The sequence below is a fragment of the Ranitomeya variabilis genome, chromosome 2 (assembly GCF_051348905.1).
Source record: "Ranitomeya variabilis isolate aRanVar5 chromosome 2, aRanVar5.hap1, whole genome shotgun sequence".
NCBI classification, from domain to species: Eukaryota; Metazoa; Chordata; class Amphibia; order Anura; family Dendrobatidae; genus Ranitomeya; species Ranitomeya variabilis.
The window spans coordinates 419,854,931-419,925,894 of NC_135233.1; the positions used below are offsets into that span (position 1 = coordinate 419,854,931).

At 53.9% G+C, this 70,964-nt stretch overlaps 2 protein-coding genes across 2 annotated transcripts in view; both read left to right on the forward strand.

Moving 5' to 3' along the window:
• The first annotated feature begins 41,695 nt into the window (after window positions 1–41,695).
• On the forward strand, window positions 41,696–51,241 carry PSMA1 (proteasome 20S subunit alpha 1). The gene is made up of 10 exons (XM_077286603.1): window positions 41,696–41,806; window positions 44,477–44,521; window positions 44,719–44,820; window positions 44,903–45,006; window positions 45,252–45,340; window positions 49,273–49,343; window positions 50,461–50,590; window positions 50,733–50,812; window positions 50,890–50,994; window positions 51,070–51,241. The coding sequence occupies exons 1-10, from the start codon at window positions 41,804–41,806 to the stop codon at window positions 51,124–51,126; spliced, it is 786 nt and encodes a 261-aa protein (XP_077142718.1). The 5' UTR covers window positions 41,696–41,803; the 3' UTR covers window positions 51,127–51,241.
• Window positions 51,242–66,121: 14,880 nt separating this feature from the next.
• The window catches only part of COPB1 (coat protein complex I subunit beta 1), a 12,126-nt gene continuing 7,283 nt past the window's right edge, over window positions 66,122–70,964 (forward strand). Inside the window, exons 1-6 of the mRNA XM_077286604.1 lie at window positions 66,122–66,315; window positions 68,493–68,641; window positions 68,786–69,015; window positions 69,105–69,274; window positions 70,185–70,299; window positions 70,492–70,584. Coding sequence (XP_077142719.1) covers window positions 68,551–68,641; window positions 68,786–69,015; window positions 69,105–69,274; window positions 70,185–70,299; window positions 70,492–70,584 — 699 coding nt within the window. The 5' untranslated portion in view covers window positions 66,122–66,315; window positions 68,493–68,550. The remainder of the gene's footprint in view (window positions 66,316–68,492; window positions 68,642–68,785; window positions 69,016–69,104; window positions 69,275–70,184; window positions 70,300–70,491; window positions 70,585–70,964) is intronic.

A 70,964-nucleotide genomic window follows, 5' to 3' on the forward strand; every position in this document is an offset into this window, starting at 1 on the left:
CTGGAACATTGGCCCACATGGCTGAGTATGCCTTGCGTATTCTAAAGAGGGACCCCCGCATTATCAAAATGATGACCGATGACGATTACTGGTTGGCCTGCCTCCTGGATCCACGATATAAAGGAATATTTAAAAATATCATGCCACATGAGAACCTTGAGCAAATATTGGCTACCAAACAAGCAACTCTTGTAGACCGTTTGGTTCAGGCATTCCCAGCACAAAGCGGCGGTGATGGTTCTCACACGAGCCATAGGGGGCAACATGGCAGAGGTGTTAGAGGTGCACAAATCCGAAGTGGCGTTGGACAGAGGGGTTTTATGACCAGGTTGTGGAGTGATTTCGCAATGACCGCTGACACGACAGGTACTGCTGCATCGATTCAAAGTGACAGGAGACAGCATTTTTCCAGTATGGTTACGAACTACTTTTCCCCCCTTATCAATGTTCTCCCTCACAGGTCATTCCCCTTTGATTACTGGGCATCTAAAATAGACACCTGGCCTGAATTGGCAGAATATGCATTACAGAAGCTCGCTTGCCCTGCTTCTAGTGTGCTATCAAGAAAGAGTCTTCAGTGCGGCTGGTTCAATACTGACCGAAAAAAGGACACGTCTGGCTACCCAAAATGTTGATGATCTAACCTTCATTAAAATGAACCAATCATGGATTTCAAATGATTTGGCCCCACCTTTCCCTGCTGACACGTAGCTTGCCTGAAAAATGTCTTGCTTTTGGCCTCCTCTTACTGACTGCTCCAATTCCTCCATTTGCAGCTGCTGAATGTCCACCATAGGCCATTTTTATACCTCCCTAAATGGGCTGACTCCCCCCACAGGGCCCTGGTCACCACCTGGCGCAAGCACCCGTGCAAGTGCCGTTTGCCTGGACAGGTGGGTGGGCCCACTCTTGGGCGACGGCACTGGCACAGGGTCCCTCATAGTACAATGAAGTGTCTCTGACGGTGGTGGTGCACAACCAACGTCAGACACACCGTCGTAATATGAGGGGCCCTGTGCCAGTACCGCCGCCCACGAGAGAGTGTTCCCCCCCTCCAGCTCGAACAGTGCTCTACCACTTGCAATACTTACCTCTCCCTGCTCCACCACTGTGTAGTCTGTGCTGTTAAATCCTTCAATGTCACTGCCAATACAAATTTGTTGAAATGATAGATGATAGTTAAAATATACAGGGGCCCTAGCCTCCATTTAGACCAGTTAATACTTTGCACCTACTACTATCACTGTCTGCTACTCAGCAGAGGAGCCCACCCCTGTACCTAGCTATGCCAACTGGTTATTTATGAAAAAAATTTTGGCAGACATTTAGCCTCCTTTATTATTAGGGCCTACTCACTGTGTCAGCCACTCCTTACAATTGTCCTCCTCTGAACAAAGCAATGCCGCCAGTTTAGTCCTGTTACCAATTTTGAATTGCTTTTAGCCTACTTACTTATTTGGGCCTACTCACTGTGTCAGCCACTCCTTACAATTGTCCTCCGCTGAACAAAGCAATGCCGCCAGTTTAGTCCTGTTACCAATTTTGAATTGCTTTTAGCCTACTTACTTATTTGGGCCTACTCACTGTGTCAGCCACTCCTTACAATTGTCCTCCGCTGAACAAAGCAATGCCGCCAGTTTAGTCCTGTTACCAATTTTGAACTGCATTTAGCCCACTTTATTATTTGGGCCTATATGTGTTTCCTCTTCATCCTGCCCATTGCCCAGCCACTGCTAGATAAGTCTGCTGGTACATTGACCCAGACCACTACATTCCCCTTGCACTCTACACAGCCAGAATCTGACCCTGCTGAAAGTCAGGTTCCCCTTCCCGCATACTATACCACCTTACACAGGGACAAAGAGGAAGGTGCAGATGAAAGTGCAGGTTCCTTCATCAGGTGGGGGGCATACTTGTTGGCGACGTCACTGGCACAGGGCCCCTCATAGTACACAAAAGTGTCTCTGCCGGTGGGAGGCGCCACCCACCGTCAAACACACCGCCGTACTATGAGGGGCCAATGCCAACGAGTGGGCCCCCACTGCTTGCTCAGGATCACAAAACTTGCAAAGTTGAAATACTTACCTCTCCCTGCTCCACCGCCGTGACGTATTCCGCGTTTCCTGGGCCCACAAAAAACTTGAGCCAGCCCTACCCCCCCACAACTTTAGCCAAATGACCCCCAGTTTTCAATGCCTAACTATTATTATAAAGTAAATTAAGATTGACAAGCTTCAGTAATAAGAATTGATGTTTTTGGCATTAAAATGGGCACTGTAGGTGTTTTCCTGTCCTCCACTCTCTGCTGCCGACTTTGATTCCCCATTGACTTGCATTGGGTTTCGTGTTTCAGTTTGCCCCCGAATTTTCGCAATAATCGGCCGATTTCACCCGGCCCGACTTTTGACAAAGTCGGGTTTCACGAAACCCGACTCGATCCTAAAAAAGTAAAAGTCGCTCAGGATGTAACTCAGGATCAGTAATGTAATGTATGTACACAGTGACTGCACCAGCAGAATAGTGAGTGCAGCTCTGGAGTATAATACAGGAGGTTACTCAGGATCAGTAATGTAATGTATGTACACAGTGACTGCACCAGCAGAATAGTGAGTGCAGCTCAGGAGTATAATACAGGATGTAACTCAGGATCAGTAATGTATGTACACAGTGACTGCGCCAGCAGAATAGTGAGTGCAGCTCTGGAGTATAATACAGGATGTAACTGAGGATGAGTAATCATTATCTCCTTCACTTTGATGTCAGCTGATAATACAAAGCTGACATCAACCCAACAAATATCACCCCACTTGTCACCGCACCAAGGCAAGTGGGAACAGCGAGGCTAAGGGCCGGATCTGGCATATCTTATGGATCTGCCATTCCTGGGGCAACTGAGGGCTGACGTTGGTAGTCGTATGGTGGGGACAATATCTCTGGCCCCTTCCCAGGTTATTAATATCAACCCACAGCTGTCTGTTTAGCCTTTGCTGGTTTGAGTTTATAAAGGAAATCAAGTCACTTTTTTTCTAGGATCCCTGTAAATTCACCATAAAGGCTAACCATACAGTTGTGTGCTGTTATTAATGGCCTGGGGACCTTATGGGGTATCGGCCCTTGTCCCAGATTATTACCATCTGCCCCCACCAGTCGGCTTTCCCTCTGCTGGTTATGAAATGTACGTTAAAGCCCACACTTTTTTTAAATTTAATTCTTTATTTTACACAGACGGTACAAAGCGGATGCGGAAGATAAATCCCATCATTGTTGCCTGGTTGCGCTGATCTCAGGCAGAGCAGGAGACGATTATGAGAGCTGCCCTCAGGAGCGGGCAGGCAGGAACTGTACTGCTTCTTCCCAGGCGCCGCTACGTGTCACGCTGAGGTCAACCTTGTCATCCGTGTGCGGCACGCGTGTTGTCTGTGCTGCTGATAAAAAACAAAAACTGACATGTCTGCAGGGTTTTCACACAAACACACGGTCTCTGCACAGGGCGCCTGTAGGCTCCGCTCCGCACCTGTAGGCTCTGCCCATGGCACCTGTAGGCTGCACTCCACACATTGCACCTCTAGGCTCCGCGCCTGTAGGCTCCGCTCCTCACGGCTCCGCTTCACACATTGTACCTGTAGGCTCCGCTCCTATAGGCTCGGCTCCACACATTGTATCTGTAGGCTTCACACCTGTAGGCTCCGCTCCACATTGTACCTGTAGGCTCCGCACCTGTAGGCTCCACACATTGTACCTGTAGGCTCCGCACCTCGCACCTGTGTGCTCCGCTCCGCTGTCCCGTCCTCTGGTTCGTGGCTGATTTTTGCCATTTACCCCCGGACTCTCCGCTGTATTCGGGGCTCCAGATCCGACCCCTGAATTGCTTGTGATGCAGCTTGTGAGCCCCAATGGGGACAGGAACCAACGTGAGTGAAGCCGGCGTCGTCCAGCGCTGTAGAGAATGTGGTCCCCGTGTACCCGTACAGCAGCGCTATAGAGAATGTGGGCCCCGTGTACCCGTACAGCAGCGCTATAGTGAATGCGGGCCCCGTGTACCCGCACAGCAGCGCTATAGTGAATGCGGGCCCCGTGTACCCGCACAGCAGCGCTATAGAGAATGCGGGCCCCGTGTAGCCGTACAGCAGCGCTATAGAGAATGTGGGCCACGTGTACCCGTACAGCAGCGCTATAGAGAATGCGGGCTCCGTGTAGCCGTACAGCAGCGCTATAGTGAATGCGGGCCCCGTGTACCCGCACAGCAGCGCTATAGAGAATGCGGGCCCCGTGTAGCCATACAGCAGCGCTATAGAGAATGTAGGCCCCTTGTACCTGTACAGCAGCGCTATAGAGAATGTGGGCCCCGTGTACCCGTACAGCAGCGCTATAGAGAATGTGAGCCCCGTGTACCCGTACAGCAGCACTATAGAGAATGTGGCCCCGTGTGACCGTACAGCAGCGCTATAGAGAATGTGGGCCCCGTGTACCCGTACAGCAGCGCTATAATGTGGCCCCGTGAACCCGTTCAGCAGCGCTATAGAGAATGTGAGCCCCGTGTACCCGTACAGCAGCGCTATAGAGAATGTGGCCCCGTGTACCCGTACAGCAGCGCTATAGAGAATGTGGGCCCCGTGTACCCATTAGAGAATGTGGGCCCCGTGTACCCGTACAGCAGCGCTATAGAAAATGTGGCCCCGTGTACCCGTACAGCAGCGCTATAGAGAATGTGGCCCCGTGTACCCGTACAGCAGCACTATAGAGAATGTGGGCCTCGTGTACCCGTACAGCAGCGCTATAGAGAATGTGGGCCCCGTGTACCCGTACAGCAGCGCTATAGAGAATGTGGCCTCGTGTACCCGTACAGCAGCGCTATAGAGAATGTGGCCCCGTGTACCCGTACAGCAGCGCTATAGAGAATGTGGGCCCCGTGTACCCGTACAGCAGCGCTATAGAGAATGTGGCCCCGTGTACCCGTACAGCAGCGCTATAGAGAATGTGGGCCTCGTGTACCCGTACAGCAGCGCTATAGAGAATGTGGCCCCGTGTACCCGTACAGCAGCGCTATAAAGAATGCGGGGCCCGTGTACCCGTACAGCAGTGCTAGAGAATGTGGGCCCCGTGTACCCGTACAGCAGCGCTATAGAGAATGTGGGCCTCGTGTACCCGTACAGCAGCGCTATAGAGAATGTGGCCCCGTGTACCCGTACAGCAGCGCTATAGAGAATGTGGGCCTCGTGTACCCGTACAGCAGCGCTATAGAGAATGTGGCCCCGTGTACCCGTACAGCAGCGCTATAGAGAATGCGGGCCCCGTGTACCCGTACAGTAGCGCTATAGAGAATGCGGGCCCCGTGTACCCGTACAGCGTGTACCCGTACAGCAGCGCTATAGAGAATGGGGCCCCGTGTACCCGTACAGCAGCGCTATAGAGAATGTGGGCCCCGTGTACCCGTACAGCAGCGCTATAGAGAATGTGAGCCCTGTGTACCCGTACAGCAGCGCTATAGAGAATGTGGCCTCGTGTAACCGTAAAGCAGCGCTATAGAGAATGTGAGCCCCGTGTACCCGTACAGCAGCGCTATAGAGAATGTGGGCCCCGTGTACCCGTACAGCAGCGCTATAGAGAATGTGGCCCCGTGTACCCGTACAGCAGCGCTATAGAGAATGTGGGCCCCGTGTACCCGTACAGCAGCGCTATAGAATGTGGGCCCCGTGTACCCGTACAGCAGCGCTATAGAGAATGTGGGCCCCGTGTACCCGTACAGCAGCGCTATAGAGAATGTGGGCCTCGTGTACCCGTACAGCAGCGCTAGAGAATGTGGGCCCCGTGTACCCGTACAGCAGCGCTATAGAGAATGTGGGCCCCGTGTACCCGTACAGCAGCGCTATAGAGAATATGGGCCCCGTGTACCCGTACAGCAGCACTATAGAGAATGTGGGCCCCGTGTATCCGTACAGCAGCACTATAATGTGGCCCCGTGTACCCGTACAGCAGCGCTATAGAGAATGCGGGCCCCGTGTACCCGTACAGCAGCGCTATAGAGAATGTGGGCCCCGTGTACCCGTACAGCAGGGCTATAGAGAATGTGGGCCCCGTGTACCCGTACAGCAGCGCTATAGCGAATGTGGGCCTCGTGTACCCGTACAGCAGCGCTAGAGAATGTGGGCCCCGTGTACCCGTACAGCAGCGCTATAGAGAATGTGGGCCCCGTGTACCCGTACAGCAGCGCTATAGAGAATGTGGGCCCCGTGTACCCGTACAGCAGCCCTATAGAGAATGTGGGCCCCGTGTATCCGTACAGCAGCACTATAATGTGGCCCCGTGTACCCGTACAGCAGCGCTATAGAGAATGCGGGCCCCGTGTACCCGTACAGCAGCGCTATAGAGAATGTGGGCCCCGTGTACCCGTACAGCAGCGCTATAGAGAATGTGGGCCCCGTGTACCCGTACAGCAGTGCTACAGAGAAGGCGGGCCCCGTGTACCCGTACAGCAGCGCTACAGAGAAGGCGGGCCCCGTGTACCCGTACAGCAGCGCTATAGGGAATGTGGCCCCGTATACCCGTACAGCAGCGCTATAGAGAATGTGGGCCCCGTGTATCCGTACAGCAGCGCTATAGAGAATGTGGGCCCCGTGTATCCGTACAGCAGCGCTTTAGAGAATGTGGGCCCCGTATACCCGTACAGCAGCGCTATAGAGAATGAGAGCCCCGTATACCCGTACAGCAGCGCTATAGAGAATGCGGGCCCCGTGTACCCGTACAGCAGCACTATAGAGAATGTGGGCCCCGTGTACCCGTACAGCAGCGCTATAGAGAATGTGGGCCCCGTGTACCCGTACAGCAGCGCTATAGAGAATGTGGTCCCGTGTAGCCGTACAGTAGCGCTATAGAGAATGTGGGCCCCGTGTACCCGTACAGCAGCGCTATAGAGAATGTGGCCCCGTGTACCCATACAGCAGCGCTATAGAGAATGTGGGCCCCATGTACCCGTACAGCAGCGCTATAGAGAATGTGGGCCCAGTGTACCCGTACAGCAGCGCTATAGAGAATGTGAGCCCCGTGTAGCCGTACAGCAGCGCTATAGAGAATGTGGGCCCCTTGTACCCGTACAGCAGCGCTATAGAGAATGTGGCCCCGTGTACCCGTACAGCAGCGCTATAGAGAATGTGGCCCCGTGTACCCGTACAGCAGCGCTATAGAGAATGTGGGCCCCGTGTACCCATACAGCAGCGCTATAGAGAATGTGGGCCCCGTGTAGCCGTACAGCAGCGCTATAGAGAATGTGGGCCCGTGTAGCCGTACAGCAGCGCTATAGAGAATATGGGCCCCTTGTGCCCGTACAGCAGCGCTATAGAGAATGTGGGCCCGTGTAGCCGTACAGCAGCGCTATAGAGAATGTGGGCCCCTTGTACCCGTACAGCAGTGCTATAGAGAATGTGGGCCCCGTGTACCCGTACAGCAGCGCTAGAGAATGTGGGCCCCGTGTACCCGTACAGCAGCGCTATAGAGAATGTGGGCCCCGTGTACCCGTACAGCAGAGCTATAGAGAATGTGGCCCCGTGTACCCGTACAGCAGCGCTATAGAGAATGTGGCCCTGTGTACCCGTACAGTAGCGCTATAGAGAATGTGGCCCCGTGTACCCGTACAGCAGCGCTATAGAGAATGTGGGCCCCGTGTACCCGTACAGCAGCGCTATAGAGAATGCGGGCCCCGTGTACCTGTACAGCAGCGCTATAGAGAATGCGGGCCACGTGTACCCGTACAGCAGCGCTATAGAGAATGCGGGCCCCGTGTACCCGTACAGAAGCGCTATAGAGAATGTGGCCCCATGTACCCGTACAGCAGCGCTATAGAGAATGTGGCCCCGTGTACCCGTACAGCAGCGCTATAGAGAATGTGGGCCCCGTGTACCCGTACAGCAGCGCTATAGAGAATGTGGGCCCCGTGTGCCCGTACAGCAGCGCTATAGAGAATGTGGGCCCCGGGCACCCGTACAGCAGCGCTATAGAGAATGTGGCCACGTGTACCCGTACAGCAGCGCTATAGAGAATGTGGGCCCCGTGTACCCGTACAGCAGTGCTATAGAGAATGCGGGCCCCGTGTACCCGTACAGCAGCGCTATAGAGAATGTGGCCCCGTGTACCCTGTCACGATATGGTATGAAATATCATAAGTTAGTTTTCTTGCTAGCCTGCGGGGGCTAAACCCCCCCTCTCTCTGGTTCTCTTTGCTTCCCTGTGAGTTTCTGAATCTAAGGCAGAAGGGGGTTTTATGGCCATGCCATAAATTCCAGGCTCTGAAGAAAGTTACTCGCCCCCTCCCAACTGCTCTAGCTGGAACTGTTAGAGAAGATTCCGGAATGGAAGTCCTTTGTTCCATTTTTGTAAGATATTAGGCAGACGATGTAAGATAGGAAAATGGTAGATATATCTTCTTATTCTCCCTCGGTGGATCTACGCATCACTCTAAACACGGTCGTCTAACTCCATTGGGTGAAGAAGTAGGGATTGCTCTGTAAATAATAGGACATATTTGATCTCATTAGAAAGCCCACGGTAATCTGAGATGAATGCTGGATTTGTCACAACTATGATATGTTCAGTAGCGGAATTACAAGTCTTAGAAAGATTTATCTTATACTAAGTCAGAATGTAGAGAGAGGAGGGTCTGGATAAGCCAGCCTTTCTGTGATGTCACTAGCTGCAGGTTTTAAGTTTGTGGCAGGATTCCCAGCTCAGTCTTCTTGTGATTTTCCTGAGAGCCCTGAGCACGTCCAATGAGCTGGGACGTATGGTTGCCTGCAATGCAATGATCTGAGAAATGTGAGTGTTATCTTTTCTTCATTTAATCCTTTTATTTTCATAATTACCTTGTACATATTTGCAATTGTCTCATTTGTAACATCTTTGTAAAATAGTTTTGATAAAGCACTGCCTACATTTTGTGGGGTATATTATTTCATGCCAGTTCTTCCTCCCTGCTCTAAAAACGTACCCTGTCTCTTGAAGGGAAATTACGCTACTGTTTTGGGTTAGCTTCGGACCCGTTTAATCGAAGCTGGTGGCAGCGATACTGTGCAGGCTTTTGGGTGTCACTGTAGCGACTGCGGCTTGATAATTATTGTTCCTGCTTGAGCGGGAGTAGTTATCGCGTCGCTGCAGCGTGTCCAATAGCCAGTACATAGCAGGCAGCCTTTCTGGCGACTAATTACCCTAGGTGCAGTACCTAATCTGACCTGACGGTAAGGGGGGCGCCAGAGAGCTGCAAGTGTTAAGTGGGACTGTAAACGGAATATACACAAATCCCTGCAGTTCATGGTGTATTGAAGAGCAGTGGGATACCTAAAATAAGCCCCTGCTGTAAACTAAGAGGTCAATAGCCTGGTGTGTGTTTTTTATCACATTGTAGCAGTGGAGGGATAACTAAGATAAGCCCCCTGCACATGTGATAGCCGTCTGTTGGTCTAAAGTCACCCCAATCCGTGACATATTGGTGGCAGTGGTCAGGAATCCCTGTGGATTTTGTGACAAACTGCTGGCCGCGGCTAAGGGAACTTGACAGTCACGGTGTGAATCGTGACAATTGGTGGCAAGGCAGTGGGATATTAGAGCATTAGTGATTTGGTTTGAGCAATCATTCCTCCCACTAAAAACTTGCAGAAAGTTCTTGCGAGAACTCTGCGCAAATACGTTTGGGAGAACGAACTCAGTGCTTATTAGTTGTGAGACAATTGTGTACTGGTAATTATCCCCTCCCTTTCTCTTCGTTTTTCTATCCTATCTTTTATTTGGCAACCATGGCTGCGAAAGGAGAAGCCTGGTACACCCAGCAGAAGGAAGACACTCTTGCTGGGATATGCACGTACCATGGCCTGAACCCCCAGGGTAAGAACAAGGCTCAAATGGTCGCTGAACTGATGCAATTTGAAGCAGACCAAGCCAGGCCACAGAGCCCAGAGGATGCAGAAGCCAGCACCAGCGAACATGGTGCTGCAGCAGAGGTCCAACCACTGAATACGGGCCCTACTAGCCACCAGGGGGGCGCAGACCTCCTCCTGCAGCTGGCTCTGCAACAATGCTCCGCAGATGACCTAGAGAGACGTCTGCAGCTGATCCAGCAATACCAGGAGCGAGCCGAGCGAGAGGCCCAGCGAGAGGCAGAGAGAGCCGAGCGAGAGGCCCAAGCGCAGCGGGAGTACCAGCTACGGATGGCCCTACTGCAAATGCAGGGGTCATCCCAGTCCAGCCGTGAGCCCAGCAACGCTCCGATGCCGAAGCCCCGGCCCGATCACTTCCCTGTTATGGAAAAGGATGGGGACTTGGACACGTTTCTGCGGGCCTTTGAGAAAGCCTGCAGACAGTACCAGCTGCCTACACAAGAATGGGCACGATACCTGACACCAGGGCTGAGAGGCAAAGCTCTGGAGGCATTTGCTGCCCTCCCTCAAGAACAAGATGGTGACTATGAGGCCATCAAGCAGGCTCTGATAGCCAAGTACCAGCTTACACCCGAGGTGTACCGTAAAAAGTTTCGGACCCTCCAACGTGGCCCACACGACAGTTACAGTGATGTGGTGCATGGACTGGGGACCCACTTTGACCAGTGGACCCAAGGACGGTCAGTGACCACCTTTGCACAGCTGCGAGACCTGATGATCAAAGACCAGTTCTTCCATCTTTGCCCAGCTGAGGTGCGACAGTTCGTGATGGACAGAGAACCAAGAGACGTGACGAAAGCCGCGCAGATTGCCGATGCCTATGAGGCCAACCGTAGATCGGAAGTGCGGAAGCCAGTCACCTCCAGCTGGACAGGGGGTAAGCCTGCATCCAACGCCAGTACCCCTGCCAGCCAACACACCAGAGGTCCTGTCCCCGTGGCTAACAGCACCAGACCTACCACCGAACTTCGCCAGTGTTACCACTGCAGGCAGCCTGGTCATATCAGTCCCCAATGTCCAGCCAAGCAGAAGAACCCCAACCAAGGCCCCAGGGCCTAATGCAGCAGTTCTTTTGGTGGGTGGTGTGGCTGGGAGGGGGTGTGACAACGTACAGCACGTCACTGTGGGAGGTCATGTTGCTACAGGCCTCAATGACACCGGGGCTGAACGAACCCTCATCCGACCTGAACTGGTGGCCCCTGAAGAAATCATTCCGGGGAAAACCCTAACTGTCACTGGGATTGGGGGCATCAGCTGTCCCTTGCCAATGGCCTGGGTTTATATTGATTGGGGTGCTGGGAGCAGGGTGAAGGAAGTGGGGCTGTCTGATAATTTGCCCACTGATGTTTTGTTGGGGACTGATTTGGGGAGGTTGGTGGCACACTTCATCATTGACCCCCCTCCCCAATCTACTAATGAGGGTAACGTTAACCCTGACAATGATGATGATGGGAAATCGCATGTGTTACCTGACCATGCTTTATCTTGTAATGATGCATCTGTTAACCATTTTTTCCCTAGGATTTATGGTGAAAATGTTGTACCTGTGCCAGCCGAACCTAATAATGATTTTTCTGTGAAAGTTGATGTGTCCATAGGTACAAGAGTGCTCAGCCACGTCGCTCTGCGGAGTGAGACGGCTGAGGAACCCCTAGCAGGGGCAAGTGTCGGTGCTACAGGAAATGGGGAGATTCATGGGAACCGTGGGGAAGGTGATGCCATGCAATTGACCAGTGCCACCGAGGAAGGTAACTGGCCCATGAGTAGCATTGCTCCTGAGGTAATGGGGGTGGATGGGGAGGTAGAGCCCATAGCAGCGTCGGCTGATGGGTCTGTAGAAATCCCCGGGGAGACAGCCTACGTAGCTGCTGTCACCCGCAGTCAGAATGCCCGGAACGCAGATAACTATCTGCCTCCCGGACCCTCCTCAGTCATTAGTGTGACTGAACCAGAGATGGCCCCAGAGCAGGTCCCAGAGGGCTCCCGTGGGGAAGGGACCCTGACATCGCTTCTGGCTTCCCCTAGCCAGGAGTTTCAGGCCGCTCTGCACACAGATGTGAGCCTAGAGAGTTTGAGACAACTCGCCGGGACGCGCTTCTCCGAGACTGATAAGGAGAAGGTGTTCTGGGAAGGAGGAAGGTTGTACCGGGAGACAGTATCACAAAAGGAGTGGTTGAGGGAAAGACAGCTGGTCGTCCCGCAGCAATTCCGGGGTGAGTTGTTATGGATTGCCCATGAGATCCCGCTAGCTGGACACTTGGGGATCAGCAAAACTAAGGCCCGGCTGTCTCAACACTTCTATTGGCCTAAGATGGGGACAGATGTGTCAAACTACTGCCGCTCCTGTGTCACCTGTCAAAGAGTGGGGAAGGCGGGGCCTGCTCTTAAGGCTCCCCTGATCCCTTTGCCAGTGATAGAGGAGCCTTTCCAGAGGATTGCGGTGGACATTGTGGGCCCGCTGGCCGTCTCCAGCAGCTCTGGAAAGCGATATATTCTTACTGTGGTAGACTACGCTACCCGGTACCCAGAGGCAGTAGCTCTGTCGTCAACTAGGGCAGATAAGGTGGCGGATGCCCTGTTGGCCATCTTTTCAAGTGTAGGATTTCCCAGGGAAATGCTTACTGATCAAGGGACCCAATTTATGTCTCACCTAATGGAGGCTCTCTGTAAGAAAATGCAGGTGAAGCACCTGGTATCGAGTGCGTATCACCCACAGACCAATGGCTTGTGTGAACGCTTCAATGGTACCCTCAAACAGATGCTACGCATGCTGGTTGAGACTCAAGGGCGCGACTGGGAGCGGTACCTCCCACACCTGCTTTTCGCTTACCGAGAGGTTCCGCAGGCCTCGACGGGGTTCTCCCCCTTCGAGCTCCTGTACGGCAGGCGAGTCCGGGGACCCCTTGGGTTGGTAAGAGAATCCTGGGAAGAGGAGCCGAACCCTTCTGAAGTGTCCATAGTAGAGTATGTCATGCGCTTCCGCGACAAGATGCAGACCTTGACGCAGTTGGTGCATGACAACATGACGCAGGCTCAGGCTGATCAGAAGCACTGGTACGACCAGAACGCCCGGGAGCGGACCTACCACGTGGGTCAAAAGGTGTGGGTGCTGGTTCCCGTACCAACGGATAAGCTTCAGGCAGCCTGGGAGGGCCTGTACGTCGTCCACCAACAGCTCAACCCGGTCACCTACGTGGTCACGCTTGACCACGCTCGGGGTAGGCGAAAGGCCTTTCACGTCAACATGATGAAGGCTCATCATGAACGTGAACCTTTCGTCCTACCGGTCTGCAGCTTGCCCGAAGATGGGGAGGAAGACACCCTCCTGGACATGCTGGCCCAAGCCAAGGCCAATGGATCCATTGAGGACGTGGAGGTAAGCGCCTCGCTAGATGAACCACAGCGGTTGCAGTTGCAAACCACACTGGAACCCTTCCGGGTCGTGTTCTCCAACCAGCCTGGAAGGACTGAGTTAGCAGTCCACGAGGTGGACACCGGGAATCACGCCCCACTACGGCGAACACCCTATCGAATCTCTGACCAGGTGCAGCAGATTATGCGCCAGGAGATCGATGAGATGTTACAGCTGGGGGTGATTCGACGGTCAAAGAGCGCGTGGGCCTCACCTGTAGTTCTCGTGCCAAAAAAGGACCGGACCACCCGGTTCTGCGTGGACTACAGGGGGCTCAATGCCATTACAGCCTCTGACGCGCACCCAATGCCGCGCATCGAGGAGCTGCTTGAGAAGTTAGCTGGCGCAAAATACCTGACAATAATGGATCTGAGTCGCGGATACTGGCAGATTCCCCTGAGCCCCGAGGCGCAGGAGAAGTCCGCCTTTATCACACCCTTTGGACTGTACGAGTCCACGGTCATGCCCTTCGGCATGAAGAATGCCCCTGCCACTTTCCAGCGGATGGTCAACCTCCTGCTTTAGGGACTGGAGAAGTACGCAGTGGCGTACTTGGATGACATTGCCATCTTCAGTCCCTCCTGGGGGGAACACCTGCAGCATCTCGAGGAGGTGCTCAGGCGAATTCACCGAGCAGGACTGACTATCAAGCCGGGAAAGTGCCAGATGGGCATGAGTGAGGTCCACTACCTGGGGCACCGGGTAGGCGGAGGCACCCTGAAACCGGAGCCTGACAAAGTGGGCGTGATCGTGAACTGGCCCAATTCTGGGACCAAGAAACAGGTGATGTCCTTCCTGGGCACTGCAGGGTACTATAGGCGCTTTGTGCAGCACTATAGTAACCTGTCAAAACCTTTGACGGACCTCACCAGGAAGAAGCTACCCCACATCGTCAACTGGACAGATGGCTGTGAGGGGTCTACCAGGCGTTGAAAACAGCACTGTGCAACGTGTTGAAAGCAGTCGACAGCAGTCGACCGTTCTTGGTACAGACCGACGCCAGCGAGTTTGGCCTTGGTGCTGTGCTCAGCCAGGTTGACTCGGAGGACCAAGAGCACCCCGTGTTGTACCTGAGCCGGAAACTTTTGCCGAGGGAAGTGGCCTACTCCACCATCGAGGAGTGCCTGGCCATAGTCTGGGCCCTGCAGCGCTTGCAGCCCTACTTGTACGGTCGCACCTTCACTGTGGTGACCGACCACGACCCTCTGCGCTGGCTAAGCACCATGTGTGGAACCAATGGCAGGTTGCTACGCTGGAGCCTTGCCCTTCAGCAATTTGACTTCACCATTAAACACAAAGCGGGCAAAGAGCATGGGAATGCAGATGGACTCTCCCGCCAGAGTGAACCCACGGAGGTGCGCATGGAGGCATACCGAGAGGTTCTGCCGCCGTAGCGCACGCTAAAAGGGGAAGGTGTCACGATATGGTATGAAATATCATAAGTTACTTTTCTTGCTAGCCTGCGGGGGCTAAACACCCCCTCTCTCTGGTTGGTTCTCTTTGCTTCCCTGTGAGTTTCTGAATCTAAGGCAGAAGGGGGTTTTATGGCCATGCCATAAATTCCAGGCTCTGAAGAAAGTTACTCGCCCCCTCCCAACTGCTCTAGCTGGAACTGTTAGAGAAGATTCCGGAATGGAAGTCCTTTGTTCCATTTTTGTAAGATATTAGGCAGACGATGTAAGATAGGAAAATGGTAGATATATCTTCTTATTCTCCCTCGGTGGATCTACGCATCACTCTAAACACGGGCGTCTAACTCCATCGGGTGAAGAAGTAGGGATTGCTCTGTAAATAATAGGACATATCTGATCTCATTAGAAAGCCCACGGTAATCTGAGATGAATGCTGGATTTGTCACAACTATGATATGTTCAGTAGCGGAATTACAAGTCTTAGAAAGATTTATCTTATACTAAGTCAGAATGTAGAGAGAGGAGGGTCTGGATAAGCCAGCCTTTCTGTGATGTCACTAGCTGCAGGTTTTAAGTTTGTGGCAGGATCCCCAGCTCAGTCTTCTTGTGATTTTCCTGAGAGCCCTGAGCACGTCCAATGAGCTGGGACGTATGGTTGCCTGCAATGCAATGATCTGAGAAATGTGAGTGTTATCTTTTCTTCATTTAATCCTTTTATTTTCATAATTACCTTGTACATATTTGCAATTGTCTCACTTGTAACATCTTTGTAAAATAGTTTTGATAAAGCACTGCCTACATTTTGTGGGGTATATTATTTCATGCCAGTTCTTCCTCCCTGCTCTAAAAACGTACCCTGTCTCTTGAAGGGAAATTACGCTACTGTTTTGGGTTAGCTTCGGACTCGTTTAATCGAAGCTGGTGGCAGCGATACTGTGCAGGCTTTTGGGTGTCACTGTAGCGACTGCGGCTTGATAATTATTGTTCCTGCCTGATCGGGAGTAGTTATCGCGTCGCTGCAGCGTGTCCAATAGCCAGTACATAGCAGGCAGCCTTTCTGGCAACTAATTACCCTATGTGCAGTACCTAATCTGACCTGACGGTAAGGGGGGGCGCCAGAGAGCTGCAAGTGTTAAGTGGGACTGTAAGCGGGATATACACAAATCCCTGCAGTTCATGGTGTATTGAAGAGCAGTGGGATACCTAAAATAAGCCCCTGCTGTAAACTAAGAGGTCAATAGCCTGGTGTGTTTTTATATCACATTGTAGCAGTGGAGGGATAACTAAGATAAGTGTTATGATCCCAGTGGCTGGGGATCACAGGAAATACTAGCTAAGTAACTAATCATAGACACGAGCTCTAGGGAGATGGTAACTGGACTGACCGCAAAACCTGATCCTATCCAAACACACTAAAGGTAGCCGGTAAACGTGCCTAAAATCCTGGACGTCTCGACGCAGCCTGAGAAACTGACTACCCCTAAAGAGAAAGCAAGACCTCACTTGCCTCAAGAGAAATAACCTCAAAGATATAGGAAGCCCCCAACAAATAATAACGGTGAGGTAAGGAGAAAAGACACACGTAGGAATGAAAACAGATTCAGCAAAAAACCCTACCAAAATATCCACGCTGAGAATTCAAGAACCCCCACACCAACTAACGGTGTGGGGGGAGAAACTCAGCCCCCTAGAGCTACCAGCAAGCTGGGAAATCACATATTAGCAAGCTGGACAAGAAACAAATAGAACACTGATGATCAAAAAATGAACAAAACGGAAACTTAGCTTCTCTTGAAGAGACTGGGAGCAAGGTAGTCAGAAGGAATCAGAATAGCACTGAATACATTGACAGCAGGCATAGACTGAGAGTCCAAGTGAGCTTAAATAGAAAACCAGCCCACAGATAACGAGACAGCTGATGCCAGTCACAAACCTGCAGAAAGACAGCACTCACACAGTACCACTTGTGACCACAAGAGGGAGCCCAGAAATAGAGTTCACAACAGATAAGCCCCCTGCACATGTGATAGCCGTCTGTTGGTCTAAAGTCACCCCAATCCGTGACATATTGGTGGCAGTGGTCAGGAATCCCTGTGGATTTTGTGACAAACTGCTGGCCGCGGCTAAGGGAACTTGACAGTCACGGTGTGAATCGTGACATACCCGTACAGCAGTGCTATAGAGAATGTGGCCCCGTGTACCCGTACAGCAGCCCTATAGAGAATGTGGCCCCGTGTACCCGTACAGCAGCGCTATAGAGAATGTGGCCCCGTGTACCCGTACAGCAGCGCTATAGAGAATGTGGGCCCCATGTACCCGTACAGCAGCGCTATAGAGAATGTGGCCCCGTGTACCCGTACAGCAGCGCTATAGAAAATGTGTACCCGTACAGCAGCGCTATAGAGAATGTGGCCCCGTGTACCCGTACAGCAGCGCTATAGAGAATGTGGGCCCCTTGTACCCGTACAGCAGCGCTATAGAGAATGCGGGCCCCGTGTACCCGTACAGCAGCGCTATAAAGAATGCGGGCCCCGTGGACCCGTACAGCAGCGCTATAGAGAATGCGGGCCCCGTGTACCCGTACAGCAGCGCTATAGAGAATGTGGCCCCGTGTACCCGTACAGCAGCGCTATAGAAAATGTGTACCCGTACAGCAGCGCTATAGAGAATGTGGCCCCGTGTACCCGTACAGCAGCGCTATAGAGAATGTGGGCCCCTTGTACCCGTACAGCAGCGCGATAGAGAATGCGGGCCCCGTGTACCCGTACAGCAGCGCTATAGAGAATGCGGGCCCCGTGTACCCGTACAGCAGCGCTATAGAGAATGCGGGCTCCGTGTACCCGTACAGCAGCGCTATAGAGAATGCGGGCCCCGTGTACCCGTACAGCAGCTCTATAGAGAATGTGGCCCCGTGTACCCGTACAACAGCGCTATAGAGAATGTGGCCCCGTGTACCCGTACAGCAGTGCTATAGAGAATGTGGCCCCGTGTACCCGTACAGCAGCGCTATAGAGAATGTGGCCCCGTGTACCCGTACAGCAGCGCTATAGAGAATGTGGGCCCCGTGTACCCGTACAGCAGCGCTATAGAGAATGTGGGCTGTTATGATCCTTAGTGGTTGAGGATCACGAATTACTCCAGCTAACAAACATAGGACAAGCTCTAGGGAGGTGGCAAACTGGACTAACCGCAAATCTGAACCTATCCAAACACACTAGAAGTAGCCGGTGAACGTGCCTAAAAAATCCTAGACGTCTCGAGCCAGCCTGAGGAACTAACTACCCCTAGAGAGAAAGAAAGACCTCTCTTGCCTCCAGAGAAATAATCCCCAAAGATATAGAAGTCCCCAACAAATAATAACGGTGAGGTAAGAGGAAGGCACATACACAGGGGTGAAAACAGATTCAGTAAATGAGGCCCACTAATACTAGATAGCAGAAAATAGTAAGGGGTCTGTGCGGTCAGTAAAAAACCCTAACAAAATATCCACACTGAGATTTCAAGAACCCCCGCACCAACTAACGGTGTGGGGGGAGAAACTCAGTCCCCTAGAGCAACCAGCAAGCGAGGAGATCACATCTTAGCAAGCTGGACAAGAAACATGATGAATGCTGATAATCAAAAAATGAACGGACAAAAACTTAGCTTGTCTTGGAGAGGCTGGGAGCAAGGTAATCACAAGGAATCTGAAGAGCACTGAATACATTGATAGCAGGCAAGGAACTGAGTATCCAGGTGAGTTAAATAGGAAACGAACCAAGGATAACGAACCAGCTGATGCAGCCAACCTGCAGAAGACAACACTACACAGTACCGCTTGTGACCACTAGAGGGAGCCTAAAAATAGAGTTCACAACAGTGGGCCCGTGTAGCCGTACAGAAGCGCTATAGAGAATGTGGGCCCCGTGTACCCGTACAGCAGCGCTATAGAGAATGTGGCCCCCGTGTACCCGTACAGCAGCGCTATAGAGAATGTGGGCCCCGTGTACCCGTACAGCAGCGCTATAGAGAATGTGGCCCCGTGTACCCGTACAGCAGCGCTATAGAGAATGTGGCCCCGTGTACCCGTACAGCAGCGCTATAGAGAATGTGAGCCCCGTGTACCCGTACAGCAGCGCTATAGAGAATGTGGGCCCCGTGTACCCGTACAGCAGCGCTATAGAGAATGTGAGCCCCGTGTACCCGTACAGCAGCGCTATAGAGAATGTGGCCCCGTGTACCCGTACAGCAGCGCTATAGAGAATGTGGGCCCCGTGTACCCGTACAGCAGCGCTATAGAGAATGTGGGCCCCGTGTACCCGTACAGCAGCGCTATAGAGAATGTGGGCCCCGTGTACCCGTACAGCAGCGCTATAGAGAATGTGGCCCCGTATACCCGTACAGCAGCGCTATAGAGAATGTGGGCCCCGTGTACCCGTACAGCAGCGCTATAGAGAATGTGAGCCCCGTGTACCCGTACAGCAGCGCTATAGAGAATGTGAGCCCCGTGTACCCGTACAGCAGCGCTATAGAGAATGTGGGCTCCGTGTACCCGTACAGCAGCGCTATAGAGAATGTGGGCCCCGTGTACCCGTACAGCAGCGCTATAGAGAATGTGGGCCCCGTGTACCCGTACAGCAGCGCTATAGAGAATGTGGGCCCCGTGTACCCGTACAGCAGCGCTATAGAGAATGTGGGCCCTGTGTACCCGTACAGCAGCGCTATAGAGAATGTGGCCCCGTGTACCCGTACAGCAGCGCTATAGAGAATGTGGGCCCCGTGTACCCGTACAGCAGCGCTATAGAGAATGTGGGCCCCGTGTACCCGTACAGCAGCGCTATAGAGAATGTGGGCCCCGTGTACCCGTACAGCAGCGCTATAGAGAATGTGGGCCCCGTGTACCCGTACAGCAGCGCTATAGAGAATGTGGCCCCGTGTACCCGTACAGCAGCGCTATAGAGAATGTGGGCCCGTGTACCCGTACAGCAGCGCTATAGAGAATGTGGCCCCGTGTACCCGTACAGCAGCGCTATAGAGAATGTGGCCCCGTATACCCGTACAGCAGCGCTATAGAGAATGTGGCCCTGTGTACCCGTGCAGCAGCGCTATAGAGAATGTGGCCCTGTGTACCCGTACAGCAGCGCTATAGAGAATGTGAGCCCCGTGTACTCGTACAGCAGCGCTATAGAGAATGTGGCCCAGTGTACCCGTACAGCAGCGCTATAGAGAATGTGGCCCCGTGTACCCGTACAGCAGCGCTATAGAGAATGTGGGCCCCGTGTACGCGTACAGCAGCGCTATAGAGAATGTGAGCCCCGTGTAGCCGTACAGCAGCGCTATAGAGAATGTGGCCCCGTGTACCCATACTGCAGCGCTATAGAGAATGTGGCCCCGTGTACCCGTACAGCAGCGCTATAGAGAATGTGGCCCCGTATACCCGTACAGTAGTGCTATAGAGAATGTGGCCACGTGAACCCGTACAGCAGCGCTATAGAGAATGTGGGCCCCGTGTACCCGTACAGCAGCGCTATAGAGAATGTGAGCCCCGTGTAGCCGTACAGCAGCGCTATAGAGAATGCGGGCCCCGTGAACCCGTACAGCAGCGCTATAGAGAATGTGGGCCCCGTGTACCCGTACAGCAGCGCTATAGAGAATGAGGCCCCGTGTACCCGTACAGCAGCGCTATAGAGAATGTGGCCCTGTGTACCCGTACAGCAGCGCTATAGAGAATGTGGCCCTGTGTACCCGTACAGCAGCGCTATAGAGAATGTGGCCCCGTGTACCCGTACAGCAGCGCTATAGAGAATGTGGCCCCGTGTACCCGTACAGCAGCGCTATAGAGAATGTGAGCCCCGTGTACCCGTACAGCAGCGCTATAGAGAATGTGGCCCCGTGTAGCCGCACAGCAGCGCTATAGAGAATGTGGCCCCGTGTACCCGTACAGCAGCGCTATAGAGAATGTGGCCCCGTGTACCCGTACAGCAGCGCTATAGAGAATGTGGCCCCGTGTACCCGTACAGCAGCGCTATAGAGAATGTGGCCCCGTGTACCCGTACAGCAGCGCTATAGAGAATGTGGCCCCGTGTACCTGTACAGCAGCGCTATAGAGAATGTGGCCCTGTGTACCCGTACAGCAGCGTTATAGAGAATGTGGCCCCGTGTACCCGTACAGCAGCGCTATAGAGAATGTGGCCCCGTGTACCCGTACAGCAGCGCTATAGAGAATGTGGGCCCCGTGTACCCGTACAGCAGCGCTATAGAGAATGTGGCCCCGTGTACCCGTACAGCAGCGCTATAGAGAATGTGGGCCCCGTGTACCCGTACAGCAGCGCTATAGAGAATGTGGCCCCGTGTACCCGTACAGCAGCGCTATAGAGAATGTGGGCCCCGTGTACCCGTACAGCAGCGCTATAGAGAATGTGGGCCCCGTGTACCCGTACAGCAGCGCTATAGAGAATGTGGCCCCGTGTACCCGTACAGCAGCGCTATAAAGAATGCGGGGCCCGTGTACCCGTACAGCAGTGCTAGAGAATGTGGGCCCCGTGTACCCGTACAGCAGCGCTATAGAAAATGTGGCCCCGTGTACCCGTACAGCAGCGCTATAGAGAATGTGAGCCCCTGTACCCGTACAGAAGCGCTATAGAGAATGTGGCCCCGTGTACCCGTACAGCAGCGCTATAGAGAATGTGGCCCCGTGTACCCGTACAGCAGCGCTATAAAGAATGCGGGGCCCGTGTACCCGTACAGCAGTGCTAGAGAATGTGGGCCCCGTGTACCCGTACAGCAGCGCTATAGAGAATGTGGCCCCGTGTACCAGTACAGCAGCGCTATAGAGAATGTGGCCCCGTGTACCTGTACAGCAGCGCTATAGAGAATGTGGGCCCCGTGTACCCGTACAGCAGCGCTATAGAGAATGTGGGCCCCGTGTACCCGTACAGCAGCGCTATAGAGAATGTGGCCCCGTGTACCCGTACAGCAGCGCTATAGAGAATGTGGGCCCCGTGTACCCGTACAGCAGCGCTATAGAGAATGTGGCCCCGTGTACCCGTACAGCAGCGCTATAAAGAATGTGGGCCCCGTGTACCCGTACAGCAGCGCTATAGAGAATGTGGCCCCGTGTACCCGTACAGCAGCGCTATAGAGAATGTGGCCCTGTGTACCCGTACAGCAGCGCTATAGAGAATGTGGGCCCCGTGTACCCGTACAGCAGCGCTATAGAGAATGTGGCCCCGTGTACCCGTACAGCAGCGCTATAAAGAATGCGGGGCCCGTGTACCCGTACAGCAGTGCTAGAGAATGTGGGCCCCGTGTACCCGTACAGCAGCGCTATAGAGAATGTGGCCCCGTGTACCCGTACAGCAGCGCTATAGAGAATGTGGCCCCGTGTACCTGTACAGCAGCGCTATAGAGAATGTGGGCCCCGTGTACCCGTACAGCAGCGCTATAGAGAATGTGGGCCCCGTGTACCCGTACAGCAGCGCTATAGAGAATGTGAGCCCCGTGTACCCGTACAGCAGCGCTATAGAGAATGTGGCCCCGTGTACCCGTACAGCAGCGCTATAGAGAATGTGGGCCCCGTGTACCCATTAGAGAATGTGGGCCCCGTGTACCCGTACAGCAGCGCTATAGAGAATGTGGGCCCCGTGTACCCGTACAGCAGCGCTATAGAGAATGTGGGCCCCGTGTACCCATTAGAGAATGTGGGGCCCGTGTACCCGTACAGCAGCGCTATAGAGAATGTGGCCCCGTGTACCCGTACAGCAGCGCTATAGAGAATGTGAGCACCGTGTACCCGTACAGCAGCGCTATAGAGAATGTGGCCCCGTGTAGCCGCACAGCAGCGCTATAGAGAATGTGGCCCCGTGTACCCGTACAGCAGCGCTATAGAGAATGTGGCCCCGTGTACCCGTACAGCAGCGCTATAGAGAATGTGGCCCCGTGTACCCGTACAGCAGCGCTATAGAGAATGTGGCCCCGTGTACCCGTACAGCAGCGCTATAGAGAATGTGGCCCTGTGTACCTGTACAGCAGCGCTATAGAGAATGTGGCACTGTGTACCCGTACAGCAGCGCTATAGAGAATGTGGCCCCGTGTACCCGTACAGCAGCGCTATAGAGAATGTGGGCCCCGTGTACCCGTACAGCAGCGCTATAGAGAATGTGGGCCCCGTGTACCCGTACAGCAGCGCTATAGAGAATGTGGGCCCCGTGTACCCGTACAGCAGCGCTATAGAGAATGTGAGCCCCGTGTACTTGTACAGCAGCGCTATAGAGAATGTGAGCCCCGTGTACCCGTACAGCAGCGCTATAGAGAATGTGGGCTCCGTGTACCCGTACAGCAGCGCTATAGAGAATGTGGGCCCCGTGTACCCGTACAGCAGCGCTATAGAGAATGTGGGCCCCGTGTACCCGTACAGCAGCGCTACAGAGAATGTGGGCCCCGTGTACCCGTACAGCAGCGCTATAGAGAATGTGGGCCCTGTGTACCCGTACAGCAGCGCTATAGAGAATGTGGCCCCGTGTACCCGTACAGCAGCGCTATAGAGAATGTGGGCCCCGTGTACCCGTACAGCAGCGCTATAGAGAATGTGGGCCCCGTGTACCCGTACAGCAGCGCTATAGAGAATGTGGCCCCGTGTAGCCGTACAGCAGCGCTATAGAGAATGTGGCCCCGTGTACCCATACAGCAGCGCTATAGAGAATGTGGGCCCGTGTACCCGTACAGCAGCGCTATAGAGAATGTGGCCCCGTGTACCCGTACAGCAGCGCTATAGAGAATGTGGCCCCGTGTACCCGTACAGCAGCGCTATAGAGAATGTGGCCCTGTGTACCCGTGCAGCAGCGCTATAGAGAATGTGGCCCTGTGTACCCGTACAGCAGCGCTATAGAGAATGTGAGCACCGTGTACCCGTACAGCAGCGCTATAGAGAATGTGGCCCCGTGTACCCGTACAGCAGCGCTATAGAGAATGTGGGCCCCGTGTACCCGTACAGCAGCGCTATAGAGAATGTGGGCCCCGTGTACCCGTACAGCAGCGCTATAGAGAATGTGGCCCCATGTACCCGTACAGCAGCGCTATAGAGAATGTGGGCCCCGTGTACCCGTACAGCAGCGCTATAGAGAATGTGGGCCCCGTGTACCCGTACAGCAGCGCTATAGAGAATGTGGCCCCGTGTACCCGTACAGCAGCGCTATAGAGAATGTGGGCCCCGTGTACGCGTACAGCAGCGCTATAGAGAATGTGAGCCCCGTGTAGCCGTACAGCAGCGCTATAGAGAATGTGGCCCCGTGTACCCGTACAGCAGCGCTATAGAGAATGTGGCCCCGTGTACCCGTACAGCAGCGCTATAGAGAATGTGGCCCCGTATACCCGTACAGTAGTGCTATAGAGAATGTGGCCACGTGAACCCGTACAGCAGCGCTATAGAGAATGTGGGCCCCGTGTACCCGTACAGCAGCGCTATAGAGAATGTGAGCCCCGTGTAGCCGTACAGCAGCGCTATAGAGAATGCGGGCCCCGTGAACCCGTACAGCAGCGCTATAGAGAATGTGGGCCCCGTGTACCCGTACAGCAGCGCTATAGAGAATGAGGCCCCGTGTACCCGTACAGCAGCGCTATAGAGAATGTGGCCCTGTGTACCCGTACAGCAGCGCTATAGAGAATGTGGCCCTGTGTACCCGTACAGCAGCGCTATAGAGAATGTGGCCCCGTGTACCCGTACAGCAGCGCTATAGAGAATGTGGCCCCGTGTACCCGTACAGCAGCGCTATAGAGAATGTGAGCCCCGTGTACCCATACAGCAGCGCTATAGAGAATGTGGCCCCGTGTAGCCGCACAGCAGCGCTATAGAGAATGTGGCCCCGTGTACCCGTACAGCAGCGCTATAGAGAATGTGGCCCCGTGTACCCGTACAGCAGCGCTATAGAGAATGTGGCCCCGTGTACCCGTACAGCAGCGCTATAGAGAATGTGGCCCCGTGTACCCGTACAGCAGCGCTATAGAGAATGTGGCCCCGTGTACCTGTACAGCAGCGCTATAGAGAATGTGGCCCTGTGTACCCGTACAGCAGCGCTATAGAGAATGTGGCCCCGTGTACCCGTACAGCAGCGCTATAGAGAATGTGGCCCCGTGTACCCGTACAGCAGCGCTATAGAGAATGTGGGCCCCGTGTACCCGTACAGCAGCTCTATAGAGAATGTGGCCCCGTGTACCCGTACAGCAGCGCTATAGAGAATGTGGGCCCCGTGTACCCGTACAGCAGCGCTATAGAGAATGTGGCCCCGTGTACCCGTACAGCAGCGCTATAGAGAATGTGGCCCTGTGTACCCGTACAGCAGCGCTATAGAGAATGTGGGCCCCGTGTACCCGTACAGCAGCGCTATAGAGAATGTGGCCCCGTGTACCCGTACAGCAGCGCTATAAAGAATGCGGGGCCCGTGTACCCGTACAGCAGTGCTAGAGAATGTGGGCCCCGTGTACCCGTACAGCAGCGCTATAGAGAATGTGGCCCCGTGTACCCGTACAGCAGCGCTATAGAGAATGTGAGCCCCGTGTACCCGTACAGAAGCGCTATAGAGAATGTGGCCCCGTGTACCCGTACAGCAGCGCTATAGAGAATGTGGCCCCGTGTACCCGTACAGCAGCGCTATAAAGAATGCGGGGCCCGTGTACCCGTACAGCAGTGCTAGAGAATGTGGGCCCCGTGTACCCGTACAGCAGCGCTATAGAGAATGTGGCCCCGTGTACCCGTACAGCAGCGCTATAGAGAATGTGGCCCCGTGTACCTGTACAGCAGCGCTATAGAGAATGTGGGCCCCGTGTACCCGTACAGCAGCGCTATAGAGAATGTGGGCCCCGTGTACCCGTACAGCAGCGCTATAGAGAATGTGGCCCCGTGTACCCGTACAGCAGCGCTATAGAGAATGTGGGCCCCGTGTACCCGTACAGCAGCGCTATAGAGAATGTGGCCCCGTGTACCCGTACAGCAGCGCTATAGAGAATGTGGGCCCCGTGTACCCGTACAGCAGCGCTATAGAGAATGTGGCCCCGTGTACCCGTACAGCAGCGCTATAGAGAATGTGGCCCTGTGTACCCGTACAGCAGCGCTATAGAGAATGTGGGCCCCGTGTACCCGTACAGCAGCGCTATAGAGAATGTGGCCCCGTGTACCCGTACAGCAGCGCTATAAAGAATGCGGGGCCCGTGTACCCGTACAGCAGTGCTAGAGAATGTGGGCCCCGTGTACCCGTAAAGCAGCGCTATAGAGAATGTGGCCCCGTGAACCCGTACAGCAGCGCTATAGAGAATGTGGCCCCGTGTACCCGTACAGCAGCGCTATAGAGAATGTGGGCCCCGTGTACCCGTACAGCAGCGCTATAGAGAATGTGGCCCCGTGTACCCGTACAGCAGCGCTATAGAGAATGTGGCCCTGTGTACCCGTACAGCAGCGCTATAAAGAATGTGGGCCCCGTGTACCCGTACAGCAGCGCTATAGAGAATGTGGGCCCCGTGTACCCGTACAGCAGCGCTATAGAGAATGTGGGCCCCGTGTACCCGTACAGCAGCGCTATAGAGAATGTGGCCCCGTGTACCCGTACAGCAGCGCTATAAAGAATGCGGGGCCCGTGTACCCGTACAGCAGTGCTAGAGAATGTGGGCCCCGTGTACCCGTACAGCAGCGCTATAGAGAATGTGGCCCCGTGTACCAGTACAGCAGCGCTATAGAGAATGTGGCCCCGTGTACCTGTACAGCAGCGCTATAGAGAATGTGGGCCCCGTGTACCCGTACAGCAGCGCTATAGAGAATGTGGGCCCCGTGTACCCGTACAGCAGCGCTATAGAGAATGTGGCCCCGTGTACCCGTACAGCAGCGCTATAGAGAATGTGGGCCCCGTGTACCCGTACAGCAGCGCTATAGAGAATGTGGCCCCGTGTACCCGTACAGCAGCGCTATAAAGAATGTGGGCCCCGTGTACCCGTACAGCAGCGCTATAGAGAATGTGGCCCCGTGTACCCGTACAGCAGCGCTATAGAGAATGTGGCCCCGTGTACCCGTACAGCAGCGCTATAGAGAATGTGGGCCCCGTGTACCCGTACAGCAGCGCTATAGAGAATGTGGCCCCGTGTACCCGTACAGCAGCGCTATAGAGAATGTGAGCCCCTGTACCCGTACAGAAGCGCTATAGAGAATGTGGCCCCGTGTACCCGTACAGCAGCGCTATAGAGAATGTGGCCCCGTGTACCCGTACAGCAGCGCTATAAAGAATGCGGGGCCCGTGTACCCGTACAGCAGCGCTATAGAGAATGTGGGCCCCGTGTACCCGTACAGCAGCGCTATAGAGAATGTGGCCCCGTGTACCCGTACAGCAGCGCTATAGAGAATGTGGGCCCCGTGTACCCGTACAGCAGCGCTATAGAGAATGTGGCCCCGTGTACCCGTACAGCAGCGCTATAAAGAATGTGGGCCTCGTGTACCCGTACAGCAGCGCTATAGAGAATGTGGCCCCGTGTACCCGTACAGCAGCGCTATAGAGAATGTGGCCCTGTGTACCCGTACAGCAGCGCTATAGAGAATGTGGGCCCCGTGTACCCGTACAGCAGCGCTATAGAGAATGTGGCCCCGTGTACCCGTACAGCAGCGCTATAAAGAATGCGGGGCCCGTGTACCCGTACAGCAGTGCTAGAGAATGTGGGCCCCGTGTACCCGTACAGCAGCGCTATAGAGAATGTGGCCCCGTGTACCCGTACAGCAGCGCTATAGAGAATGTGAGCCCCGTGTACCCGTACAGAAGCGCTATAGAGAATGTGGCCCCGTGTACCCGTACAGCAGCGCTATAGAGAATGTGGCCCCGTGTACCCGTACAGCAGCGCTATAAAGAATGCGGGGCCCGTGTACCCGTACAGCAGTGCTAGAGAATGTGGGCCCCGTGTACCCGTACAGCAGCGCTATAGAGAATGTGGCCCCGTGTACCCGTACAGCAGCGCTATAGAGAATGTGGCCCCGTGTACCTGTACAGCAGCGCTATAGAGAATGTGGGCCCCGTGTACCCGTACAGCAGCGCTATAGAGAATGTGGGCCCCGTGTACCCGTACAGCAGCGCTATAGAGAATGTGAGCCCCGTGTACCCGTACAGCAGCGCTATAGAGAATGTGGCCCCGTGTACCCGTACAGCAGCGCTATAGAGAATGTGGGCCCCGTGTACCCATTAGAGAATGTGGGCCCCGTGTACCCGTACAGCAGCGCTATAGAGAATGTGGGCCCCGTGTACCCGTACAGCAGCGCTATAGAGAATGTGGGCCCCGTGTACCCATTAGAGAATGTGGGCCCCGTGTACCCGTACAGCAGCGCTATAGAGAATGTGGCCCCGTGTACCCGTACAGCAGCGCTATAGAGAATGTGAGCCCCGCGTACCCGTACAGCAGCGCTATAGAGAATGTGGCCCCGTGTAGCCGCACAGCAGCGCTATAGAGAATGTGGCCCCGTGTACCCGTACAGCAGCGCTATAGAGAATGTGGCCCCGTGTACCCGTACAGCAGCGCTATAGAGAATGTGGCCCCGTGTACCCGTACAGCAGCGCTATAGAGAATGTGGCCCCGTGTACCCGTACAGCAGCGCTATAGAGAATGTGGCCCTGTGTACCTGTACAGCAGCGCTATAGAGAATGTGGCACTGTGTACCCGTACAGCAGCGCTATAGAGAATGTGGCCCCGTGTACCCGTACAGCAGCGCTATAGAGAATGTGGGCCCCGTGTACCCGTACAGCAGCGCTATAGAGAATGTGGGCCCCGTGTACCCGTACAGCAGCGCTATAGAGAATGTGGGCCCCGTGTACCCGTACAGCAGCGCTATAGAGAATGTGAGCCCCGTGTACTCGTACAGCAGCGCTATAGAGAATGTGAGCCCCGTGTACCCGTACAGCAGCGCTATAGAGAATGTGGGCTCCGTGTACCCGTACAGCAGCGCTATAGAGAATGTGGGCCCCGTGTACCCGTACAGCAGCGCTATAGAGAATGTGGGCCCCGTGTACCCGTACAGCAGCGCTATAGAGAATGTGGGCCCCGTGTACCCGTACAGCAGCGCTATAGAGAATGTGGGCCCTGTGTACCCGTACAGCAGCGCTATAGAGAATGTGGCCCCGTGTACCCGTACAGCAGCGCTATAGAGAATGTGGGCCCCGTGTACCCGTACAGCAGCGCTATAGAGAATGTGGGCCCCGTGTACCCGTACAGCAGCGCTATAGAGAATGTGGCCCCGTGTAGCCGTACAGCAGCGCTATAGAGAATGTGGCCCCGTGTACCCATACAGCAGCGCTATAGAGAATGTGGGCCCGTGTACCCGTACAGCAGCGCTATAGAGAATGTGGCCCCGTGTACCCGTACAGCAGCGCTATAGAGAATGTGGCCCCGTGTACCCGTACAGCAGCGCTATAGAGAATGTGGCCCTGTGTACCCGTGCAGCAGCGCTATAGAGAATGTGGCCCTGTGTACCCGTACAGCAGCGCTATAGAGAATGTGAGCACCGTGTACCCGTACAGCAGCGCTATAGAGAATGTGGCCCAGTGTACCCGTACAGCAGCGCTTTAGAGAATGTGGCCCCGTGTACCCGTACAGCAGCGCTATAGAGAATGTGGGCCCTGTGTACGCGTACAGCAGCACTATAGAGAATGTGAGCCCCGTGTAGCCGTACAGCAGCGCTATAGAGAATGTGGCCCCGTGTACCCGTACAGCAGCGCTATAGAGAATGTGGACCCGTGTACCCGTACAGCAGCGCTATAGAGAATGTGGCCCCGTATACCCGTACAGTAGTGCTATAGAGAATGTGGCCACGTGAACCCGTACAGCAGCGCTATAGAGAATGTGGGCCCCGTGTACCCGTACAGCAGCGCTATAGAGAATGTGAGCCCCGTGTAGCCGTACAGCAGCGCTATAGAGAATGCGGGCCCCGTGAACCCGTACAGCAGCGCTATAGAGAATGTGGCCCCGTGTACCCGTACAGCAGCGCTATAGAGAATGAGGCCCCGTGTACCCGTACAGCAGCGCTATAGAGAATGTGGCCCTGTGTACCCGTACAGCAGCGCTATAGAGAATGTGGCCCTGTGTACCCGTACAGCAGCGCTATAGAGAATGTGGCCCCGTGTACCCGTACAGCAGCGCTATAGAGAATGTGGCCCCGTGTACCCGTACAGCAGCGCTATAGAGAATGTGAGCCCCGTGTACCCATACAGCAGCGCTATAGAGAATGTGGCCCCGTGTAGCCGCACAGCAGCGCTATAGAGAATGTGGCCCCGTGTACCCGTACAGCAGCGCTATAGAGAATGTGGCCCCGTGTACCCGTACAGCAGCGCTATAGAGAATGTGGCCCCGTGTACCCGTACAGCAGCGCTATAGAGAATGTGGCCCCGTGTACCCGTACAGCAGCGCTATAGAGAATGTGGCCCCGTGTACCTGTACAGCAGCGCTATAGAGAATGTGGCCCTGTGTACCCGTACAGCAGCGCTATAGAGAATGTGGCCCCGTGTACCCGTACAGCAGCGCTATAGAGAATGTGGCCCCGTGTACCCGTACAGCAGCGCTATAGAGAATGTGGGCCCCGTGTACCCGTACAGCAGCTCTATAGAGAATGTGGCCCCGTGTACCCGTACAGCAGCGCTATAGAGAATGTGGGCCCCGTGTACCCGTACAGCAGCGCTATAGAGAATGTGGGCCCCGTGTACCCGTACAGCAGCGCTATAGAGAATGTGGCCCCGTGTACCCGTACAGCAGCGCTATAGAGAATGTGGCCCTGTGTACCCGTACAGCAGTGCTATAGAGAATGTGGGCCCCGTGTACCCGTACAGCAGCGCTATAGAGAATGTGGCCCCGTGTACCCGTACAGCAGCGCTATAAAGAATGCGGGGCCCGTGTACCCGTACAGCAGTGCTAGAGAATGTGGGCCCCGTGTACCCGTACAGCAGCGCTATAGAGAATGTGGCCCCGTGTACCCGTACAGCAGCGCTATAGAGAATGTGAGCCCCGTGTACCCGTACAGAAGCGCTATAGGGAATGTGGCCCCGTGTACCCATTAGAGAATGTGGGCCCCGTGTACCCGTACAGCAGCGCTATAGAGAATGTGGCCCCGTGTACCCGTACAGCAGCGCTATAGAGAATGTGGCCCCGTGTACCCGTACAGCAGCGCTATAGAGAATGTGGCCCTGTGTACACGTACAGCAGCACTATAGAGAATGTGGGCCCCGTGTACCCGTACAGCAGCGCTATAGAGAATGTGGCCCCGTGTACCCGTACAGCAGCGCTATAAAGAATGCGGGGCCCGTGTACCCGTACAGCAGTGCTAGAGAATGTGGGCCCCGTGTACCCGTACAGCAGCGCTATAGAGAATGTGGCCCCGTGTACCCGTACAGCAGCGCTATAGAGAATGTGAGCCCCGTGTACCCGTACAGAAGCGCTATAGAGAATGTGGCCCCGTGTACCCGTACAGCAGCGCTATAGAGAATGTGGCCCCGTGTACCCGTACAACAGCGCTATAAAGAATGCGGGGCCCGTGTACCCGTACAGCAGTGCTAGAGAATGTGGGCCCCGTGTACCCGTACAGCAGCGCTATAGAGAATGTGGCCCCGTGTACCCGTACAGCAGCGCTATAGAGAATGTGGCCCCGTGTACCTGTACAGCAGCGCTATAGAGAATGTGGGCCCCGTGTACCCGTACAGCAGCGCTATAGAGAATGTGGGCCCCGTGTACCCGTACAGCAGCGCTATAGAGATTGTGAGCCCCGTGTACCCGTACAGCAGCGCTATAGAGAATGTGGCCCCGTGTACCCGTACAGCAGCGCTATAGAGAATGTGGGCCCCGTGTACCCATTAGAGAATGTGGGCCCCGTGTACCCGTACAGCAGCGCTATAGAGAATGTGGGCCCCGTGTACCCGTACAGCAGCGCTATAGAGAATGTGGGCCCCGTGTACCCATTAGAGAATGTGGGCCCCGTGTACCCGTACAGCAGCGCTATAGAGAATGTGGCCCCGTGTACCCGTACAGCAGCGCTATAGAGAATGTGAGCCCCGTGTACCCGTACAGCAGCGCTATAGAGAATGTGAGCCCCGTGTACCCGTACAGCAGCGCTATAGAGAATGTGGGCCCCGTGTACCCGTACAGCAGCGCTATAGAGAATGTGGGCCCCGTGTACCCGTACAGCAGCGCTATAGAGAATGTGGCCCCGTGTACCCGTACAGCAGCGCTATAATGTGGCCCCGTGTACCCGTACAGCAGCGCTTTAGAGAATGTGGCCCCGTGTACCCGTACAGCAGCGCTATAGAGAATGTGGCCCCGTGTACCCGTACAGCAGCGCTATAGAGAATGTGGCCCTGTGTACCCGTACAGCAGCGCTATAGAGAATGCGGGGCCCGTGTACCCATACAGCAGTGCTAGAGAATGTGGCCCCGTGTACCCGTACAGCAGCGCTATAGAGAATGCGGGCCCGTGTACCCGTACAGCAGCGCTATAAAGAATGCGGGGCCCGTGTACCCGTACAGCAGTGCTATAAAGAATGTGGGCCCCGTGTACCCGTACAGCAGCGCTATAAAGAATGTGGGCCCCGTGTACCCGTACAGCAGCGCTATAGAGAATGTGGGCCCCGTGTACCCGTACAGCAGCGCTATAGAGAATGTGGGCCCGTGTACCCGTACAGCAGCGCTATAGAGAATGTGGCCCCGTGTACCCGTACAGCAGCGCTATAGAGAATGTGGGCCACGTGTACCCGTACAGCAGCGCTATAGAGAATGTGGGCCCCGTGTACCCATACAGCAGCGCTATAGAGAATGTGGGCCCCGTGTACCCGTACAGCAGCGCTATAGAGAATGTGGGCCCGTGTACCCGTACAGCAGCGCTATAGAGAATGTGGGCCTCGTGTACCCGTACAGCAGCGCTATAGAGAATGTGGCCCCGTGTACCCGTACAGCAGCGCTATAGAGAATGTGGGCCCCGTGTACCCGTACAGCAGCGCTATAGAGAATGTGGCCCCGTGTACCCGTACAGCAGCGCTATAGAGAATGTGGGCCCCGTGTACCCGTACAGCAGCGCTATAGAGAATGTGGGCCCCGTGTACCCGTACAGCAGCGCTATAGAGAATGTGGCCCCGTGTACCCGTACAGCAGCGCTATAGAGAATGTGGGCCCCGTGTACCCGTACAGCAGCGCTATAGAGAATGTGGGCCCCGTGTACCCGTACAGCAGCGCTATAGAGAATGTGGCCCCGTGTACCCGTACAGCAGCGCTATAGAGAATGTGGGCCCAGTGTACCCGTACAGCAGCGCTATAGAGAATGTGGGCCCCGTGTACCTGTACAGCAGCTCTAGAGAGAATGTGGGCCCCGTGTACCCGTACAGCAGCGCTATAGAGAATGTGGGCCCCGTGTACCCGTACAGCAGCTCTAGAGAGAATGTGGGCCCCGTGTACCCGTACAGCAGCGCTATAGAGAATGTGGGCCTCGTGTACCCGTACAGCAGCGCTATAGAGAATGTGGCTCCGTGTACCCGTACAGCAGCGCTATAGAGAATGTGGGCCCCGTGTACCCGTACAGCAGCGCTATAGAGAATGTGGGCCCCGTGTACCCGTACAGCAGCTCTAGAGAGAATGTGGGCCCCGTGTACCCGTACAGCAGCGCTATAGAGAATGTGGGCCCCGTGTACCCGTACAGCAGCGCTATAGAGAATGTGGGCCCGTGTACCCGTACAGCAGCGCTATAGAGAATGTGGGCCCCGTGTACCCGTACAGCAGCGCTATAGAGAATGTGGCCCCGTGTACCCGTACAGCAGCGCTATAGAGAATGTGGCCCCGTGTACCCGTACAGCAGCTCTGGAGAGAATGTGGGCCCCGTGTACCCGTACAGCAGCGCTATAGAGAATGTGGGCCCCGTGTACCCGTACAGCAGCGCTATAGAGAATGTGGCCCCGTGTACCCGTACAGCAGCGCTATAGAGAATGTGGGCCCGTGTACCCGTACAGCAGCGCTATAGAGAATGCGGGCCCCGTGTAGCCGTACAGCAGCGCTATAGAGAATGTGGCCCCGTATACCCATACAGCAGCGCTATAGAGAATGTGGGCCCCGTGTACCCGTACAGCAGCGCTATAGAGAATGTGGCCCCGTGTATCCGTACAGCAGCGCTATAGAGAATGCGGGCCCCGTGTACCCGTACAGCAGCGCTATAGAGAATGCGGGCCCCGTGTAGCCGTACAGCAGCGCTATAGAGAATGTGGGCCCCGTGTACCCGTACAGAAGCGCTATAGAGAATGTGGGCCTGTGTACCCGTACAGCAGCGCTATAGAGAATGTGGGCCTCGTGTACCCGTACAGCAGCGCTATAGAGAATGTGGCCCCGTGTACCCGTACAGCAGCGCTATAGAGAATGTGGGCCCCGTGTACCCGTACAGCAGCGCTATAGAGAATGTGGCCCCGTGTACCCGTACAGCAGCGCTATAGAGAATGTGGGCCCCGTGTAGCCGCACAGCAGCGCTATAGAGAATGTGGCCCCGTGTACCCGTACAGCAGCGCTATAGAGAATGTGGGCCCCGTGTACCCGTACAGCAGTGCTAGAGAATGTGGGCCCCGTGTACCCGTACAGCAGCGCTATAGAGAATGTGGCCCCGTGTACCCGTACAGCAGCGCTATAGAGAATGTGGGCCCGTGTACCCGTACAGCAGCGCTATAGAGAATGCGGGCCCCGTGTAGCCGTACAGCAGCGCTATAGAGAATGTGGCCCCGTATACCCATACAGCAGCGCTATAGAGAATGTGGGCCCCGTGTACCCGCACAGCAGCGCTATAGAGAATGCGGGCCCCGTGTAGCCATACAGCAGCGCTATAGAGAATGTAGGCCCCTTGTACCTGTACAGCAGCGCTATAGAGAATGTGGCCCCGTGTACCCGTACAGCAGCGCTATAGAGAATGTGGCCCCGTGTACCCGTACAGCAGCGCTATAGAGAATGCGGGCCCCGTGTACCCGTACAGCAGCGCTATAGAGAATGCGGGCCCCGTGTAGCCGTACAGCAGCGCTATAGAGAATGTGGGCCCCGTGTACCCGTACAGCAGCGCTATAGAGAATGTGGCCCCGTGTACCCGTACAGCAGCGCTATAGAGAATGTGGGCCTCGTGTACCCGTACAGCAGCGCTATAGAGAATGTGGCCCCGTGTACCCGTACAGCAGCGCTATAGAGAATGTGGGCCCCGTGTACCCGTACAGCAGCGCTATAGAGAATGTGGCCCCGTGTACCCGTACAGCAGCGCTATAGAGAATGTGGGCCCCGTGTAGCCGCACAGCAGCGCTATAGAGAATGTGGCCCCGTGTACCCGTACAGCAGCGCTATAGAGAATGTGGGCCCGTGTACCCGTACAGCAGCGCTATAGAGAATGTGGCCCCGTGTACCCGTACAGCAGTGCTAGAGAATGTTGGCCCCGTGTACCCGTACAGCAGCGCTATAGAGAATGTGGGCCCGTGTACCCATACAGCAGCGCTATAGAGAATGTGGCCCCGTGTACCCGTACAGCAGTGCTAGAGAATGTGGGCCCCGTGTACCCGTACAGCAGCGCTATAGAGAATGCGGGGCCCGTGTACCCGTACAGCAGCGCTATAGAGAATGTGGGCCCGTGTACCCGTACAGCAGCGCTATAGAGAATGTGGGCCCCGTGTACCCGTACAGCAGCGCTATAGAGAATGTGGCCCCGTGTACCCGTACAGCAGCGCTATAGAGAATGTGGCCCCGTGTACCCGTACAGCAGCGCTATAGAGAATGTGGCCCCGTGTACCCGTACAGCAGCGCTATAGAGAATGTGAGCCCCGTGTACCCGTACAGCAGCGCTATAGAGAATGTGGCCCCGTGTACCCGTACAGCAGCGCTATAGAGAATGTGGGCCTGTGTACCCGTACAGCAGCGCTATAGAGAATGTGGGCCCCGTGTACCCGTACAGCAGCGCTATAGAGAATGTGGCCCCGTGTACCCGTACAGCAGCGCTATAGAGAATGTGGGCCCCGTGTACCCGTACAGCAGCTCTGGAGAGAATGTGGGCCCCGTGTACCCCTACAGCAGCGCTATAGAGAATGTGGGCCCCGTGTACCCGTACAGCAGCGCTATAATGTGGCCCCGTGTACCCGTACAGCAGCGCTATAGAGAATGTGGGCCCGTGTACCCGTACAGCAGCGCTATAGAGAATGCGGGCCCCGTGTAGCCGTACAGCAGCGCTATAGAGAATGTGGCCCCGTATACCCATACAGCAGCGCTATAGAGAATGTGGGCCCCGTGTACCCGTACAGCAGCGCTATAGAGAATGTGGCCCCGTGTACCCGTACAGCAGCGCTATAGAGAATGCGGGCCCCGTGTACCCGTACAGCAGCGCTATAGAGAATGCGGGCCCCGTGTAGCCGTACAGCAGCGCTATAGAGAATGTGGGCCCCGTGTACCCGTACAGCAGCGCTATAGAGAATGTGGCCCCGTGTACCCGTACAGCAGCGCTATAGAGAATGTGGGCCACGTGTACCCGTACAGCAGCGCTATAGAGAATGTGGCCCCGTGTACCCGTACAGCAGCGCTATAGAGAATGTGGGCCCCGTGTACCCGTACAGCAGCGCTATAGAGAATGTGGCCCCGTGTACCCGTACAGCAGCGCTATAGAGAATGTGGGCCCCGTGTAGCCGCACAGCAGCGCTATAGAGAATGTGGCCCCGTGTACCCGTACAGCAGCGCTATAGAGAATGTGGGCCCCGTGTACCCGTACAGCAGTGCTAGAGAATGTGGGCCCCGTGTACCCGTACAGCAGCGCTATAGAGAATGTGGCCCCGTGTACCCGTACAGCAGCGCTATAGAGAATGTGGGCCCGTGTACCCGTACAGCAGCGCTATAGAGAATGCGGGCCCCGTGTAGCCGTACAGCAGCGCTATAGAGAATGTGGCCCCGTATACCCATACAGCAGCGCTATAGAGAATGTGGGCCCCGTGTACCCGCACAGCAGCGCTATAGAGAATGCGGGCCCCGTGTAGCCATACAGCAGCGCTATAGAGAATGTAGGCCCCTTGTACCTGTACAGCAGCGCTATAGAGAATGTGGCCCCGTGTACCCGTACAGCAGCGCTATAGAGAATGTGGCCCCGTGTACCCGTACAGCAGCGCTATAGAGAATGCGGGCCCCGTGTACCCGTACAGCAGCGCTATAGAGAATGCGGGCCCCGTGTAGCCGTACAGCAGCGCTATAGAGAATGTGGGCCCCGTGTACCCGTACAGCAGCGCTATAGAGAATGTGGCCCCGTGTACCCGTACAGCAGCGCTATAGAGAATGTGGGCCTCGTGTACCCGTACAGCAGCGCTATAGAGAATGTGGCCCCGTGTACCCGCACAGCAGCGCTATAGAGAATGTGGGCCCCGTGTACCCGTACAGCAGCGCTATAGAGAATGTGGCCCCGTGTACCCGTACAGCAGCGCTATAGAGAATGTGGGCCCCGTGTACCCGTACAGCAGCGCTATAGAGAATGTGGGCCCCGTGTACCCGTACAGCAGCGCTATAGAGAATGTGGGCCCCGTGTACCCGTACAGCAGCGCTATAGAGAATGTGGGCCCCGTGTACCTGTACAGCAGCGCTATAGAGAATGTGGCCCCGTGTACCCGTGCAGCGCTATAGAGAATGTGGCCCCGTGTACCCGTACAGCAGCGCTATAGAGAATGTGGCCCCGTGTACCCGTACAGCAGTGCTAGAGAATGTGGGCCCCGTGTACCCGTACAGCAGCGCTATAGAGAATGTGGGCCCGTGTACCCGTACAGCAGCGCTATAGAGAATGTGGGCCCCGTGTACCTGTACAGCAGCGCTATAGAGAATGTGGCCCCGTGTACCCGTGCAGCGCTATAGAGAATGTGGCCCCGTGTACCCGTACAGCAGCGCTATAGAGAATGTGGCCCCGTGTACCCGTACAGCAGTGCTAGAGAATGTGGGCCCCGTGTACCCGTACAGCAGCGCTATAGAGAATGTGGGCCCGTGTACCCGTACAGCAGCGCTATAGAGAATGTGGCCCCGTGTACCCGTACAGCAGTGCTAGAGAATGTGGGCCCCGTGTACCCGTACAGCAGCGCTATAGAGAATGTGGGCCCGTGTACCCGTACAGCAGCGCTATAGAGAATGTGGCCCCGTGTACCCGTACAGCAGTGCTAGAGAATGTGGGCCCCGTGTACCCGTACAGCAGCGCTATAGAGAATGTGGGCCCGTGTACCCGTACAGCAGCGCTATAGAGAATGTGGCCCCGTGTACCCGTACAGCAGTGCTAGAGAATGTGGGCCCCGTGTACCCGTACAGCAGCGCTATAGAGAATGCGGGGCCCGTGTACCCGTACAGCAGCGCTATAGAGAATGCGGGGCCCGTGTACCCGTACAGCAGCGCTATAGAGAACGTGGCCCCGTGTACCCGTACAGCAGCGCTATAGAGAATGTGGCCCCGTGTACCCGTACAGCAGCGCTATAGAGAATGTGGGCCCCGTGTACCCGTACAGCAGCGCTATAGAGAATGTGGCCCCGTGTACCCGTACAGCAGCGCTATAGAGAATGTGGTCCCGTATACCCATACAGCAGCGCTATAGAGAATGTGGGCCCCGTGTACCCGCACAGCAGCGCTATAGAGAATGCGGGCCCCGTGTACCCGTACAGCAGCGCTATAGAGAATGTGGCCCCGTGTACCCGCACAGCAGCGCTATAGAGAATGTGGGCCCCGTGTACCCGTACAGCAGCGCTATAGAGAATGTGGCCCCGTGTACCCGTACAGCAGCGCTATAGAGAATGTGGGCCCCGTGTACCCGTACAGCAGCGCTATAGAGAACGTGGGCCCCGTGTACCCGTACAGCAGCGCTATAGAGAATGTGGGCCCCGTGTACCTGTACAGCAGCGCTATAGAGAATGTGGCCCCGTGTACCCGTGCAGCGCTATAGAGAATGTGGCCCCGTGTACCCGTACAGCAGCGCTATAGAGAATGTGGCCCCGTGTACCCGTACAGCAGTGCTAGAGAATGTGGGCCCCGTGTACCCGTACAGCAGCGCTATAGAGAATGTGGGCCCGTGTACCCGTACAGCAGCGCTATAGAGAATGTGGGCCCCGTGTACCTGTACAGCAGCGCTATAGAGAATGTGGCCCCGTGTACCCGTGCAGCGCTATAGAGAATGTGGCCCCGTGTACCCGTACAGCAGCGCTATAGAGAATGTGGCCCCGTGTACCCGTACAGCAGTGCTAGAGAATGTGGGCCCCGTGTACCCGTACAGCAGCGCTATAGAGAATGTGGGCCCGTGTACCCGTACAGCAGCGCTATAGAGAATGTGGCCCCGTGTACCCGTACAGCAGTGCTAGAGAATGTGGGCCCCGTGTACCCGTACAGCAGCGCTATAGAGAATGTGGGCCCGTGTACCCGTACAGCAGCGCTATAGAGAATGTGGCCCCGTGTACCCGTACAGCAGTGCTAGAGAATGTGGGCCCCGTGTACCCGTACAGCAGCGCTATAGAGAATGTGGGCCCGTGTACCCGTACAGCAGCGCTATAGAGAATGTGGCCCCGTGTACCCGTACAGCAGTGCTAGAGAATGTGGGCCCCGTGTACCCGTACAGCAGCGCTATAGAGAATGCGGGGCCCGTGTACCCGTACAGCAGCGCTATAGAGAATGCGGGGCCCGTGTACCCGTACAGCAGCGCTATAGAGAATGTGGCCCCGTGTACCCGTACAGCAGCGCTATAGAGAATGTGGCCCTGTGTACCCGTACAGCAGCGCTATAGAGAATGTGGGCCCGTGTACCCGTACAGCAGCGCTATAGAGAATGTGAGCCCCGTGTACCCGTACAGCAGCGCTATAGAGAATGCGGGGCCCGTGTACCCGTACAGCAGCGCTATAGAGAATGTGGCCCCGTGTACCCGTACAGCAGCGCTATAGAGAATGTGGGCCCCGTGTACCCGTACAGCAGCGCTATAGAGAATGTGGGCCCCGTGTACCCGTACAGCAGCGCTATAGAGAATGTGGGCCCCGTGTACCCGTACAGCAGCGCTATAGAGAATGTGGCCCCGTGTACCTGTACAGCAGCGCTATAGAGAATGTGGGCCTCGTGTACCCGTACAGCAGCTCTATAGAGAATGTGGCCCCGTGTACCCGTACAGCAGCGCTATAGAGAATGTGGGCCCCGTGTACCCGTACAGCAGTGCTAGAGAATGTGGGCCCCGTGTACCCGTACAGCAGCGCTATAGAGAATGTGGCCCCGTGTACCCGCACAGCAGCGCTATAGAGAATGTGGGCCCCGTGTACCCGTACAGCAGCGCTATAGAGAATGTGGCCCCGTGTACCCGTACAGCAGCGCTATAGAGAATGTGGGCCCCGTGTACCCGTACAGCAGCGCTATAGAGAATGTGGGCCCCGTGTACCCGTACAGCAGCGCTATAGAGAATGTGGGCCCCGTGTACCTGTACAGCAGCGCTATAGAGAATGTGGCCCCGTGTACCCGTGCAGCGCTATAGAGAATGTGGCCCCGTGTACCCGTACAGCAGCTCTATAGAGAATGTGGCCCCGTGTACCCGTACAGCAGTGCTAGAGAATGTGGGCCCCGTGTACCCGTACAGCAGCGCTATAGAGAATGTGGGCCCGTGTACCCGTACAGCAGCGCTATAGAGAATGTGGGCCCCGTGTACCTGTACAGCAGCGCTATAGAGAATGTGGCCCCGTGTACCCGTGCAGCGCTATAGAGAATGTGGCCCCGTGTACCCGTACAGCAGCGCTATAGAGAATGTGGCCCCGTGTACCCGTACAGCAGTGCTAGAGAATGTGGGCCCCGTGTACCCGTACAGCAGCGCTATAGAGAATGTGGGCCCGTGTACCCGTACAGCAGCGCTATAGAGAATGTGGCCCCGTGTACCCGTACAGCAGTGCTAGAGAATGTGGGCCCCGTGTACCCGTACAGCAGCGCTATAGAGAATGTGGGCCCGTGTACCCGTACAGCAGCGCTATAGAGAATGTGGCCCCGTGTACCCGTACAGCAGTGCTAGAGAATGTGGGCCCCGTGTACCCGTACAGCAGCGCTATAGAGAATGTGGGCCCGTGTACCCGTACAGCAGCGCTATAGAGAATGTGGCCCCGTGTACCCGTACAGCAGTGCTAGAGAATGTGGGCCCCGTGTACCCGTACAGCAGCGCTATAGAGAATGCGGGGCCCGTGTACCCGTACAGCAGCGCTATAGAGAATGCGGGGCCCGTGTACCCGTACAGCAGCGCTATAGAGAGAATGTGGGCCCCGTGTACCCGTACAGCAGCGCTATAGAGAACGTGGCCCCGTGTACCCGTACAGCAGCGCTATAGAGAATGTGGCCCCGTGTACCCGTACAGCAGCGCTATAGAGAATGTGGGCCCGTGTACCCGTACAGCAGCGCTATAGAGAATGTGGCCCCGTGTACCCGTACAGCAGCGCTATAGAGAATGTGAGCCCCGTGTTCCCGTACAGCAGCGCTATAGAGAATGTGGCCCCGTGTAGCCGTACAGCAGCGCTATAGAGAATGTGGCCCCGTGTTCCCGTACAGCAGCGCTATAGAGAATGTGGCCCCGTGTAGCCGTACAGCAGCGCTATAGAGAATGTGGCCCCGTGTACCCGTACAGCAGCGCTATAGAGAATGTGGGCCCCGTGTACCCGTACAGCAGCGCTATAGAGAATGTGGCCCCGTGTACCCGTACAGCAGCGCTATAGAGAATGTGGGCCCCGTGTACCCGTACAGCAGCGCTATAGAGAATGTGGGCCCCGTGTACCCGTACAGCAGCGCTATAGAGAATGTGGGCCCGCCGTACAGTGAGTGTGCGGAGCAGCGGACGGCGCTATTCCCGGGCTGGAGGCAGAGGCAGAGGCGGCCCCCCCGCACATAATATCATCGTTCTCTGTTCGGCCTCTGACTAATAAAGTTGTGGCATTGACAATAGGATATTCGGCGGTGGACTGCTCGGGTCTGCTCGGGTCTGCTCAGGGGGCGGAGTATAATATAGGGGGCGGGGCTTCTCAGACGAGAGTAGTAGAGCGCCGAGTGCAGCATTATTCAGCAGCTCGGAGAGCCGGAAACATGGTGTGTGCGGCCAGGGCCCCGGGAGCCACAGACTGTGGGGACTGGGGAGGAGGTTGGGAGCGGGGGATGGAGGCGGAGGGAAGCGGGAAAGCATGGCGGGGAAAGTAGAGATGGCGGAGAGGACCGGGGGAGAGTGTGGAGTACGGGGAGAGATGGTGGAGACGACCGGGGGAGAGTGTGGAGTACGGGGAGAGATGGTGGAGAGGACCGGGGGAGAGTGTGGAGTACGGGGAGAGGTGGCGGAGAGGACCGGGGGTGAGGGTGGAGTATGGGGAGAGATGGTGGAGAGGACCGAGAGGTGGTGGAGTACGGGGGAAGATGGTGGAGTACGGGGGGAGATGGTGGAGTACGGGGGGAGATGGTGGAGTACGGGGAGAGATGGCCGAGAGGACCGGGGGAGATGGTGGAGTACGGGGGAAGATGGTGGAGTACGGGGGGAGATGGTGGAGTACGGGGGAAGATGGTGGAGTACGGGGGGAGATGGTGGAGAGGACGGGGGGAGATGGTGGAGAGGACCGGGGGAGAGGGTGGAGTACAGGGAGAGATGGCCGAGAGGACCGGGGGAGAGGGTGGAGTACGGGGAGAGATGGCCGAGAGGACCGGGGGAGAGGGTGGAGTACGGAGAGAGATGGCGGAGAGGACCGGGGGAGAGGGTGGAGTACGGGGGGAGAGGGTGGAGTACGGAGAGAGATGGCGGAGAGGACCGGGGGAGAGTGTGGAGTACGGGGAGAGATGGCGGAGAGGACCGGGGGAGAAGGTGGAGTACGGGGAGAGATGGCGGAGAGGACCGGGGAAGAGGGTGGAGTACGGGGAGAGATGGTGGAGAGGACGGGGGGAGATGGCGGAGAGGACCGGGGAAGAGGGTGGAGTACGGGGAGAGATGGTGGAGAGGACGGGGGGAGATGGCGGAGAGGACCGGGGGAGAGGGTGGAGTACAGGGGGAGATGGTGGAGTACGGGGAGAGATGGCGGAGAGGACCGGGGGAGAGGGTGGAGTACAGGGGGAGATGGTGGAGTACGGGGAGAGATGGCGGAGAGGACCGGGGGAGATGGTGGAGTACGGGGAGAGTGTGGAGTACGGGAAGAGATGGCGGAGAGGACCAGGGAAGAGATGGCGGAGAGGACCAGGGGAGAGGGTGGAGTACAGGGAGAGATGACGGAGAGTATCGGGGGAGAGGGTGGAGTACAGGGAGAGATGGCGGAGAGTATCGGGGGAGAGGGTGGAGTACAGGGAGAGATGGCGGAGAGTATCGGGGGAGAGGGTGGAGTACAGGGATAGAGGGTGGAGGAGATCGGGAAAGTGGGCTGAGGATTTGGGGACTAGGGAAGATGTTGGGCGGTGCACACTGTGGAGAGGACGGGTAGGTGGTAGACAGATTGTGGGGCAGCACGGTGGCTCAGTGATAAGCACTGCAGCCTTGCAGCGCTGGAGTTCTGGGTTCAAATCCCAACAAGGACGACATCTGCAGGGAGTTTGTATGTTCTCCCCGTGTTTCCTCCGGGTTCTCAGGTTTCCTCCGACATTCCAAAGACTGATAGGGAATGTAGATTGTGAGCCCCATCGGGGACAGTGATGATAATGTCTGTAAAGCGCTGCGGAATATGTTAGGTGCAGCACTGTGGAGAGGACCGGTAGATGAGATGAGGGCAGTGCAGCTCTGTGGCGCGGTCGGGTAGGTGGTAGACTGTGAGAAGTATTACGTTAAAGTGTGCATTCAGCTAAGGGAAATAAGTTATCATTCACTGTTTGGAAGCAGAGATCCTGCAGATGGTGGACAGTGAAGCCGGAGCTAGCAGTGTCGTTCATGTAGTGCATCCAGTGCCGTCCGGTCCTGCAGGGTGCGGCTGCCTGTCACTTTCACTTTTACTTTGTGACTCGTGATCCTAACATAGTAGACTCAGAGGAGATTCAGGGGCTTCTGCTATAAAATTCAGAGCCCTCACCAGGTAATGCAGCATGCGGAGCCCCCCACCGGGTAATGCAGTGTGCGGAGCCCCCCACCCGCTAAGGCGGACCCCCACGGCGATACAATATTCGTTCTACATTACTGTGGGGGCTCCGTATATAGTCTTGGGGGGGTCTCTTTACATTGTAGCTCAGTGTGTGCGTGGTGTCTGCATATTGAATCATATTTGGGGGATGGGATTATAATATCTGTTAGGCCACGTTCACACGGTCAGTATTTGTAACCAGAAGAGGAAAAGTCTAATGGAGACTCGTCACCACGTCTGTATTTGTAGCCAAAACCAGGAGCCAGTGATGAATGTGGCCTTACCCAGACCCTGCTTTACCTGTGCCGTGTCCCCCCCCCTCCCTCGCCCGGGCGTGCGTCCCCCCTCCCTCACCCGGGTGCACGTCCTCTCCCCCGCCCGGGTGCGCGTTCCCCCCCCCCCCCTCGCTCGAGTGCGCGTACCCCCTCCCTCGCCGGGCGTGCGTTCCCCCCCCTCACCAGGTGTGCATCCACCCCTCCCCTTGCCCGGGCACGCGTTCTCACCCGGGTGCGCCGCCCTCCCCCCCCCCCCCTCTTTTGGGTGCGCCCCCTCCCTCGCCTGGGTGCACGTCCCCCCCCCCCCTCCCTTGCCCGGGCATGCGTCCCTTCCCCGTTGCGCCTGGCTTGATACCGTTGCTTTTTTCGGATTGGTTGTTTATCTTCTTCCTTTTATTCCGCAGTTCCGTAACCAGTATGACAACGATGTGACGGTGTGGAGCCCCCAGGTAAGTGTTGCCCCCGGTAAGTGCAGCCTCTGCCGCCACGCTCTCCTCATGTCTCCCCATAGCATGGCTGTGAGTGGGGCCTGTGCCCTGTAATGTCGCCGTCCTCTTATTCTAGGAGTCTTGTGCTCCTTGCTTTCCTCTCCTTGGACCCGGTGCTGACACATTTGTCTGACTTGGTTCTTCTGCTCGTCCTCCAGGGCCGGATCCATCAGATCGAGTATGCCATGGAGGCGGTGAAGCAGGGCTCGGCCACAGTGGGCCTGAAGTCGCAGACGCACGCCGTCCTCGTGGCCTTAAAGGTAGGGTCCCTTTGTTGTGACGCCGAAGCTGAGGGGGGCGATGGTTTGTGTTGAGCGTCTGACACGTTTTATCGCTGCGCAGAGAGCTCAGTCTGAACTGGCCGCTCATCAGAAGAAGATCCTGAATGTGGACAGTCACATCGGCATCTCCATCGCTGGGCTGACGGCGGACGCACGCCTCCTGTGGTGAGTGCACGCTCCTGCGCATTGTGGGAGTCTTCCTCCTGAGCCTTCAGGTGCCGCATTAGCAGATGTTCCAGGTGAGCGATGGATCTGGAGCTCGGCCAGTCTATCAGGAGCCTTCTCTGCCCAGTGCAGCCCCAGGGACTCGTCTGGATTATTAGATTCCGGAGTACAGGACTTTGTATAACTTTCAGTGGTGAGAAGCGTCTCTCTCAGATTCTCCTAATCTCTGCTCCGTTTCTTTGCAGTAACTTTATGCGTCAGGAATGTCTGGATTCCCGGTTCGTCTTTGATCGTCCTCTCCCAGTGTCGCGTCTCGTCTCCCTGATCGGAAGTAGTATCCTTCCACCCTGTAATCGCCGTCCAATGTCGAGGATCGTGTGGGCGGACCAGGCTTACGGCCGCCGGGGGTTAGACTTCAGGTGGTCCATAGACGGGTCAGAGGGAATAGATCATCACTTAGTGATCCCGGGGGTCTGACTGCTGCATTCTGCACACAACCTATGAAGGAAGGGGCTGCAGCGCTGCCTGCGCCATGCTGCTCGGAGCAGGACTAGAAACCCCCTGAATATGGCTGTTATTGCCGCCCAGAACATTTGGAGTGAATGGAGCTGGCCTACGCCACACGCAGTGATCAGGGGCAGCGCTGTCTATGAAGACTAGCAGCCATGTTTTTGATTGTGGACATGCCCTTCAATCTCTTTACTCTCAAGATGGGGAGGAGCGATTGCTTTCACAAATATTGTTGAAGCCCCTGCTGATCCAGCATCGCTCCGTCACTGCCCTGGAGGTCTTTACAGTCCTGACTACAACATGTGACCGCTGCAGCCAATCGCTGGGCTTGGAGGTCACATGCCCATATGTGCAGTCATCTTTGTGAGTCCAGTGATTGGCTGCGGCGGTCACGTGTTGTAGACAGGATGTCACTGGTGCCTTTTTAATAATGAGCAGCTGTGAGGCGTCAGTCACTGGTGCGGCGGGGGGTCCGCGGTGAGTGCGGCCTTCTTGTGTGTATCTATATCCCACATATGGGACAGATTTATCACCTCCCAATAAAAGAAAAATTCTTTTGTTGCCCCAATCAATCAATCTTGTCGCAGCAGTGGCTGGTTACTACGGGCAACAAAGATTGATTTGTTTTTTTTAGACTGTTTTGATGAATGAGGCCTTGAATGTGTATTACTTGCTATAAGGGACAGGCTGCAGCGGTCACTCGCGGGGACTCTATCAAGGATCAGGTTCGTACAAGAAATCCGTCCTGATCCGGTCACATTCACACAGCGCAAAAAAATCCTCTGATTCATCCAGAAAACTCGGATCATTTATTTCCCACTTGTCGGCCCCTGTTCTGCGGCTCCGGGCGGCATCAGACTTTTATTTCTTTTTTGCCACAAATAGACCTGAGTGTCCGAGTCTCACGACACAAGGAAGAAACGAACGCACTGAGATTTACTTATTTCTTCACACACACAATCGGTCTCTGATAAAGAAAACCTGTCGGCTGCTCGGCTCCCAGACACATTGGTCCGAGTCCTGTCCACCGTATTACAGGGTGTGAACGAGCCCCAACATCAGGAGCCGCTGCAGTGTGAAGGCGAGGAGACGGCGCCAATGTCCCACTGCCCATTATTATAGATACCAATTCCCTAACCTTTACTTACCTCTGTGTGTGTATATATATTTTTATATCTATATCAGTTGAAACCAGAAGTTTCCAGCCACATATATATATATATATATATATATATATATATATATATATATATATATATATATATATATTTATACATCTGCAGGTTTGTCTCAGTATCTGACATGAAATCAGAATAAACCTTTCCCGTTTTAGGACAATTAGAATTACCATAATTATTAATATTTGCCAAATGCCAGACTGAGAGAGAAAATGTTTTAAGGCATTTTTATTACTTACTGCAAACTAAAAAGTTTCCATACACTGAGATTACTTTGCCTTTACACAGTTCTGGAATGTCCATATGATGATGTCATGTGTTTGGAAGCTTCTGATAGTTTTTTTGGCAACATCTGAGTTAATTGGAGACACCTGTGGATGTATTTTAATGCACACCTGAAACACGCTGCTTCTTTGTTTAGCATCATGGGAAAGTCTCAAGAAATCAGCCAAGATATCAGGAAGAGAATTGTGGACTTGCACAAGTCTGGCTCATCCTCGGGTACAATTATAAGATAAAAACTCTTAGGGAACCAGTAGCGCCTCTAACTAGCAAGCTGCAGGTAATGATACAAAACCACCCTGTTTGTATAGTAATCTATAAAAAATAATAAATAATAAAATACCCGCGCTAGATAAAGAACCTCAACTTAAGTTCTATCCCAGAAAATTATCTTTCAGGACGGGAAACTGTAAAGCTAAGGTAGGCAGGACCAATGTGTATCGATTTGAGGATAATAAACTATTACCTCAGTAGTCCGCAGCGATGATATGGAATCTTCCGCTCAGCTTAAAGAAGATGCAGCTTTTTTGCCAACTGTTCAATGTAGGATCTTCAGGTAGGCAGGCTGTGTGCGCTGCCCCGGCCGGTAGCAGAACGCTCCAAGCTCGCCTACCACATGTAATGAGTGAGCGCTCGTAGAGCCGTTAGGTTCTCTGCCGAAGCAGGACCTTCCGTGACGTCACGACCACGTGAGTAATCACGTGACTAGGCTAGGGAGAGCGAAATGGACCAAATCCATTTCGCTCTCCCTAGTCTAGTCACGTGATTACTCACGTGGTCGTGACGTCACGGAAGGTCCTGCTTCGGCAGAGAACCTAACGGCTCTACGAGCGCTCACTCATTACATGTGGTAGGCGAGCTTGGAGCGTTCTGCTACCGGCCGGGGCAGCGCACACAGCCTGCCTACCTGAAGATCCTACATTGAACAGTTGGCGAAAAAGCTGCATCTTCTTTAAGCTGAGCGGAAGATTCCATATCATCGCTGCGGACTACTGAGGTGATAGTTTATTATCCTCAAATCGATACACAATTATAAGATACCTGAAGGCGCCTCGTTCATCTGTACAAACAAGATGGAAATGTCCAGCCATCATACCGCTCAGGAAGGAGATGGGTTCTGTGTCCCAGAGATGAGCGTGCTTTGGTCCTACATGTGCATATCAAACCAAGGAGAAAAGCAAAAGTCCTTGTGAAGATGATGGCGGAAGCTGGTAAGATTGTGTCACTATCTACAGTGAATCGAGCATTGTATCAACATGGGCTGAAAGGCCACTCTGCCAGGAGGAGGGCATTACTCCAAAAGAAACAAAAAAAAACCAGATTAATGTTTGCAAATGCACACACAGGAACAAAAACCTTTATTTCTGGAGGCATGTCCTGTGGTCTGATGAAAGTAAAATGTAACTTTTTGGACATAATGACCATCGTTACGTTTGGCGGAAACGGGGAGAATACCATCCCAACAATGAAACAGGGTGGTGGCAGCATCATGTTGTTGGGTTGTTTTGCTGCAGGAGGGCCTGGGGCACTTCACAAAATAGATGGCATTATGAGAAAAGAAGATGATGTGGCAATACTGAAGCAACATCTCAACACATCAGCCAGGAAGATAAAGCTTGTGCAGAAATGGGTCTTCCAGATGGATGATGACCCGAAGCATACCGCCAAAATGGTAACAACGTGGCTTCAGGATAAAAAAGTCAATGTTCTGGAGTGGCCATCACAAAGCCCTGATCTAAATCCTAGTGAAAATGTATGGGCAAAGCTGAAAATGCCGGTGCGGGCAAGGCGACCAACAAACCTGGATCAGTTACACCAGTGTTGTCAGGAGGAGTGGACCCAAATTCCGACCAACTATTGTGAGAAGCTTGTGGAAGGAGATCCCAAATGTGTAACCCAAGTCATTCAGTGTAAGGGCAATGGTAAACTTCTGACTTTGCAGTAAGTAATAAAAATGTCTTAAAACATTCTCTCTCTCTCATATTCTGACATTTGGCGAATTTAATAATTCTGGTAATCCTACCTGACCTAAAACGGGAAAGGTTTATTCTGATTTCATGTCGGATATTGAGAAAAAAACTGCAGATGTGTCTTTATACAGTATATATAGTGGATGGAAACTTCTGGCTTCGTGTGTGTGTATATATAATATATATCTATCACATAGTGTAGCGCCAGGTGTGAGACAGTGTCACTTACTGAGACGTGATCCCCTTTTCGCTGCCGCGCTCTCTCCTTTTGGTATCTGAGCTGCTACTTGGGTTTTCTTGTGTTTTATTCCTTGACTGTCCCCCAGAAACCCAGATTCCCACCCAGCGCTACGGGCGGAGACCTTACGGAGTGGGACTTCTCATCGCAGGATATGACGTAAGTACCACCCGCAGGGATGAAGGCCGTATTGTTGAAAACAATGGTGACCCCCAGTTTGGGCCGTTATTGGGTTGTTGCCCTGTACGGCTGGTTTCCATGTTACATTTTACATAATATGATGGCGGGGTTGTATCCCTCTGACTAGAGGCCGGCACCCTACACAATAGATCATGTGCATTGTTTTAATGGTGGCCAACTAAAGAAATTTAGTCATAGGTGCCATGGTACGTGGGAGGAGAGTGCCGGGCTACGGCTCGGGTATTAAGGAGGAGGGCTGCGGCCCAGGTACGCGGGAGGAGGGCGCCGGACTATGGTCCGGGTATAAAGGAGGAGGGCTGCGGCGCGGGTGAAGGGCGCCGGGCTATGGTCCAGGTATAAAGGAGGAGGGCTACGGCCTGGGTACGTGGTTGGAGGGCGCTGGGCTGCGGCCTGGGTACTTGATAGGAGGGTGCCAGGTTACAGCCTGGGTACGTTGGAGGAGGGTGACGGGCTGCGGTGCGGGTATAAAGGAGGAGGGCTGCGGTCCGGGTACGCGGGTGGAGGTCTACGGCCTGGATACGTGGGAGGGGGGTGATGGGCTGTGTTGTGGGTGGAGGGCTGCGGCCTGGGTACGTGGGAGGAGGGTGACAGGCTGTGGTCCGGGTACGCGGGTGGAGGTCTACGGTCTGGGTACGCGGGAGGAGGGTGACAGGCTGCGGTCCGGGTACGCGGGTAGAGGTCTACGGCCTGGATACGTGGGAGGAGGGTGACGGGCTGTGGTGCGGGTGGAGGGCTGCGGCCTGGATACGTGGGAGGAGGGTGACGGGCTGTGGTCTGGGTACGTGGGAGGAGAGTGCCGGGCTGCGGTCTGGGTACGCGGGAGGAGGGTGCCAGGCTGAGGTGCAGGTATAAAGGAGGAGAGCTGCGGTCCGGGTACGCGGGTGGAGGTGTACGGCCTGGATACGTGGGAGGAGGGTACCGGGCTGCAGCATTACCCGTTCTTTACACGTCTAAGATGCATGCTCCGGGGGTCCTGCACTGTGCGTTTTCACGCTCTGATAGCTGAGCTCGGGGGGGCTTCCATTTCTCTGTAGCGGCCTCTCCTGAGTGTAACTCTCCTTCATGGTCTCCACAGGACATGGGGCCGCACATTTTCCAGACCTGTCCTTCTGCAAACTACTTTGACTGCAAAGCGATGTCCATCGGAGCTCGGTCGCAGTCGGCTCGCACTTATCTGGAGAGACACATGTCCGAGTTCAGTGAATGTGAGTCCCCCTGGCACGGAGATGGATGTGTATGCTGGGAGTTGTGGTACAGTGAGGCGGTTGCCTTGATACTGTGTGGTGGGTGGAGGAGGATACAGCTGGGGCAGAGGGGCTGCTGACGGATGTGGGTGCTTATCCTCAGGTAATCTGAACGAGCTGGTCAAACATGGGCTCCGGGCCCTGAGAGAGACTCTTCCTGCAGAACAGGACCTGACAACGAAGGTAACACTGTGACGTGATTGGTGCAGCCGCCATCCTGCACCGACGCATAGTAACAAGCCTTCTGCTCGTGTTTGCAGAATGTTTCCATCGGCATTGTGGGTAAAGACTTAGAGTTCACGATCTATGACGATGATGAAGTGGCCCCGTTCCTGGAAGGATTGGAGGAGCGGCCCCAGAGGAAGGTGGGTGACCGGCGCACATATGCACGCTCACACTGACACTGTGGGGTCTCTGATCTGCGGCTGGTTTCCCCTCAGGTGGCGGCCCCTGCGGAGGATCCGGTGGAGAAGCCCGATGAGCCCATGGAGCACTAGATTGGACATTCTTTGTCTGCAGCCCCTCTCCTCGGGGGCGGTGTGCGGGAGAGGCGCATTTCTGTAATTCCACTTTGTCCTTGACGAGAAGCCAATAAAATGTTGTTTTTCTTGATGACTGTTCCTCTACGGTTCTTCATGGTCAGAGGGGCCGTAAGAAGTGTCCCCAGCAGAGGCGTCACACACGTCATGGTGTCAGCAGCGATACAAGTCACAATGACCTTGTGGAAAATACAGCGGGTTGTTCAGAAATGGCTGCTTTGATCAGTACCTCTGCTTGCTGTGTCTCCTCTTCCTTAGCGTCTCCTAATCACTGGCTACAAGGTTTTATTGCAACTTGTCTCCAGTCAGGACGGATCGTGTGTTGACTGCAAGCATAGATCCTGAAAGTAGGCAGAAACTCGGGAACGAGCATCCAAACCCCAATTCAGATTTCTGCTATCTCTCTGAAAAGCTGGATGGGAGACGCCTCTGCCCAGGCTGCAGGTGAGGCTGCGTTCACACCGTCCGTGTTGTACTCCAGTAGTTGTAAGGAACAATCGGAGGAAACTCGTCGCTGGCTACAAATACTGGCCGTGTGAACGCGGCCTTAAGATGAATCTTCTGCAGGATTTCTTAGGATCCTGAACCGGTCGTGTAGGATCAGTTGTTGGTCAGTGGCCAACTGAAGCCACGCCCTCCTTGCATGTAAGGGCGGGGCTTAGTAACTTTTTGACCTATTGCATTAGGGAGAGGCTCCTGCTGCAGATGGCATGGGGCCATGAGCAGGGCCGTGGAGTTGGTGTCCATTTTGGTGAAGTCAGTATAAAATAGAGCGACTCCTATCATATATAACACATTGGGTGCAGTAGTACAATGCAGGATGTGCTGGTAATGTTTCCATCAAAATTTAGGAAACTTCTGAAATGTCTGTTCTGTTCCTGATCTCAGGAGCTCGGCTGTTAGTGGGGATGAATCTGTGTTGCACTTTATGCACATGCTCAGTAGTGATTGGGGCTGTGGAGTCAGGAGTTCTGAAATGTCCTATAAATGTCTGTTCTGTTCCTGATCTCAGGAGCTCGGCGGTTAGTGGAGATGAATCTGTGCTGCACTTTATGCACATGCTCAGTAGTGACCGGGGCTGTGGAGTCAGGAGTTCTGAAATGTCCTATAAATGTCTGTTCTGTTCCTGATCTCAGGAGCTCAGCTGTTAGTGGGGATGAATCTGTCCTGCACTTTATGCACATGCTCAGTAGTGACCGGGGCTGTGGAGTCAGGAGTTCTGAAATGTCCTATAAATGTCTGTTCTGTTCCTGATCTCAGGAGCTCGGCGGTTAGTGGAGATGAATCTGTGCTGCACTTTATGCACATGCTCAGTAGTGACCGGGGCTGTGGAGTCAGGAGTTCTGAAATGTCCTATAATTGTCTGTTCTGTTCCTGATCTCAGGAGCTCGGCTGTTAGTGGAGATGAATCTGTGCTACACTTAATGCCCATGCTCAGTAGTTGTGCATGAAAATGAAGGTATCCAGCTCAGGAAATAAAATCAAAAGTCGTGATTTGGACAAATTTAAAAAGTAAGCTGCTTGACAAACCAGTGCATACTGGAGGAAGGAATGTCTTGAATAACTGGACGCGTTTCGAACATGTATAGTGCTCTTAGTCCTCAGTTTGTGGAAAGTGTTCGAGACATTCCTTCCTCCAGTATACACTGGTTTGTCAAGCAGCTTACTTTTTAAATTTGAACCCGTTTTTCCTCAGTTTATAAAAATTATTATCTCTGGTGTTTCTTTCTATATAGGTTGTTGTTTACTTTTTAAATTTGTCCAAATCACGACTTTTGATTTTATTTCCTGAGCTGCAGACCTTTATTTTCATGCACAAGTACCTGGCGTCAAGCAGAGCCGTTTACGTGCTCAGATCAAATTTCTCCTGGGCTGTGAGAATACCATCACAAGGGTGAGCAGAATTATTTTCTTTTTTCATGCTCAGTAGTGAGCGGGGCTGTGGAGTCCTGTGTGCCCTGACAGTGCCCACTTCACAGCACTTACCATGCAGTCACGCAGCAGCTCCTGACAGAACACTTTTATTATCTTACACATAAAGTTACCAAATATATGAAAAGTGACGCCAGACTTGCGGTGACCGATAAACTCCACCCCCGCGGGTCTGCTCCCCGCGCTCCGCCTTGTCGGTGACGCCATGTGTCACGATTCACACCGTGACTGTCCAGATCCCTTAGCCGCGGCCAGCAGTTTGTCACAAAATCCACAGGGATTCCTGACCACTGCCACCAATATGTCATGGATTGGGGTGACTTTAGACCAACAGACGGCTATCACATGTGCAGGGGGCTTATCTTAGTTATCCCTCCACTGCCACAATGTGATAAAAAAAAAACCACACAAGTTTAATGACCTCTTAGGTTACAGCAGGGGCTTATTTTAGGTATCCCACTGCTCTTCAATATACCATGAACTGCAGGGATTTGTGTCTATCCCGCTTGCAGTTCCACTTAAACCTTGCAGCTCTCTGGCGCCCCCTCTTACTGTCAGGTCAGATTAGGTACTGCACCTAGGGTAATTAGTCGCCAGAAACGCTGCCTGCTATGTATTGGCTATTGGGCGGGCTGCAGCGACGCGATAACTACTCCCACTCAGGCAGGAACAATAATTATCAAGCCGCAATCGCTACAACACCCCCAAAAGCCTGCACAGTATCGCTGCCACCAGCTCCGATTAAACGGGTCCGGAGCTAACCCAAAAACAGTAGCGTAATTTCCCTTCAGGAGACGGTACGTTTTTAGAGCATAAAGAACGAACTAGTATTAAATATTATACCCCAGAAAGGTTAGGCAGTGCTTTATCAAAATATTTTACAAAGATGTTACAAATGAGACAATTGCAAATATGTACAAGGTAATTATAAAAATAAAAGGATTAAATGAAGAAAAGGTAACACTCACATATTCTCAGATCATTGCTTCGCAGGCAACAGTCTAGGAGAACTTTCCAGCTATCCCAGTGCATTTGCACTCGCAGTCTGGTCGCTTCAGGTAAAAACTCACAACTCCCCCCTGGAAGCCTGCCAGCAACTTGATAACCTACAGCCTGTGACCTCACAGAAAGGGCTGGTTTTTCCAACCCCTCCTCTCTCGTCAGGCTTACTCACTGTGCATTAAATATATCTGATGCCCGTAACTTCGCTCCAGAACATGTCATAAACGTACCATACCCAGCATTCATCTCGGATTAACGTGGGCTTTCTAATGAGATCAAATATGTCCTATTATTTACAGAGCAATCCCTACTTCTTCACCCGATGGGAGTTAGACGTCTGTGTTTAGAGTGATGGGTAGATGCTTCGATGGAGAACAAGGATATGTATTTATCATTCTCCTATCTTACATCGTCTGCCTAATATCTTACAAAAATGGAACAAAGGACCGCATGGTTCTAGATGTTTCTAATCCAGTTAAAACTACAGGAAATGCCGGTCGTAAATACCTTTCGTCAATAAAACTCTCTTCCCCCATGTACATTGACAAGGCAGCTCTTGGCTGAGTGAAAGAGAACGAGGGTTTTTTTTAGCCCACAGCTTGCTAGCAAAAGAAACTACTTATATGATATTTCATACCATATCGTGACACCTCCCCCTTTTGGCGTGCGCTACGGCGGCAGAACCTCTCGGTATGCCTCCATGCGCACCTCCGTGGGTTCACCCTGGCGGGAGAGTCCATCTGCATTCCCATGCTCCCTGCCCGCTTTGTGTTCAATGGTGAAGTCAAATTGCTGAAGGGCAAGGCTCCAGCATAGCAACCTGCCGTTGGTTCCACACATGGTGCTTAGCCAGCGCAGAGGGTTGTGGTCGGTCACCACCGTGAAGGTGCGACCGTACAAGTAGGGCTGCAAGCGCTGCAGGGCCCAGACTATGGCCAGGCACTCCTTCTCGATGGTGGAGTAGGCCACTTCCCTCGGCAAAAGTTTCCGGCTCAGGTACAACACGGGGTGCTCTTGGTCCTCCGAGTCAACCTGGTTGAGCACCGCACCGAGGCCAAACTCGCTGGCATCAGTCTGTACCAAGAACGGTCGACTGCTTTCAACACAGGGGCGTTGCACAGTGCGGTTTTCAATGCCTGGAAGGCCCCCTCACAGCCATCTGTCCAGTTGACGATGTGGGGTAGCTTCTTCCTGGTGAGGCCCGTCAAAGGTTTTGCCAGGCTACTATAGTGCTGCACAAAGCGCCTATAGTACCCTGCAGTGCCCAGGAAGGACATCACCTGTTTCTTGGTCCCAGGAGTGGGCCAGTTCACGATCGCACCCACTTTCTCAGGCTCCGGTTTCAGGGTGCCTCCGCCTACCCGGTGCCCCAGGTAGTGGACCTCCCTCATGCCCATCTGGCACTTTCCCGGCTTGATAGTCAGTCCTGCTCAGTGAATTTGCCTGAGCACCTCCTCCTGATGCTGCAGGTGTTCCCCCCAGGAGGGACTGAAGATGGCAATGTCATCCAAGTACGCCACTGCGTACTTCTCCAGTCCCTGAAGCAGGAGATTGACCATCCACTGGAAAGTGGCAGGGGCATTCTTCATGCCGAAGGGCATGACCGTGGACTCGTACAGTCCAAAGGGTGTGATAAAGGCGGACTTCTCCTGTGCCTCGGGGCTCAGGGGAATCTGCCAGTATCCGCGACTCAGATCCATTATTGTCAGGTATTTTGCGCCAGCTAACTTCTCAAGCAGCTCCTCGATGCGCGGCATTGGGTGCGCGTCAGAGGCTGTAATGGCATTGAGCCCCCTGTAGTCCACGCAGAACCGGGTGGTCCTTCTTTGGCACGAGCACTACAGGTGAGGCCCACGCGCTCTTTGACCGTCGAATCACCCCCAGCTGTAACATCTCATCGATCTCCTGGCGCATAATCTGCTGCACCTGGTCAGAGATTCGATAGGGTGTTCGCGGTAGTGGGGCGTGATTCCCGGTGTCCACCTCGTGGACGGCTAACTCAGTCCGTCCAGGCCGGTTGGAGAACACGACCCGGAAGGGTTCCAGGGTGGTTTGCAACTGCAACCGCTGTGGTTCATCTAGCAAGGCGCTTACCTCCACGTCCTCAATGGACCCACGGGCCTTGGCTTGGGCCAGCATGTCCAGGAGGGTGTCCTCCCCTTCTTCGGGTGCACTGCAGACCGGTAGGACGAAAGGTTCACGTTCGTGATGAGCCTTCATCATGTTGACGTGAAAGGCCTTTCGCCTACCCCGAGTGTGGTCAAGCGTGACCACATAGGTGACCGGGTTGAGCTGTTGGTGGACGACGTACGGGCCCTCCCAGGCTGCCTGAAGCTTATCAGTTGGTACAGGAACCAGCACCCACACCTTTTGACCCACGTGGTAGGTCCGCTCCCGGGCGTTCTGGTCGTACCAGTGCTTCTGATCAGCCTGAGCCTGCGTCAAGTTGTCATGCACCAACTGCGTCAAGGTCTGCATCTTGTCACGGAAGCACATGACATACTCCACTATGGACACTTCATAAGGGTTCGGCTCCTCTTTCCAGGATTCTCTTACCAACCCAAGGGGTCCCCGGACTCGCCTGCCGTACAGGAGCTCGAAGGGGGAGAACCCCGTCGAGGCCTGCGGAACCTCTCGGTAAGCGAATAGCAGGTGTGGGAGGTACCGCTCGCAGTCGTGCCCTTGTGTCTCAACCAGCACGCGTAGCATCTGTTTGAGGGTACCATTGAAGCGTTCACACAAGCCATTGGTCTGTGGGTGATACGCACTCGATACCAGGTGCTTCACCTGCATTTTCTTACAGAGAGCCTCCATTAGGTGAGACATGAATTGGGTCCCTTGATCAGTAAGCATCTCCCTGGGAAATCCTACACGTGCAAAGATAGCCAACAGGGCATCCGCCACCTTATCTGCCCTAGTTGAAGACAGAGCTACTGCCTCTGGGTACCGGGTAGCGTAGTCTACCACAGTAAGAATAAATCGCTTTCCAGAGCTGCTGGGGACGGCCAGCGGGCCCACAAGGTCCACCGCAATCCTCTGGAAAGGCTCCTCTATCACTGGCACAGGGATCAGGGGAGCCTTAAGAGCAGGCCCCGCCTTCCCCACTCTTTGACAGGTGACACAGGAGCGGCAGTAGTTTGACACATCTGTCCCCATCTTAGGCCAATAGAAGTGTTGAGACAGCCGGGCCTTAGTTTTGCTGATCCCCAAGTGTCCAGCTAGCGAGATCTCATGGGCAATCCGCAACAACTCACCCCGGAATTGCTGCGGGACGACCAGCTGTCTTTCCCTCAACCACTCCTTTTTTGCTTCTCCGGGTACTGTCTCCTGGTACAACCTTCCTCCTTCCCAGAACACCTTCTCCTTATCAGTCTCGGAGAAGCGCGTCCCGGCGAGTTGTCTCAAACTCTCTAGGCTCGCATCTGTGTGCAGAGCGGCCTGGAATTCCTGGCTAGGGGAAGCCAGAAGCGATGTCAGGGTCCCTTCCCCACGGGAGCCCTCTGGGACCTGCTCTGGGTCCACCTCTGGTTCAGTCATACTGATGACTGAGGAGGGTCCGGAAGGCAAACAGGTATCTGCGTTCCGGGCACTCTGACTGCGGGTGACAGCAGCTACGTAGGCTGTCTCCCCGGGGGTTTCTACAGACCCATCAGCCGACGCTGCTATGGGCTCTACCTCCCCATCCACCCCCATTACCTCAGGAGCATTGCTACTTATGGGCCAGTTACCTTCCTCGGTGGCACTGGTCAATTGCATGGCATCACCTTCCTCACGGTTCCCATGTATCTCCCCATTTCTTGTAGCACCGACACTTGCCCCTGCTAGGGGCTCCTCAGCCGTCTCTGTTGTGAAATTGGATTCTGGGCTCCCCCGGTGGCCACTTGTGGAATTGAACTTGTGTGCATCATCCCCTCTGTTCACCTGCTCCTATCAGGATGTGGGAGTCGCTATATAACCTTGCTCCTCTGTCAGTTTCTTGCCGGTCAACAATGTAATCAGAAGCCTTCTGTGCTTGTTCCTGCTACTAGACAACTCCCAGCTAAGTTGGACTTTTGTCCTTGTGTGTTTTTGCATTTTGTTCCTGTTCACAGCTGCTGTTTCGTTACTGTGTCTGGAAAGCTCTTGTGATTGGAAATTGCCACTCTGGTGTTATGAGTTAATGCTAGAGTCTTAAAGGAATTTCTGGATGGTGTTTTGATAGGGTTTTCTGCTGACCATGAAAGTGTCCTTTCTGTCTTCCTGCTATCTAGAAAGCGGACCTCGATTTTGCTAAACCTATTTTCATACTACATTTGTCATTTCATCTAAAATCACCGCCAATATATGTGGGGGCCTCTGTCTGCCTTTTGGGAAAATTTCTCTAGAGGTGAGCCAGGACTGTCTTTTCCTCTGCTAGGATTAGGTAGTTCTCCGGCTGGCGCTGGGCATCTAGGGATAAAAAACGTAGGCATGCTACCCGGCCACTTCTAGTTGTGCGGCAGGTTTAGTTCATGGTCAGTATAGTTTCCATCTTCCAAGAGCTAGTTCTCATATATGCTGGGCTATGTTCTCTCGCCATTGAGAATCATGACACGTCTCACTCCGCAGAGCGACATGGCTGAGCACTCCTGTACCTATGGACACATCAACTTTCACAGAAACATCATTATCAGATACAGTTGGCACAGGTACAACATTTTCACCATCGATCCTAGGGAAAAAATGGTTAACAGATGCATCATTACAAGATAAAGCATGGTCAGGTAACACATGCGATTTCCCATCATCATCAGGGTTAACTTTACCCTCAGAAGAAAAATCGGAGTGAAAAAAATCCACCAAAGTATAATAAAATCCAAAAAAGAGTTTATTAATATAAACAATTACATGTATGGCACCGTAAAATTATATATAACACCATATAAACAAAGGACATCAGTTATTTTGAAGCAAAACTCAGATGTAGCACCACATGCAGACCGACCGGACACCCAGGCAAGAAAACTAAAAATAACAATAAAGTGCTCGTGCAATAATTGAAATTCTTAAGGGTGATTACCAAAGATGGCCAAGAGAGTTAGCACCAAGTCCAAAAGTGACTACTAGTGCCATAATTACTGACAGTAACCTCCCATGGTGCACATCATAATATGAAACAAAGTGATTATTTCTTACCCATGGTTTGTCTGGTCGGTCGCACGTGTACCCCTACGCGCGTTTCGCTTGGGCTTCGTCAGGGGGGGCTGTGATGGTGTGAGTACGTCCCTATCTCCCCTTTTATATAAGAGCTCCCCGTCCAGCTGTATACGATCTCACTAAACGGTTTTTTTTTTTACTGCAGTGAAGGACTTGCATTTATTTTCACGGAAATTGGTCTTAAAAAAGTTGCACTCAAAATCGCCTAGTATGGTGGATGATATGACAACTGAACAAGAGGCTCTAAAGGCATTGGAAGAGCTGGAAAGAGAATCTGAGACAGGTGTCAAAGGTATGTCCTTGCCTCCAATTACTTCAAGGTCCACCACTTTCCCCCCCTTGTCAAGCTGTCCTCAGGTTGAGATATTTACGCGCTTAGTAATTGAGGATTTTAAAAAGATTGAAAATAATACTAGAAAAGACAATCTCACTCGTGAACAGCGGAAAGCGCTGAATGAGTTGAATCAATTTGATGACATTGTTATCAAAGCAGCGGATAAGGGGGGGAACGTGGTGATTTGGCCAATACAAAAATATGAAAAGGAGGCTTTCAAACAACTTAGGAATAAGGACACGTACATTCAATTGCCAGCTAATCCACTTGCCTCATTTAGTAGTACCCTCATGACAATTTTGGAGATTGCATTGGAGAGAGGGATAATTTCCAAAAAAATCCTGGATGGACTTGTGGTTAAATGCCCTGTAGTACCTACATTCTACCTGCTGCCCAAGGTCCTGCTGTCCACAAAGACCCAATATCACCTCCAGGGCGTCCGATTGTGTCTGGCATGGGAGGGCTGTGTGACCCAGTATGTAAATTCATCGAGTATTATTTAAAACCCCAAGTGGAGACGCTGCCCTCCTATGTCAGGGACACTACGGACACTACGGACGTCCTGAGACGTTTAGATGGATTATCTCTTGAATCAGATATGCACCTTGTGGTAGCAGATGTAGAGGCACTGTACACTAGTATCAGTCACGATGATGGTATGAGGGCTACTGAATTTTATCTAGAGTCGAGCAATATGGATGCTGACCTAAGAGAATTGGTATTGGACTTGTTGCGATTCATCCTCACCCATAACTTCTTTACGTTTAAAGATCGCTTTTTTCTCCAAACACGTGGTACCGCCATGGGGGCGGCGTGTGCGCCGTCGTATGCAAATCTCTTCCTAGGTTACTGGGAGAGGGGTTTGTTTTGCGGCGGTGCACACGCCGTTCCCCAGGTAGCAGGATGGTTCAGATATATAGATGATATCCTGTTTATCTGGCATGGCAAGGTGGATGAACTACATGATTTTATGGTGGGGTTGAATCGCAATGACTACAATATCAAGCTCACTTATAATCACCATCAGGAAAGAATTGCCTTTTTGGATATCGAGCTCAGGGTGCAGAAAGATGGATTGATCATGACAGATCTATATCGTAAAGAAACATCTGTCAATGCATTATTGCATGCATCATCTGCACACCTGGACTCGACAATTAAGGCAATTCCTGTGGGGCAGTTTTTACGGGCCCGCAGGATATGTTCTTCGGATGAGCTTTTTGAGGTGCAAGCTTCAGACCTTGGGCAGAGGTTTAGGGCCCGAGGGTACAGTGGCCGCAGTATAAAGAGAGGGTATTCTAGAGCGAAGAGATCTGTGAGGGGGCAACTTCTCTGTCCACAAAATAAGGAGAAATTAGGTAATGTAGGAGTAAGGTTTATCTCCACATTGAACCAACAATGGGGAACCATGAGAAATATTCTCCAAAAGCATTGGCCAGTATTAATGACAGATTCTACCTTGGGTAGGGAATTATCGGTAGAACCATTGATGACGGCCCGGAGAAGCCGCAATCTTAAGGATATGCTTGTGAAAAGTCATTATGTCACTAAACCACCAAGTCTGTTTGGCAGTAACAAAAAGATGAGAGGATTTTTTCCATGCCAGAGTTGTCTTGCATGTAGGAACCATATTCGAGCAACATCTTTTGTGTCAGGGGATGGCCAAAAAAGTTTCAACATTAATGAATATATTACCTGCACAACAACCCATGTAGTATACTACGCGAGATGTGGTTGCAATAAGGTTTATATAGGGTTGACCTCGCGTGAACTACGTGTGCGTACACGAGAGCACGTGAGGGATATAAGGGCTGCCCAAGACATAGAAGATGTGGAAATCCTCAAGTCATTGCCAAGACATTTTAAAGTAAAACATAATTGCAATCCGGCTAGTCTAAAAATTTGTGGGATTGATTGTGTTCATATGGGGGTGAGAGGCGGCGATGCTATACGACTTCTTACACAAAAGGAATGTCGTTGGATCACTGTCCTGGGAACACTAGCCCCGGCGGGTTTAAATGAGCAATTAAGCTTTTCCTCCTTTCTATAAAATTTTTTTTATAAATTTTGGATTTTAATGTGTGTGTTTATATGTCCATTTATTATTTATATTTATTTTTATTTTTAGTAAATTAATTGTTCATCAACAAGCATATCTGAACTTCTTCCCTTTTGGACCCCCCTGTGATGAAATAATATATTGGCTCACCATCCAAGATGTAACTCTGCAGTGGACAATACAAGATTAATAATTTATTAGCATCCTATGTTCTTTTATCACTTGTTATAATATTATGATTGTATTTACCTTGATATATATTGTCATATTTATATTGTACTTCTTTTATATATATTTATATATATTTTAGCACGAGTTTTTCATAATTGCTTGTTTATGATTGATACACTTTGCATATGTATTGTCACATTATAGATAAATTATATAGATTTTTGGTAGATGTGCGTTTATATTAATTCCTTTTTAGTCTTTCCCAGTTTATAATCACTACGATAATTACACTTTTGAGTTAGGATGCAATAGAAATCCGCTGCAGCGTTTAGGTGACATATTTACCTGTAGGTCTCTTGTGCGCATGTCGACTGCACGGGAACAGCCGGCGCGTCGCCTTGGCGCCAGCTGATGACGTGTGCGGGTCAGTGACGTCATCCGGCATCCCCGGTGACCCGCACCGCCATCTTGGCGCTTTGTTGTGACGCGAATTCCGGTTCCTGAGGGCGGAAGACATGCGCCGTTTAGTGAGATCGTATACAGCTGGACGGGGAGCTCTTATATAAAAGGGGAGATAGGGACGTACTCACACCATCACAGCCCCCCCTGACGAAGCCCAAGCGAAACGCGCGTAGGGGTACACGTGCGACCGACCAGACAAACCATGGGTAAGAAATAATCACTTTGTTTCATATTATGATGTGCACCATGGGAGGTTACTGTCAGTAATTATGGCACTAGTAGTCACTTTTGGACTTGGTGCTAACTCTCTTGGCCATCTTTGGTAATCACCCTTAAGAATTTCAATTATTGCACGAGCACTTTATTGTTATTTTTAGTTTTCTTGCCTGGGTGTCCGGTCGGTCTGCATGTGGTGCTACATCTGAGTTTTGCTTCAAAATAACTGATGTCCTTTGTTTATATGGTGTTATATATAATTTTACGGTGCCATACATGTAATTGTTTATATTAATAAACTCTTTTTTGGATTTTATTATACTTTGGTGGATTTTTTTCACTCCGATTTTTCTTCTTTTTGTCAAAAAACATATGTGGAGTGGTTCCAGGGCTAATGCCTGTGGTGGCCGGGATATATAGGCCCACGGTCACCGGTACTCACATTTATACTGTCCTAAAGGTCTTTTTGTTTTCTGTTAACTTTACCCTCATTAGTAGATTGGGGAGGGGTGTCAATGATGAAGTGTGCCACCAAACTCCCCAAATCAGTCCCCAACAAAACATCAGTGGGCAAACTATCAGACAGCCCCACTTCCTTCACCCCGCTCCCGGCACCCCAATCAATATAAACCCAGGCCATCGGTAAGGGACAGCTGATGCCCCCAATCCCAGTTAGGGTTTTTCCCCGGAATGATTTCTTCAGGGGCCGCCAGTTCGGGTCGGATGAGGGTTCGTTCAGCCCCGGTGTCCTTGAGGCCTGTAGCAACACGACCTCCCACAGTGACGGGCTGTACGTTGTCACACACCCTCCCAACCACACCACCCACCAAAAGAACTGCTGCATTCGGCCCTGGGGCCTTGGCTTGGGGGTTCTTCTGCTTGGTTGGACAGAAGGTACTGATATGACCAGGCTGTCTGCAGTGGTAACACTGGCGAAGTTCGGTGGTAGGTCTGGTGCTGTTGGCCACGGGGACAAGACCTCTGGTGTGTTGGCTGGCAGGGGTACTGGCATTGGATGCAGGCTTACCCCCTCTCCAGCTGGTGGTGACTGGCTTCCGCACTTCCGAACTACGGTTGGCCTCATAGGCATCGGCAATCTGCGCTGCTTTCGTCACGTCTTTGGGTTCTCTGTCCATCACGAACTGTCGCACCTCAGTTGGGCAAAGATGGAAGAACTGGTCTTTGATCATCAGGTCTCGCAGCTGTGCAAAGGTGGTCACTGACAGTCCTTGGGTCCACTGGTCAAAGTGGGTCCCCAGTCCATGCACCACATCACTGTAACTGTCGTGTGGGCCACGTTGGAGGGTCCGGAACTTTTTACGGTACACCTCGGGTGTAAGCTGGTACTTGGCTATCAGAGCCTGCTTGATGGCCTCATAGTCACCATCTTGTTCTTGAGGGAGGGCAGCAAACGCCTCCAGAGCTTTGCCTCTCAGCCCTGGTGTCAGGTATCGTGCCCATTCTTGTGTAGGTAGCTGGTACTGCCTGCAGGCTTTCTCAAAGGCCCGCAGAAAAGTGTCCAAGTCCCCATCCTTTTCCATAACAGGAAAGTGGTCGGGCCGGGGCTTTGGTGTCTGAGCGCTGCTGGGCTCACGGCTCTGGACGGTGGAAGGCGTCCCCCCCTGCCGGAGCATCTCCAGTTCATGTTCTCGCTGGGCTTGGCGCTCGGCACGCTGGGCCTCTCGCTCGGCTCTCTCTGCCTCTCGCTCTGCTCGCTCCTGGTATTGCTGGATCAGCTGCAGGCGTCTCTCTAGGTCATCTGCGGAGTATTGTTGCAGAGCCAGCTGCAGGAGGAGGTCTGCGCCCCCCTGGTGGCCAGTAGGGCCCGTATTCAGTGGTTGGACCTCTGCTGCAGCACCATGTTCGCTTGTGCCGGCTTCAGCGGCCTCTGGGCTCTTTGGCCTGGCTTGGTCTGCTTCAAATTGCACCAGTTCAGCGACCATTTGAGCCTTGCTCTTACCCTGGGGGTTCAGGCCATGGTACGTGCATATCCCAGCAAGAGTGTCTTTCTTCTGCTGGGTGTACCAGGCTTCTCCTTTCGCAGCCATGGTTGCCAAATAAAAGATAGAATAGAAAAACGAAGAGAAAGGGAGGGGATAATTACCAGTACACAATTGTCTCACAACTAATAAGCACTGAGTTCGTTCTCCCAAACGTATTTGCGCAGAGTTCTCGCAATAACTTTCTGCAAGTTTTTAGTGAGAGGAATGATTGCTCAAACCAAATCACTAATGCTCTAATATCCCACCGCCTTGCCACCAATTGTCACGATTCACACCGTGACTGTCCAGATCCCTTAGCCGCGGCCAGCAGTTTGTCACAAAATCCACAGGGATTCCTGACCACTGCCACCAATATGTCACGGATTGGGGTGACTTTAGACCAACAGACGGCTATCACATGTGCAGGGGGCTTATCTTAGTTATCCCTCCACTGCCACAATGTGATAAAAAAAACACACACAAGTTTAATGACCTCTTAGGTTACAGCAGGGGCTTATTTTAGGTATGCCACTGCTCTTCAATATACCATGAACTGCAGGGATTTGTGTCTATCCCGCTTACAGTTCCACTTAAACCTTGCAGCTCTCTGGCGCCCCCCTTACCGTCAGGTCAGATTAGGTACTGCACCTAGGGTAATTAGTCGCCAGAAACGCTACCTGCTATGTACTGGCTATTGGGCGCGCTGCAGCGACGCGGTAACTACTCCTTCAGGTAAAAACTCACAACTCCCCCCTGGAAGCCTGCCAGCAACTTTATAACCTACAGCCTGTGACCTCACAGAAAGGGCTGGTTTTTCCAACCCCTCCTCTCTCGTCAGGGTTACTCACTGTGCATTAAATATATCTGATGCCCGTAACTTCGCTCCAGAACATGTCATAAACGTACCATACCCAGCATTCATCTCGGATTAACGTGGGCTTTCTAATGAGATCAAACATGTCCTATTATTTACAGAGCAATCCCTACTTCACCCGATGGAGTTAGACGTCTGTGTTTAGAGTGATGGGTAGATGCTTCGATGGAGATCAAGGATATGTAGTTATCATTCTCCTATCTTACATCGTCTGCCTAATATCTTACAAAAATGGAACAAAGGACCGCATGGTTCTAGAAGTTTCTAATCCAGATAAAACTACAGGAAATGCCGGTCGTAAATACCTTTCGTCAATAAAACTCTCTTCCCCCATGTACATTGACAAGGCAGCTCTTGGCTGAGTGAAAGGGAAGGGGGTTTTTTTTAGCCCACAGCTTGCTAGCAAGAGAAACTACTTATATGATATTTCATGCCATATCGTGACACCATGTGACTTCAGAGGTCAGCGATTGGCTGAGACGCTGCGCTCAGGTGACACTTCTGTCACCGTTTACCAGTCTGCGGCCATTTGTACAATATGTTTTGGTGTCCAAGACCCGGAATGTTTCCCAGAAGCTGCTACAGCAATCTGATCATTTCGCCGGTAACCGGCACAACCCGGGCGGCCAATGCTCCGACACCCCAGAGCCAGGAACGCTGCAGATGTGCAGTCACTTCCGGAGCCGGCCGGTTTCCACCAGTCGTTTCCGCTGTGTTTATAGATACGCTGCGGTCCAAGGTAAGGAACACTTCGGGTGCGCTGCGGGCCAAGGTAAGGAACACTTCCGGTGCGCTGCGGGCCAAGGTAAGGAACACTTCCGGTGTGTCTATAGTGGGGGAGTGTCCCTGGTCCTGCCCGGCTTCCGTACTCTTGAGTTGGCCTCAGCTCTTCCACGTCACCGAGAAAGCAGAGCTGCTGAGACAACCGGGCCGATAGCAGGTAATGTCCCCGGCGACCATCAGTCTGGTGCCCGGCTGCGCCCTCTGTATACAGACCCCTGACCAACCCGGAGCCGCCATCACATTGCGAGGGCGAGTGACAGGCTCCGGCCTCAGTCACTGCCCTGCGTCGTCCCGTGTGAGGAGTCCGCTACTCCGGTTGTGACTCTGATTATGGCCTGTGCGTTCTACAATGACGACCTCGCCCATCAGGTGACGTGCTGAGCCCCCCATCTCCACCAGGTGACCCCCATCTGATCTGTCAGCTGTGGAGCTGAGCCCCCCCCATCTCCACCAGGTGACCCCCATCTGATCTGTCAGCTGTGGTGCTGAGCCCCCCCCATCTCCACCAGGTGACCCCAACCTGACCTGTCAGCTGTGGTGCTGAGCCCCCCCCATCTCCACCAGGTGACCCCAACCTGACCTGTCAGCTGTGGTGCTGAGCCCCCCCATCTCCGCCAGGTCACCCCCACCTGATCTGTCAGCTGTGGTGCTGAGCCCCCCCCATCTCCACCAGGTGACCCCAACCTGACCTGTCAGCTGTGGTGCTGAGCCCCCCCATCTCCACCAGGTGACCCCAACCTGACCTGTCAGCTGTGGTGCTGAGCCCCCCCATCTCCGCCAGGTCACCCCCACCTGATCTGTCAGCTGTGGTGCTGAGCCCCCCCCCCCCATCTCCGCCAGGTGACCCCCATCTGATCCGTGAGCTGTGGTGCTGAGCCCCCCCCATCTCCACCAGGTGACCCTGACCTGTCAGCTGTGGTGCTGAGCCCCCCCCATCTCCACCAGGTGATCCCCACCTGATCTGTCAGCTGTGGTGCTGAGCCCCCCCCCCCATCTCCGCCAGGTGACCCCAACCTGAACTGTCAGCTGTGGTGCTGAGCCCCCCCCATCTCCACCAGGTGACCCCAACCTGACCTGTCAGCTGTGGTGCTGAGCCCCCCCATCTCCGCCAGGTCACCCCCACCTGATCTGTCAGCTGTGGTGCTGGGCCGCCCCCCCATCTCCGCCAGGTGACCCCCATCCGATCCGTCAGCTGTGGTGCTGAGCCCCCCCATCTCCACCAGGTGACCCCAACCTGACCTGTCAGCTGTGGTGCTGAGCCCCCCCCATCTCCACCAGGTGATCCCCACCTGATCTGTCAGCTGTGGTGCTGAGCCCATCTCCGCCAGGTGACCCCCATCTGATCCGTCAGCTGTGGTGCTGAGCCCCCCCATCTCCGCCAGGTCACCCCCACCTGATCCGTCAGCTGTGGTGCTGAGCCCCCCCATCTCCGCCAGGTCACCCCCACCTGATCCGTCAGCTGTGGTGCTGAGCCCCCCCCCCATCTTTGCCAGGTGACCCCCATCTGATCCATCAGCTGTGGTGCTGAGCCCCCTCATCACCAGGTAACCCCCCACCTGATCCGTCAGCTGTGGTGCTGGGCCCCCCCATCTCCGCCAGGTGACCCCACCTGATCCGTCAGCTGTTGTGCTGAGCCCCCCCATCTCCATCAGGTGACCCCTACCTGATCCGTCAGCTGTGGTGCTGAGCCCCCCCCCCCCCCATCTCCACCAGGTGACCCCCACCTCTTTGGCTCCTCGCTCTCTCTAGTCTTTCGCTCGTTCTTTGACTCCTTGCTCTCTCTAGTCTTTCGCTCGTTCTTTGGCTCCTCGCTCTCTCTAGTCTTTCGCTCGTTCTTTGGCTCCTCGCTCTCTCTAGTCTTTCGCTCGTTCTTTGGCTCCTCGCTCTCTCTCTAGTCTTTCGCTCGCTCTCTAGTCTTTCGCTCGTTCTTTGGCTCCTCGCTCTCGTCTTTTGCTCGCTCTTTGGCTCCTGCTCGCTCTCTTGTCTTTCGCTCTCTTTGGCTCCTCGCTCGCTCTCGTCTTTCGCTCTTTTTGGCTCCTCGCTCGCTCTTTGGCTCCTCGCTCGCTCTTTGGCTCCTCGCTCGCTCTTTGGCTCCTCGCTCGCTCTTTGGCTCCTCGCTCGCTCTTTGGCTCCTCGCTCGCTCTTTGGCTCCTCGCTCGTCTTTCGCTCGCTCTTTGGCTCTCTCGTCTTTCGCTCGCTTTCTCTCTCGTCTTTCGCTCGCTCTTTGGCTCCTCGCTCGCTCTCTTGTCTTTCTGGCTCTCTGGCTCTTCGCTCGCTCCCTTGTCTTTCTCTCTCTATATGGCTCCTCACCTTTGCTGATTTTCTTGTTCTCAGGGCCAGAAGCTGCTGCCCCGTTTTCCCGTTCGTCTGACTGTGACACCTGGCCGGAGCCATGACGGCCGCAGAGAACGTGTGCTACACCCTCATCAACATCCCCATGGACTCCGAGCCTCCATCGGAGATCACGCTCAAGACTGACCTGGGTAAGAAAATGGCACTTGTCTTGAGCGCTGTGGATTAACCCTCGAGTGCCCTCATATGGGCGCAGTTGGCCATTTCTGTTTGCCGTCTCCTTGCCCCTCCCCCACGCTTTCTTCTGTAAAGCGCTCTGCCTTGTTCACCTGCAGAGAAAGGAGACGTGAAGTCCAAGACGGAGGCTCTGAAGAAAGTCATCATCATGATCCTGAACGGGGAGAAGCTGCCCGGACTCCTGATGACCATCATCCGCTTCGTGCTGCCGCTGCAGGACCACACCATCAAGAAGCTGCTCCTCGTCTTCTGGGAGATCGTCCCCAAAACGACCCCGGACGGGAAACTGCTGCAGGAGATGATCCTCGTGTGCGATGCCTACAGGAAGGTCCGCTACTGATGCTGGGGACCGCCAATATGGCTGCCGGCGTGCCGCCTCCGGTAGTGACTGCGGTGTGTTTCTCGCCATCTTTTCAGGATCTCCAGCATCCAAACGAGTTCATTCGCGGCTCCACCCTGCGCTTCCTGTGTAAGCTGAAGGAGGCCGAGCTCCTGGAGCCCCTGATGCCGGCGATCCGGGCCTGCCTGGAACATCGGCACAGCTATGTGAGGAGGAACGCCGTGCTGGCCATATACACCATCTACAGGTACCGCGCGTTCCACCATTTCCAGGGTCTCTGCTCGCTTTCAGTGAGTGACTGCCTGCATCCAGAGTGCTCGGGGCTAGCGGCCATGTCTGTCGTGTGAGGTGAAGGGAAGATAAAGCTGTTCTGAAGTGGTCAATTTACCAAGTTCTTACTGCCATGGAAAATGGGGGGACACTGCATAACATTGCTACAGAAAGATGACCGTAAATTGGCCGATGGGAGCCCAGCAGCCATGGTGACGGCGTGCCCGACCTGATAAGACCCCGCTCCTGGGATAAGAAGCCGCCTGCATGTTGGCTGTTTATCTCACTATAATATTCCATTGTACGTAACGTAGCGCTCCCCTCTTTTCTATGGCAGGAACACAGGGCCAGGTGTCTAACCATACCATTTCTGAGTGCAGTTTCCTTCGTATTTTTCTAGCTGGCCAAGTACACACTAGTGCAGATGTGCCGCTCAGTCTTTCTAGTGGTGTGTGGCTGGCAGCCTCGTCCTGCCTACTGCATGCCCGGCGCCTTTCCCACAATGTTGCCATGTTATGTCATGGCTGCCACTAGTCACAAGAGGCGGTATGGATATACGGATATCGGAGGGCTCCAGGACCCTGGCCGTCACAAACTAATGACATGGCCGCTTGTACAGGGTCCTGCAAGTCTATTTGCTCGACTGTAATCCAGAGATTTTCTTCCCCTGTGTGGACTTGTTACAGTGTATCAGTGCAGTTAGTGCGATGTGAACATTGTCCTTACTGGCACTGTTATATTGTAACAAACCCTCCGCTGTGGCTCAGGCGTCATCCGTTCTTGTAGACGAGACCCCCTGAGCGGTCTGTGGGGCCATGATTGCAGGGGCTGCGATGCTGGCGGCTCTGTTCACTGATCTGATCCCTCCGATTCATCTTCTCTTCTAGAAACTTTGAACATCTGATTCCGGACGCTCCGGAGCTCATCCACGACTTCCTGGTGAACGAGAAGGACGCCAGCTGCAAGAGGAACGCCTTCATGATGCTGATTCATGCCGACCAGGTACGCAGCCCCTGTGCGGGAGCTGTTATGGGGGCACTGGGGGTCCAGATCACCATCCACAAGCACTGGGATGGAACTGCTGCAGAGGATAAGGGATCAGAGAATCTGCACAGTGCCCCTATGACAACACTGATCGCTCCTCTGTTGTGCTGAGGACAGTTCCCTGTGACCTCTGAACTTGTGTTTCCCCAGGACCGGGCTCTGGATTACCTCAGCACCTGCATCGATCAGGTCCACACCTTCGGTGACATCTTGCAGCTGGTGATTGTGGAGCTCATATACAAGGTGCGTATTATCCGCCAGCGCTGATCTTAGGCCGACACCTAAAGCGATCACGGGATGTCCGGATCCTTGGATATTTTACTATTCGCTTAGAAAATGGCAAACTCCTTACCACTCGCCCTACCCATCTCCCACCTTCTCAGAGTCCACCGGCGGTGTTTGCATCCTAGTCTGCGTCAATGACTTGTGACCCCTGCGGCCAATCGGAGGTTGCAGCAGACGCGGCTGTGCGACCTGGGAGAGGTGCGACGCTTGTTATTAAGTTTATCTAGTGTTATTCTGATAAAGACACTGGAGAAGGGAATACAAACCTCCTCCATGAACGGCGCCACTCCTGCCTGTAGGTTGTGTGTGGCATTGCAGGCCATTACAGCTGGCATAAG

Coding starts and splice junctions, on each gene's coding strand:
- PSMA1 (XM_077286603.1), top strand. Junction 45,007..45,251: donor GCGGACGCACGCCTCCTGTG/GTGAGTGCACGC, acceptor GTTTCTTTGCAG/TAACTTTATGCGTCAGGAAT. Junction 50,813..50,889: donor AACAGGACCTGACAACGAAG/GTAACACTGTGA, acceptor TCGTGTTTGCAG/AATGTTTCCATCGGCATTGT.